The sequence below is a fragment of the Gasterosteus aculeatus genome, chromosome 2 (assembly GCF_964276395.1).
Source record: "Gasterosteus aculeatus chromosome 2, fGasAcu3.hap1.1, whole genome shotgun sequence".
Classification (NCBI taxonomy): domain Eukaryota; kingdom Metazoa; phylum Chordata; class Actinopteri; order Perciformes; family Gasterosteidae; genus Gasterosteus; species Gasterosteus aculeatus.
Window position 1 is genome coordinate 2775198 of NC_135689.1, and position 60948 is coordinate 2836145.

At 42.7% G+C, this 60948-nt stretch overlaps 3 protein-coding genes and 3 long non-coding RNA genes across 10 annotated transcripts in view; 5 read left to right on the forward strand and 1 right to left on the reverse strand.

The window, feature by feature from the left end:
* Positions 1–11259, forward strand: part of LOC120829595 (uncharacterized) — a 15205-nt gene extending 3946 nt beyond the window's left edge. The window contains exons 2-4 of the mRNA XM_078082814.1: positions 2815–3663; positions 3758–4015; positions 7549–11259. Of these exons, the coding sequence (XP_077938940.1) occupies positions 2889–3663; positions 3758–4015; positions 7549–9581 (3066 nt within the window). The 5' untranslated portion in view covers positions 2815–2888 and the 3' untranslated portion in view covers positions 9582–11259. The remainder of the gene's footprint in view (positions 1–2814; positions 3664–3757; positions 4016–7548) is intronic.
* LOC144383743 (uncharacterized) lies at positions 4316–5731 on the forward strand. Its single transcript, XR_013451160.1, has 2 exons — positions 4316–4722; positions 4755–5731. It is a non-coding gene; the product is annotated as an uncharacterized LOC144383743 (long non-coding RNA).
* Positions 11260–16032: 4773 nt separating the features above from the next.
* LOC120828937 (uncharacterized) lies at positions 16033–19931 on the forward strand. The gene is made up of 5 exons (XM_078082840.1): positions 16033–16202; positions 16309–16344; positions 16505–16771; positions 18071–18376; positions 18479–19931. Exons 1-5 carry the CDS (start codon positions 16166–16168, stop codon positions 18757–18759), a joined length of 927 nt encoding a protein of 308 aa, XP_077938966.1. The 5' UTR covers positions 16033–16165; the 3' UTR covers positions 18760–19931.
* Positions 19932–21151: 1220 nt separating this feature from the next.
* LOC144383744 (uncharacterized) lies at positions 21152–47802 on the forward strand. 5 transcript variants are annotated; one of them, XM_078082822.1, is made up of 14 exons: positions 35039–35415; positions 36245–37014; positions 37121–37156; positions 41788–42087; positions 42188–42445; positions 43971–44270; positions 44374–44631; positions 45465–45728; positions 46147–46266; positions 46376–46391; positions 46493–46581; positions 46734–46784; positions 47053–47121; positions 47241–47802. In XM_078082822.1, the coding sequence occupies exons 2-14, from the start codon at positions 36978–36980 to the stop codon at positions 47246–47248; spliced, it is 1806 nt and encodes a 601-aa protein (XP_077938948.1). In that variant the 5' UTR covers positions 35039–35415; positions 36245–36977; the 3' UTR covers positions 47249–47802. The 5 variants fall into 5 exon arrangements, 2 of the variants coding, with proteins under 2 accessions (XP_077938948.1, XP_077938950.1); XM_078082824.1 differs by lacking the exons at positions 35039–35415; positions 36245–37014; positions 37121–37156; ... (2 more) ...; positions 46493–46581; positions 46734–46784 and adding an exon at positions 39028–40250 and having other exon boundaries at positions 47053–47112; XR_013451162.1 differs by lacking the exons at positions 35039–35415; positions 36245–37014; positions 37121–37156; ... (9 more) ...; positions 47053–47121; positions 47241–47802 and adding exons at positions 21152–21613; positions 22022–22141; positions 22251–22456; ... (1 more) ...; positions 22928–22996; positions 23116–26339.
* LOC144383746 (uncharacterized) lies at positions 41333–43972 on the reverse strand. The gene is made up of 2 exons (XR_013451165.1): positions 42742–43972; positions 41333–42661 (listed from the first exon to the last, which is right to left on the reverse strand). It is a non-coding gene; the product is annotated as an uncharacterized LOC144383746 (long non-coding RNA).
* A 6355-nt stretch (positions 47803–54157) lies between the features above and the next one.
* LOC144383747 (uncharacterized) lies at positions 54158–56273 on the forward strand. Its single transcript, XR_013451166.1, has 2 exons — positions 54158–55294; positions 56124–56273. It is a non-coding gene; the product is annotated as an uncharacterized LOC144383747 (long non-coding RNA).
* The last annotated feature ends 4675 nt before the right edge of the window (positions 56274–60948 follow it).

The window sequence follows — 60948 nt, forward strand, 5'->3', positions numbered from 1 at the left end:
TCGGGGGGGATTCCTGATGTTATTGCGTATTTCTATTTGACAGTTTTACATATTTGACATGACATCAGTGCTGCACCGGTTGAGTGATCGGTATCACGTGACTCGTGTGACGGTGTCAGCAGCAGTTTGGAGTAATCTTCTGTTCTGCTGGGCGTCGTGCAGCATTTCCTGCCCCCCGGATAAAGAGCGCACTGTGCGGCAAGAGAGTGACGTTGCATCCACACAACACGCGAACCCCTGTGCAAATTAGATGGGGTGTCTCACAGAGGGACGTGTTGTCCGTGTGTTGTCTGGAGAGCATCCGGGTTTTCGACATTCGATGGGCGAGCCGATCTGCCCGCGTTTGTTTTACTTCAATGGAAACATGACGTGGAATTGTCTAAATCCAGTCCAAGAAAAATCTTTCTTTGGGGGGTTTTTAAGACTCGATGGATCCAATGGAAGATTGGATTAAAGCTGACAGCGTTGCAAATACAGTGGCGCCGCATCCTCCCCCCTCCCCCCTCGCTAAACCACATGTCCTAACGTGTTTTTAGGCTCATTAATCTCCGCTGCCTACACACCGCGGGCACGTGCTGGATTATGTTGGATCAAGATGCTACGTTGTGTTTCTCAACCGTTGGGTTGTTTGCCGCCGGCTGCCAGGGGCCTGCAGCACCTGAGCGGGAAAAAAGAAAACTCTCGCGTTTCCTCCCCGCCCCCTCAAATATTCAGTATATTCAATATCCACTGCCCCCCCCCCCACGACTTCTCTCCGTCTCAATTTAGTGCTCCTCGCTCCCTCCCTTCGCCGTGTCCCTCCACCGTCAGCTCCATCACCGGGCCTCCTCCGCCTTTACCTTTCATCTCTGCATTCTTACAGCCGCCCCCCTCACGCCCCCCTCACGCCCCCTATCTTCTGCGTCTTCTTTCAACGCCTGCATGTTTTTTTTTTTTTGTTGAAACAACTCCAGTCACGCAGCGGTAGAAGAACGAGAAGGGAAAAGCAGGGATTCATCAGACTAGGACCCAGAGCAGAAGAGGTGGTGGAGACGAGAAGGAAAAGAAACACTGAGGATATTCTGTGAGCGGTGGACATGCAGATGTTTCACCTCTGGTCGAGCTGCTGGTGGGTGTCACCGCCATGCAGCTCGTAAACAGGTCGACGAAACACCGACCAGTGGAAGACGAGCTCAAGAGAAAGAGATCGTCTTGTTCTAGTCTGCGTTTCCCTCACAGACCTCCTGCGCGGTTGCATTATTTCTTTTTTTCTCCAAACTCGATTACTCACAATTTACCGGAGCACGAAATGTGCACGTGCAGCTGTGAATGAACCCTGGCTGAGTCATCGGCAGCACAATGAATTCTCCCACAGGCGCAGGCTTCTGTTTTCTGAGCCTTCCCTTCTAATGTTTCATCTGGAGTTTCAGCGTGAGCCTCGACGTCCCCCCCCCCCCCCAAGGTTATCTCCCAATGTGAGTCACAGGAAGGGAGCCATGGTAACACGGGAGGCTCATGCAAGTCAGAGGCTCAAATAGTAAAAGAAAAAGGGTTTGATTATTTGACAAGAAGTGCATGTCGGGGCAATGGGGGGGGGGGGGGGGGATGCGACCGGCAGCTGTTTGGCTGCCGATGACTCGTGGGGTTGCGTAATCCTCAAAGGGGGGCCGCGGCCTCTCCGTGTCACTGCGCTCTCTGAGCAGCGTCGCCGCACCACAGCTGTCAGCTCCTGGCGTCCGTGAAGAAGAATCGTCGCTGACGCCCGGAAACTTTGGACCAGAACGAAACTGTTATTCATCCCAAAGAGCGTTTTCATGGCAGGGATTAGTGAGGGCAAGAAACAAAAAGTGGATGTGTCCATCTGCCACCGAATGAAACCATCTGTGACGCCTCTTCTTATGTCTTTTATTACTTTTCATGGTTCACGCAGCTCACAGGGAAAACTCTTGCCTTTTGTGTGTGTGTGATAGGAGAGATGTTAGTTTTATGCAACAAGAAGTAACACAAAGGGATGGAGATAAGTTTAACTTCCTGTTTGTTTCAGGATTGAATTTAAAATTGTATTAATCGTTTTTAAAATTTTAAATGGGTTGTCACCTTCCTACTTGTCGGAGCTCTTACATGTCCACACACCTATCAAAGCACTGAGGTCGTCTAATCAGATGCTCCTCGATGTGCCTGGATCCCGGTTAAAAACCAGAGGTGACCGAGCCTTTTCAGTGGCTGCTCCAAACCTCTGGAATAGTTTACCTATCCATGTAAGAACAGCTCGGACCATTGCAACGTTCAAGTCCCTCCTTAAAACCCACTATTATTCATTGGCTTTTAATTCTAGTTGAGCTTTGATATTTTGACTTTGTTCTTCTCTACTGTCAGTTATTTTGTATTGTACATTGTGCTCTGTCTGTGTTTTATTGTATCGCTGCTTTCCGAGCTTGTTAAGCACTTTGGTCAACTGAGGTTGTTTTTAAATGTGCTATATAAATAAAATTGAACTTGAACTTGAACTTAACGGTGTAGCCCGCATGATACCGTCACCGTAGGAGATGCGAATCGCCAAACGTTTGGACCAACCTTCTCCCTGTAGCTCTCTCATGGCCCAACGGCTAACTAGCTAGCTAACCCTACAACTAATCCACCAACTCACGTTCATAATGTCAATCAAACGAGCCGAGTCATTGTCTCATAAGACGTTTTGCAACCTGAGAAGTTGCCCCCTGCTGGCCAGTGGAGAGAATGCAGCTTTAAGACCCTTGTTGCCGCATGGTGTTCGTACCTAAAAGTTGAGATATTTTAAATTAAATGTTAAAATGAGCTGTTTTTGTCTGTCAACAGCGTCACAGTTGAAGGATGGTGTGACACACGGACACACGGACGGACAGCCAGAGGTCACCACTCAGAGCCAGATCATGGCTCCCATGTCTCTCCTTTTCATGGGCCTCCTCCTCTCCTTCCTCCATCCCACAGATGCCCAGACCGTCATTGGTTCCTCGTCCTCGTTCTCTCTTCTGGACCCGCCCGTAAATTTGTCACCTCCACCTACCAAGCAGAGCGCTAGATTCTGGCCTTCTCTGCCGCCCAAAGGGCGCAGCGACGTGCCCATCAGAGCCGCCGCTCCAGATAGACAGACGACCACCGATGCAGCGCAGCAGGGCAGGAGATCACAGTCCAGCCCTCCTTTTGTATCTGCCCACTCAACGCAGAAGAACCTCAGCAGCGGGCCAGTTTTACCCCACCCAACTGCCTCCAGGCCCAGGACTGATACCGCCAGCTTAGCGATCAGCCGGGCCTCTTTAAAGGGTGACGCTACTGTGAGGAGCTCAACTCCTCCTGTGCCCACTTTGCCGTTCGCCGCCGTCTCTGGGTCCGCGGGCGACGAGCCAGCGGCTGCGTGGAATCCATCGCTCAAAGAATCGGAGGGTGACGATTTGCCGGAGTTGGGATCCGGAAGCGTTCCGACGGCGACGCCCGTGAACGAGGAATCCCCCGCGCCCCCGACGACCGTGTTTGATGAAATGGCTCAGCACCAGCCCCAGGCGCAGACGGCGACGTCCGAAGAGCTCGACGTCGAAACACCGCCGCCGCCGACGGAGCCGCAACTGTCCGGGCTCACGACAGCCGGCAAAACCTCCACGTCGCCACAGACCGAGACCAGAGCGCCACCTCGGGCCGCAGCGTTTACAGGTGAGGAACCAAATATACCGACTCGCAAGAGTCAGGTGCCGTACAGGTCAAATCCTTCACGTGTCACATGTGCCGCTTTCCCACCGTTGTTTAGGTAAACTGACAGAGAGCGCTTCCACCTCCACCTCTACCTCTACCTCTACCTCCACCTCCACCTCTACCACATCAGCCAGACCCGCTGTGAGCGCTGAACGGCCAGCGGGCACCACGACGCAGCGAGCCGCAACCACGTCTACACCCGGTACGCTCGCTGCCACGCGGGAGGCCGCGAGAACCTCCGGCAGGACATCACGTCGCCCAAACAAAAGCGCCCAACCGGGAAGAAGCACGACGGCACCGACGGCCCGGCCAGGTGAGAAGTGGAGATCTCTTCTTTTTTTCTTTTTTTTCAGTGTTTTTCAAGCCTGTCTGATGATTTGAAATGGAATTATTTGTGCAGCTGGAACTTTTTCACTTTCTTCAAAGGAGGAGGAGGATGGGGGGGGCAGAGGGACTTTTCCGTGGAAAGTGGGGCGGTTGTTGTGTGGGGCAGACGCGGCGAGGGAAGAACCTACGGGCAGGAGGTGTGTGTGGGGGGTTAGGGTCTGGGAAGGAGGCAGTTGGGAGGGTAGGTGGGGGGGATTGATGTGGGGGGGGGGGGGGGGGGGGGTGATGGAAGAAAAGGTGCTGGCGTAGAAATGCAGGGAGTTTAATGAAAACCAGATGCACGGAGACGGGATGAAGGGAGGGGAGAAAAAGACGTGGATGGAAAAGGAAAAAGCATGACACACGCGTGAGCGTCTCTTAGAGACCACCAGAATAACACGACAATGACTTTCAAACACTCAGCCTCCCAGGAGCACTTTTAAAAAAAAAGGTTCTTTGGCAGGTCAACTTATTCATCTTGTTAATATCCTGCAGCCAGCGAATACCAGCTGTATTTTCCGAGGATTCACTGGGGCAGACGGACGACGGCGATGTGTGTGCGTACCTTTTTAATACCATCCAGTCCTGAGGCTGACCCACTAAGAGGTGGACCCACTAAGAGGTGGACCCACTAAGAGGTGGACCCACTAAGAGGTGGACCCACTAAGATGTGGACCCACTAAGAGGTTGACCCGCCTCAGGATCACTCTTACACCTCAAAAGTCGGTTCAAAATTGGGTTCAAAAAGGTCTCCTGACTCTGCACCACTGGACCCTACGGAGTATTTTGGACTGTTTTTAAATGATGTCTGGCATGGAATTTTGATAATATCCGTCGGGGTCATAAACACGCGAAGGTGTGTCGTATGAGATGGAAAAGAATGTTTTTCTTTCTTTTTTTGCTCATTGCCCCTTGTGGCCATTTTAAAGCAGCGTGAGCAGGGTGTGCAAAAGAGAAAGCTCAAGGAAAGCAGTAAGTGCATCCAGCTGTGAAACGTGATCAGCACATCTGGAATGTGTCTGGATCTTGCTCCTGTAAGAAGAAGTAAAAAAAAAAAAGGGGGGAGTTTTAGGGAAGGAAGTAAAACATATCTTTATATAAATAAAGGAGTGTGTCTGTGATGTGCGTCCAGCAGCCGCCTGTGTGAGTCTGACATTGAAGAGTGTGTTACAGGAGGGAACCAGGAACTGAAAACACATGTTGGAGTGAGTCATTAGTCCTGTCAGCTTTATGAAAGTCTCCTACACGGTGACGACAGGTTTAACGTCCTCCCGGCAGCCCATCGTGTGCTTCCACCATCCATCCAGTCCAAAAGTTAACAAAACAATTAAAGGAGGATACTCTTTAGCTGCACCTGCTTTATTATGTACCTTTTTAAATACTTTACTTTTCTGCTTTGTTCATCATCGTCAGTTCGCGATGCTCGGCGTGTCCTTTTTCTTGTGCTGTGCGTTTTATCCACACGAGTGATAAATGGCCCCACGATTAACGCTGTTGGGTGTTTCCAAGGTTGTGCGAGTGGATAAGGCGCAGTTGCCTTGAGCAAACTGAAGTGTGTGTGCGGGAGCTCATGAAAGAGAGGCGACGTGTTTTTGGAAAAAAGGTGGATTTTGCATCAGATTTTGTATTAACCTGCAGAAGTGAGAAGCGTAGTTGGGCTATTTGGGTTATTTTACGGTATAATACCGTAAATGTTTTCTATGGTACACTGCCGTAGAATACAGTATGTTACCGTTTAATGGATTACTGTATTTTACCGTAAACTTGAACTAATTTTACTGTGAATTAACTGCAATTTACTAGCAGTCGACTCTAGTAACTTGTTGTATTTACAGTGCCCTTCCGTAATATACGGCATGTTGCCGTATATTGGATTACAGTTTGTTACCATAGGATTACTGTTTTTGTGTTATAAATACCAGAAGTGTACCGTTTACTTATAACCGTATACTTTTGCATTTAATTCCCCACAAATTATAGAAAGATAACCAAACTCATTTCGGTCATAGTGGTTGGAGTTCATTAGATGCCTTTAAGACAAAAATGTTAGACATTTGTAACCAAGAACAAAACATAAAATATGCCACATAAGAAAATGAATCATAGAATTATTAGGAACAAGGTAAACTAACTGCAACAATACGCTATGGAACACTTTCAATTGACCGAAGCAAACGGCTGGCGTCCTTAATCCAGTGCCTCTGTAAAACAAACCAAAATAAAATATTTAGAAACACTGTCATTGGTAAAATATTAAAATTACAAAGATGAGGAAGAAAACAAGATGTAAGGAAAGAGAATGTTAATCATGCCAGGCAAATAACACTTACCAACGTTACTTGGAGAGACGAGGCAATGAGAAACTCCTCCGATGTTGAACGGCACTGACAGGTGTTCTGGATGAACTGAGACTACGCGTCTGATGTCACGTTCAGGAGCAGTCGTTTAGGATAAAAGTGACGGCTGCATGTATAGTGACGTCCTGTAAGTCAAAGACATCGTTGTCTCATGACATCTCATGAGATACTATCTCATTAAGATGACTTACAGGACCTGTTTTTCAGTGGCTGACGTGGGCTTCCATACATTAACCTACAAAAGACGTAGATGGATTGTGATTCACTGCACTTGTATGTGTATTTCCACCACTTCATAAAATATATGTAACATGCAGTTGAATTACGGTATTCTGCTATTATCGTAAATTGACAGCTTTAAGTATTCATGACATTGGCCGTTAATTTACAAGCGAGGGATGGAAATTTAACTGTATGTTACAGTTATTATGACATACTGTAAGATACCGTTAGAAATGCACCGTAAATTTACAGCAATTTGTTAGAGTGTTCATTTAGATGTTGTCTCTCACTCTACAATCTAATCTAATAAATCCAGATAATTGCTACTCAGTTATTCTGAGGAGATTTGCTCTGCACAACGTCCTCTAGAAACTAGAAACTGTGTAATGTTAGAAAAAGATTTATGGCATGATATGTTATAACATGACCTTCAGGACATAATTATCTTCTTCCAATGCTTGAAGTCTTAGCTTGATTATTCAAATGCGTAAACATTCTCGTCACTCTTCAACCTAGTAGCTGTTTTATTATATAAATATGGATATAAAATGTTGTGATTTGTAATCTGTATGTCTGGGGTTTGGATGTTATTTCTATAAGACATCCTTTGGGACACTGATGAGACACATGGAGCTGATTGTTTCAGAAAGGAAAGCGCAAAGGACGTGATTTTATTCAACTGCTGTATTTATATCAAACGTAGAACTGAGGCATGAATGTGTGTGTGTGCAGAGCTGAAGAACTGGAGACTCTGACGATGTGCTACAACCCTCTAGTGGCTCTGAATAGTACTTTGTTTCCTTTCATCCTTAAGCTCTGCCTTTCAGATGAAAATCATTTATAGTGATTATACTAAAAACATTTTGTTTTTTATCTAAAATCTCTGTTTCTCTTTTTGCAGTGAACTCTTCCTTCCTCGCCACCGGAGTCCCCCAAACAGGGTTAAGCCCCACGCATCAGGCCGGGCCTGCTCAGAGTAACCGCTCCATCCTCCTTGGACATCCCCACCAAGCCCCCGCCTCTACGTCCACTCCAGCCCCCCCTCCCGGCGACCTCCCCCCCCCCACCGGTACGCTCCTGTACTGGGGGGACCTGAGCCGGACGCTGGCCTTTGCCTGGGAGCTGCACGTCTACGGCTCGGCGAGTCTCTTCGTCCTCCTGTTCGCCGGAGCGGCCCTCGGCCTCACCCTGTCCCCCGGGGCCGACTGTCCTCACCGGGGGGCTCTGGCGCTCGCCAATGCTCTGCTGTTTGTGGCCGGGGGCCTCAGGGCGGCCCTCTTTCTGATAGACCCCTACGGCACCCGCGAGGTGCTCCCTCGGCCCGCGGTGACGGCCCTCTACAACCTCCCTCTGCACCTGCTGGTGTGGACGCAGGCCGCCCTGGCTCTCCTCGCTCTGAGGGTGGCGGGAGTCAGCGCGTTGCCCCCCCCGCTGGAGCGCCCTCCTCTGGTGGCCGTGTTGGCCGTGCTGCAGTGCACGCTGCTGCTGGCGGTGGATCTGCTCTCGCCGGCCCTGTCCCCCGTGGTGCCCGTCACCCTGCAGGTCCTGTCCCTGTGCTGGGGCCTGGCGCTCTGCCTCGGCTTCCTCTGCCACGTGTTTCCGCGCATACGGCGCCCTTCCGTTCCCCGCCCCGCTGACCCCGAGGAGGCCGGGAGGAAGGCCTGGACGGGACCTGGACGCAGGATGGGGGTGATTCTGGGCAGAGTGCTGGCAGTGTGCGCCGTCCTGGGGTCGCTGTGCTGCGGGCTGCACGTGCACGCCACCTTATGGCTCTATGGAATGCTGGGAAGCTGGACGCGCTTCAACTGGGGATGGTGGCTGGTGCACTTCTGGGCCCGGCTCCTGGAGCTGGCTTGGGGGTTCTCCCTTCTGCTCCTGGGTTCCTGGTTGTTCTGGAGGCCTCACGGTTGCCGTGGGAGGGAGGAAGGCGGACCAGACGGCAGAGCAGCAGGAGACCTGCCGTCCCCTGGACAGTCCACAGGCTCCACCCAGAGACACACCTGCTGGTCCAAGATAGTCCAGAGCTTGAGGGGGAAGCCCTGTCGAAAGTCTGACAGTAACGGGGTGGGAGGAGGAGTTGGGGCAGGAGGAGGAGGAGGAGGAGGACCAGGGGAGGTGCCCAACAACTGGGCTGGGCAGGAGCGTCCCGGCGCGGACATCAGCAAGAGTCTGATCCGGAACCAGAACCAAGAGCCGGCCGGCGCCCAGCCGCGCTGTGTCAAGGACAGCAACCGGAGGCGTAACCATCGGGGCCGCTCGGCAGAACGCGGCGTGTCCGACGGCTCCACGGGCTCCCTGCTGAGGCTGCAGGCGTTGGGCCGGCCCCCGCAGCGGTCCGCGAGCGGCAGTCTGGACCGGGACAGGGACACCTCCCTGTCTCTCTATGACTTCGACCTGCGGCCCCCGTCTCCCATCGACCTGACCCGCAGCATCGACGAGGCCCTCAACAGGGAGCACCTGCTCGGAGGAGGAAGCTTGTTTCATCCCCTGACCCTGAACTCGCAGTCCCCCTCCCCGGGGTCAGGGGTCAACCAGGGCCCTTGGCTGCGCAGGAACAGTGACCCCCAGATGCTCTCTGAGAGCAGCGACGCCCCGACCGAGTCCTCCATGCCACTGGGGGGCAGCATTATCAGCAGCGTCCCCAGCAGGCAGGTGACCGCCCCCCCTACGCCCTCCCACCAGGGTCACAGGTGGGCCGGGAACGAGGCGGGCAGCGTCCCCTCCTCAGTGTCCTGCCCCGTGTCGCTGCGTCCCTCCAGGACGTCGACGGGGAACCTGGGGGAGGACGGCGTGGACGACACGCGGCCGTTCATCACCCCGGACTCGGAGAGGGCGCGGGGGCGGGCCGGGAGGCCGGCGGGGTCACGGAGCTACCTGGAGGTCAGCCGGCATGACGACTCCGCCAGCGTCAGCAGTGAGATTATAGATCTATGAAGCAAACTCAGACGGGACATTAAACACACACATTTACCACAAACTGCTCCTCAACAAGGCGAAGAAAGTAATTGGACCCTGAATGACAGTTGCATTTTGTCTTGTTAAAGGTTCAAACAACTGTGTTTCTGGATCAAATGTGGCAGAACTTCCACCCTGACGGTACAGCTGGGAGACGAACAACGGATACATCTTTCAATCTCTTCCTCTCAAGCGCACACACACTCTTATCTCCCTCTCGAGCAGGAAGCTGTTATCTTTTGAAGGGTCGTGCATTTCAAGTCCTCACGAGTCGTTCGAGGGTCAAACAGGACACGTGGCTCCGAGCTTCTGTAGCTCCCATTTCTATCGTTTCTGTGGAGAAAAAAATAACTGCATATCAACCAAATGTCACTGCTTTCATGGAGTCTCTTTGCTGTCTTCCACATTTGGACGCCCTTCGATGTAAAGACGTGCCATACGTGAGCCGGCTGGGTTCCGTGCTGTGTTGGCGGTTCTATAGAGCCGTTATCTGGGTTAACTCAGCGTCTCAGTGACTCAGCAGCAGATTACTTCTTGTAAGCTGTTAACGCGCTGCTGTGCGTTGCTCCCTTGTTGTGCGTTGGCGGGAAGCCGGTCGAGGAAAGAGGGGAAAATGTCGCCGAGGCTTTTAGCTGAAGCTCCACTTCACAGCGAGGTTGAAGCGCTGGTGACATCCTCTTATTTCTATAAATCAATAGCGATGTATGATCAATGGATTGGAGTCATTAGAGGCATTAAACCAATTGGGGCTGTTTGATATGTTAACTATTGAAATGCTGCACCGCTTTGCACCACATGAGACCGGCTTGATCTCTTATGATGTAACTAACTCAACAAGAGAGCACTTAACTGTACGTTGACTAAAGTATTTTACTACTCAAAAGGAAGATGTCTCAAATATATGATGAATAAGCGACAATGTAAATAAGGTTATTTTTGATGTCCATGAATAAAGGTGTATTTGAACCATCGCTGTAGTTGTTACTGGGACAGAAAACCTGGAGGGACGTTGCTGATGCATTTAATGATTCACTGCAGATCACTATTGATAAAGGAATTACCGCGGTTGGCAGAATCTTTAGTTATTCTTTCTCTATTTTTCTCGCATTAAACGTTTTGGGGGGAAATGGAAAACGCATTTAGCTTCAATAATTAACTCGATGACCCTGAAAGATGTCCCCCCCCCCCCCTCCCAACATCAGAAGGATTTTCATCCGACGTGAGGAATGAAGTGATCTGTAGGACAAAAGGACTCTAATGTCCTCTTGGGTTCGTCTTCTGAATAACGGGAGTGGGTGAAGGTGGTGGCCGCTTCCCTCAGTAGCTCCCAGTGATGTGAAACGCTTGACTTGTGTAACAGTTCCAGTGCGACGGCCTTGTGTTGTTGTCTATATGCAGATCAACCTGTGACATTTCACTGTGTCAGTACTCGCTGTTCCCTCTTTGACTTGGTGAGCAGGGTCGTACCTACAACCCCCCCCCCCGTAGTATTGTCCTCCCATTAGAGCTGAACGTGCCATAGAACATTCCATCGATACGCCCCCCCCCCCCCCCTAAGCTCAGTGTCAGACTCAGTCATTCCTTTTGCTCATTGCACTTTTGTTCTTGTATTTCTTTGCTCCATTTCAATGTCTGGATTTGAATAAAAATGACAAAACGTGGTATTTGTTATGGTTTATTTTCATCACATCAGTTATTAACCGGAGCAGAATTGAATTCTGTGCGTACGCACGTCCTATGTTTCATCCGAACGTGAGGACAAACGTCGTCCTGCAGAAGGTCGGACACGGAGGGATTAATTATCAGTTAGCATACGATAAGGCCTCGTTTGCATATTTCAAACAATAAAGTTCAGAAAAACACTCAATTAAAACATCTAATTGTCTCAATAAGTAATTGGGGAAGTTTCACATGTCTACAGGTCACATTTTTAACCCTTTTAACTGTGTGTCAGTTGCAGTTCAGGACACTGTTCACTGCCTCCAAAAACACGCGTGTGCAACTACAACATTTAGTGCAGGTGCAGGTGATTGGACACAGGTGGAAACAATCAGACAATCACAGGGGATGACAGGACAAGGCAGGAAGTGAAGTTACCCAGGGACACAAGAAGCAGAAACTACAGAATAATACAAAAACGTTGAATTCAGGCAACAAGAGAAAGCTGCGTTTAAGTGACTGTTATCATTTTCCTTGGAGCTCGTTCCTGCGTTGTGAGGACGCGTTGCTCTGTCGACGTGTGTCGTTTCAACTGGTGCTTCATAAGATTCAATCGCTACTCGTTGGTGTGGACAGCTTCTTGGCACCTGCACATCATTTACAACTCACCACTACATTTTTGTCTTTAAATTTCAAACGAGCGAACAGTCCATACTTACATCCAGGAGAGAAAGCTCATTTTATCGGCACTGTCGGCCACGATGTGGCTTATTGCTCATTATTTATAATACGGGTGGATGAAATCCAGCGTTCTGATTGGTTGAGAGTGAGTCACGAGCGGTACATTATTGAGCGATGACATACAGTTCACGTTGACCCGAGCCTTTGTCAGGGGTTTTGGACTGCAGTACCCTGAAGGACCATGTGGGGTCCTCAGTGATCCAGTTTATCCTGTCACGTGTGTGTGGTCTTGATTGTTTTCATTGTGTTCACCTGTGCGTTGTTTTCTAGCCTTTAAGAGGCCACCTGAGTTTCTTTGTGTTTGCTGAGTTTTGGAACTTGCCACCTGGAGATGAGCCATGTGAGAGACTAGAGGCTCTGCCTCTGTTAATCCTTTGTGGTTTTTGAGATCTTTTGTTGCCTCTTTTTTGGGACACCCTTAGTTACCCTGTTAGTTTTCTAGAAATGCTCTTTTCAAGTAAATGGACTGTACTTGTATAGCGCTTTTCTAGTCTTCCAACCACTCAAAGCGCTTTAACACTACATGACATCATTCACCCATTCACACCCATTCATACACTGATGACAGGAGAACCATACACAGTGACACCTGCCATCAGTAACTACCATTCACACACTGTAGTCGCAGCTACAGGAGCAATGGTGGGTTAAGTGTCTTGCCCAAGGACACAACGACATGCAGGTTAGCCGGGCCTGGGATCGAACCCACAACCCTCTGATTGGAGGACGACCGTGCTCCCCACTCACCCACAGTCGCCCTAAGTAAAGAAACCTTTTTTGACTTACTACAAACAACTCGTTCCTCTCTGTCTCTGCACCTGAGTCACCATCACTCGTAGCCCAGTGGTAGGCAATCCGCCTGCTACACGGAGACCCAGGTTCGGATCCCGACGATCCTTATAGCATTCTGTATCGCTGCACACTTAAAGTAACATTTTAGCTTTTAGCTCAGTGGCGATCGCCGAAAAAAGACCGGAAATTCCACAAATGATCGTCTTCACGTAATGCAAGCCTTCACAACCAGACAATTAAGGTGGACGTCATGAGCTATCTGAATGAATGAGATGCCGTTTACAGTACGTACGGGGACTGTTTTTTCTCTAGACTACTGAGATGAGATACACAACGTTTGGTGGCTACAACCACTTTGTGCTGAAAGGCAACTATTCACTAACAACAGCCAGAGTTGTTGAGACGATAAAGTACTGTTGTCTTCAAATATGAAGAAACGCCGGACGGACAGAGGTCATCGCAGATCGAAAGGTTAAAATCAAATGTATTTAATGAAAGAAAGGTGTTGTGATAAAAAGAACATCTCAGCTGAGGATCCACTGGTCTCAGCGACCAACAGGCCCCAGGTCAGTCCTTTGACCGTCCCTAGTGCCCGTCTGTCGCCTCCACCAGCGAACTCCAGAACAATGGTTCCTACAGGTATTTATAACAATGCTTAAAGGTGTGAAAGTTAGTGTCCACTCCTCTGAGAGTGGTCTTCTGGTGAGTTTTAATGTAACTCGGATTTCCAATGACCCATATCCAATATCAGTTGTTGTTCAAGTATTAAATGCATGCATTCCAGTTGATTACATTGCATCATATACAATCATAACTGTACATTGGTATTATATTACAGTTGAAGAATTACAGTGGTTTTACAATATTGTCATTACTTTATTGATTACACCGTTTCAGAATCATGGCTGTATTCTGGTGTACACTATATGCATTTTATTAATTTTAGGAACTGGGTCGTCAGTTTATTTCTAATATCCTACAGTACCTTATTTCTTTATTGACTGGTGTATCATTGCGCCATCAAGGTCCTACGATGTCAGAATATCCAAATCTCCAGGCTTGATGAATCCTAAAGAGACATCGGACCCCCCCTTTGTTGTAGTAATAGTGACAATTGTTCACTGTGAGAGACAAGGGCACCTGAGGGCGATGGTGATGGCGGCGTGGGTACGAAACGACACGAGGCGGAGCGAGAGGCACCGGCCTCCCAGAGAGCCTCCCCGTACCTCGCCGAGCAGCTGAGTCTGAAATGTCCTCAGAGGACCACAAGGGGGCATCAGAGCGTCCTAGTCGGCCCCTACGAGTCGTCTGGGACTCGGCCTGCTCGGGTTCTGTCCCAGGTCGCCTTGTCCAGGTGACCCGGGAGACCCATTATCCAAAAGCTGTGGCCCTCCCTGCAGGGGCGTGTCCAGACATTTTTGATAGGGGTGGCACCAGTGGGGCACTGACGTATGCAGGGGTGGCATGAAGTGTGAGCAGGAGCGCCTGCGCAGACATATACACACACACACACACACACACACACACGAAAATACACACCCACACCCAGGTGTCGGCATAGCATTAATTTACCTTTTTTTTTTGTATCCACTACCCATATCTACTTCACTTACTAACACTGCAAGCAAGAACAGACCTACTAGTCACAACATTCAGGAAAAGGCAACATACAAATGTGATTGAGAACTGGTCAGGTTTGAGAAGGAACTGCAACTCTAAACAAGAGTGCAGTTTACATTCAGTGCCGTGGCCCGCCTCTGACTGGGCATATAGCCAATCAGATTTCAGGGGTGGCCCGTGCCACCCTCGGCCACTCCAGTGCCTCCCTGACTGGTTCCACTTATAAAACCCTTTATTCAATTCCTGGCAGCGAGCTACAAGATCTACAACCATCTGCTTCATCACGTGCACTAATGCACAGGTCCACTGCATTAGTGCTAAATGATTTGTTTTTGCAGTTTAGGAACTTAATTAAATGTCTACTTGTTAGAATTAAAACATGTTATCTTACATCAGTGAGTATCACACGTCTGTAGAAGCGGATAAGCCCTGGTGTGAACGTAATCATGTGACACCACACAACCAACAGCAACACGTCTTTTTTTATCTGTAAAGGGGAACAGGAAAGGTTATTCTGAGAAGCCTTGTGCTTCTTCTCAGTCTCTGGCTGCAGAGTTCTCTAAAGCACAAAGTATGAAAACGGTTTATTTCATTTAATCCTTTTGTTAGATTTCTTTTATTTCACCTTTTTCTTTTTTAAATCAGCGTCACATGAACCGATTCTTTTGTTAAAACATTCAGCTGTGAGGTGTTTGTTGGAGTTTGAGCCTAAAATCCAAAAGGCTGCATTAAAGTCACTGTTGATAAAATACGTCAATGTCACGACTACCAGAACAAACATGATTAAACTAGTTAATGTATGAATTGTTGATCACGGGTCGTTCATACAGGTTCATAAGAAGGTGGTTTATGTGTTTATCATCTTGCACTGGAGTTTATTAAGTGTCACCTCAAGTAGTGACATCATCCTACACTAAGTGTCACGAGGTTTATAATTGTATTTCTATTTATCTGTGATTGCTATTGTATGTTGTACCATTGGCATAGTAGATATGTAGTAAATTTAATTGTTTCCCTCCTTTTTCTCAACATGCATTTACAGATGAGGAACTAAAGAGTTGGTCTCTATTTTCTCCGTTTCGTCTTATGCAAATAAGGTTGATTGTGAAAGAGTCTTAACTGTTTCCTCTTTTGATGTGTTTTAAAGGTTTTGCTGCCATTTTATACCTTCTCTAAATGTGTAGTTGGATGTAGAGTTTTTATTTTTCTATTGCAAATAACAAAGAAGACAACCCAAAAAACAGAATACAAAATGTTTTTCACTTTAATTTACACGTCTCAGGCTGCAGTTCAGTTGTGATGGAAGTGGCGTCCCAGAATGCACCACATCCTCCTGCTGCTGAGTTTTGCTGTTAGAGTCGAATGAGGCTTTGATGCACAAGAAGGAACCTTATGATTGATCAAACAAAATGTCTCTTACTACATTTAAGTCTAATTAAAAGTGGGTGGATCTATTTTGGTCTTTTTCAGCAAGCTTCTGTGATTCACTTCTCTTCATCTCACAGGGTTTTTATATCAGTAGTTGTGAAATGATGGAACATCTTTATGGGTCACTGATTATATTTTAAATAAAATGTCTACTGTAGAATAAAGATTGGATCATAAACAGAAGTTAGAGAAAACCTCACATCTGATATTCTTCTGTGGTCTGTGCATTTCCAAATATCTCTGCATGTTTCACGCCTTTCAAACTGTCTCTTGACACGAAGCGGAATCATTTCTCACAAGCGAGTGTCCGCGTGGACGTGAGGATGGGACACACCTTGTTTGGTGCTTTGGGGCTTTTCTGTGAGTACTTTCTCTGTTTAAATCATAGTTTTCATAGATACAACTTTTTAAATGCCAGAAGTTAATAGTTTCTGTCAGTTTGATGATGTTTCTCACTTTATTTTAGTGCTGAATATTCTCCTCTACTGTGGACACGCTCAAGGTTTCTATACAACTTTCTTTATTTTGATACATTCCCTCAAGACAATTAAACACCTTCTATCACTATTTTGCATTTAATATTTCTGTTCTCTTTAGTTAATTTATGATGAATACAAGAAAGAAGACAATATTCATTCTTTGCATGTTGTGTTTGTTTCTAGATGCTTTGCTGCATATTGAGCCAAACTGGTCCCCGTTATTTACTGGAGAGAAAGTTACCTTCATATGTGACTCAAGGGAAGGAAACGACACTGACTGGAATTACTCATTCAGTAGGAATGATCATTTCTTTACCACCAACAGAACAGAAAATAGATATGAATCATCATCTCTAACTAGAGGAGATAGTGGTGAATATCAGTGTGTTGCTGATCACAAGATCCGTCCTGTTAGAAGAGAAAGTAATAAAGTCTCTCTAAGTGTATCAGGTAAGTGATCAAAGTTTTACCATCACGACAAGTTCATTAAAGCACTTTTAAATTAATGAGACGTGTTGATTTAATAAACCTGTTTGATGAGGTGCTAATGTAATATAATGTGGTGATAATTAATAAATGTTAACTAGTGTGAGAGAAAGTTGACACTGATTGTCAGGGTTGGGTAGGAAAGGCAGGACTCAAACGCAGACTTTAAACAAAAGAGACTTTAATAGTCAAAACTCCAACAAAGTAAAAGGCCAACGGGCAAAAACACACACAGGAACCGGGGGGGAAAAGGCAGGCAGGAACCAGAGACATCCACGACAATAGACAACGACGCGACAAGTAACAAGAGACACAAACGGCTTGAATACACTAGGAAGGTGCAGGTGATTGGACACAGGTGGAAACAATCAGACAATCACAGGGGATGACAGGACAAGGCAGGAAGTGAAGTTACCCAGAGAGACAAGAAGCAGAAAACTACAAAATAAGACAGGAAATAAAACCACACCGTGACACTGATGCTGTTTAATTAGCTGATCTTTGTTTAAAAGGATCAATTATCAGATAATATTGATTCATTCATATAAAACAAAAGAAAGTTAAGACAAACCATCCCATATTTCATTCCTATTGACAAATTATGAGTCAATTAGTTGATTAATTATTCATAACTGAAATGGATCAAACACATCAGCAGAGTGTGGCGCCTCCTTCAGGTGAAATGTTCTCATTACTCAGTGAACCTTTCATTATTTATTACAGGGAGACTGACTTTGACATCTTCTGTCTGCAACTTTATGTTAAATTATAATTATGTAGGAATCATAAATCACTGATATCTTGTATCATTGTTCATTTAATGAAACTGATTTAGTAAAGTAAAGAAGTAACTGTTCCACAGACAGAGATGTGATCCTTGCGTCCTTACTCTTGCGTCCTCCTTGTATGAAGGAGAATCAGTGACTCTTCACTGTCGACATGGAGACCAGAGAAAGGAGAAGAATGCTGACTTCTACAAAGACAAAACACTTATTGAGATGGACACAAACCATCAACACACACATGAAATCACCATTTCTCTGATGTCTGATGGGAGCTCTTACAAGTGCAGATTTAAGGACAAAGAATCTGAAATAGAATATTTGAAATGTGAGATTAGTTACTATGTTTAAAGACATTGTACCCAAACACCTGTTTAACACATGAAGACAGATAAAAAAGATGGAGGACATCAGCAGTGACAGTAATCCACCAAGGACTCATCATAACACGTCTTTATTCTGTCAAACCTCTTTCCAACAGGTGTCCCTCGTCTTGTCCTCACAGTGTCTCCATCATGGACGAGTCCTGGAGACTCAGTGACTCTGACCTGCAGTGTTGAACCTCCGTCTGCAGGATGGAGGTTCTTCTGGTATAAGGCTGTTCCACACCTGCCATACAACTACATCTACACCTATGAGCTTCTAGCTGGTGGCACCACTGGGACTCAACAGGATTCCTACATTCTTCATGGACAGACACACACAGCAGGATATGTGTGCAGAGCTAGAAGAGGAGATCCTGTGTTTTACACTCAGTATAGTGATGTGAAGTTTGTCTGGTCTGGAGGTGAGTTTGTTCAGACTTTTATATTCTTGCACAAGGGAATAAATGTCCTTTGTGTGTTGACATTGTTTGTCCTGTGTGTGTCTCCTAATGATGTGTCTTCAGGTGTGAATCCAGCAGCGTCTCTCACAGTGAGTCCTCACAGACTGCAGCACTTCAGCACAGAGTCACTGTCACTGATCTGTGAGGGAAACTCTACTGAGTGGAGAGTGATGAAGGTTGATGAAGATGGTGACAGGTCACCATGTTCTTACTTGGGAAAAATGACTGGATCCACATGCAACACCGACGCTAGAGCGAGTAGTGGAGTGTACTGGTGTGAGTCTGAAACACAGTCCAGCAATGCAGCCAACATCACTATACACAGTGAGTTTATATTCATTTAAAGGTTTTTATATCTAAAGTATTTACACATCTTATTACAGAGTGCTGACATTTTTAAGGTGACTTCATGATGAGTTTAACTCATTATTTATTTTAACCAAGAATTCAACAATCTTAAGTTTGTTGCAGTATCATTTCTCTGTATTATCCAACACGTCTTTGTGGTTTACTTTCCTCTTTATGACCATTGACATCCACCATTGACTTTAAACCAGGAGGAGCTGTGGAGTTATCTGCTCACTTTGTACCTTTTAGACCAGATGTGGGCAAACGTTTAGGCTCAGGGGCCACATTGACGTTATAGTTTGACAGACGGGTCGGGCAGCACCAGATGCAAACATATCAACCATTAACATAAAAGGCTTTACAGTGTTGATACTCACATTGACTTTTAATGGGAACAGTGCAGTCGATCATCCTTCTTTGCCGCTGCATCAAAGTCTGCTGTTAGTTTTGTTGTCAATTCTCAGAACAGATGTGAGGTGTTCATCACTCACTGTGACCTGTGAGGTGCTTTGTTGGTGTTCATCACTAAAAGTCTGTTCACACACGTAGAGACAAACAACAGCAGCATCTTCTGTGCCGTCTGCTGCATGTTTGGAAACTTGGCTTCATTTAATGAAACATAAAACTCACTCAGTGACGTGTTGATTTAATAAACCTGTTTGATGAAGTGCTGATAAAATATAATGTGGTGATAATTAATATATGTTAACTAGTGTGAGAGAAAGTTACACTGATGCTGTTTAATTAGCTGATCTTTGTTTAAAAGGAAAAATTATTAGATAATATTGATTCATTCATATAAAACAAAAGAAAGTTAAGACAAACCATCCCATATTTTATCCCTATTGACAAATTATGAGTCAATTAGTTGATTAATTATTTATAACTGAAATGGATCAAACACATCAGCAGAGTGTGGCGCCTCCTTCAGGTGAAATGTTCTCATTACTCAGTGAACCTTTTATTATTTATTACAGGGAGACTGACTTTGACATCTTCTTCTGTCTGCAACTTTATGTTAAATTATAATTATGTAGGAAACATAAATCACTGATATCTTGTATCATTGTTCATTTAATGCAACTGATTTAGTAAAGTAAAGAAGTAACTGTTACACAGACAGAGATGTGATCCTTTAACTCTTGCGTCCTCCTTGTATGAAGGAGAATCAGTGACTCTTCACTGTCGACATGGAGACCAGAGAAAGGAGAAGAATGCTGACTTCTACAAAGACAAAACACTTATTGAGATGGACACAAACCATCAACACACACATGAAATCACCATTTCTCTGATGTCTGATGGGAGCTCTTACAAGTGCAGATTTAAGGACAAAGAATCTGAAATAGAATATTTGAAATGTGAGATTAGTTACTATGTTTAAAGACATTGTACCCAAACACCTGTTTAACACATGAAGACAGATAAAAAGATGGAGGACATCAGCAGTGACAGTAATCCACCAAGGACTCATCATAACACGTCTTTATTCTGTCAAACCTCTTTCCAACAGATCCTCGTCCTGTCCTCACAGTGTCTCCATCATGGACGAGTCCTGGAGACTCAGTGACTCTGACCTGCAGTGTTGAACCTCCGTCTGCAGGATGGAGGTTCTTCTGGTATAAGGCTGTTCCACAACTGTCACGCTACTCCTACACCCATGAGCTTCTAGCTGGTGGCACCACTGGGACTGAACAGGATTCCTACATTCTTCATGGACAGACACACACAGCAGGATATAAGTGCAGAGCTGGAAGAGGAGATCCTGTGTCTTACACTCAGTATAGTGATGTGGAGTTTGTCTTGTCTGGAGGTGAGTTTGTTCAGACTTTTATTTTCTTGCACAAGGGAATAAATGTCCTGTTTGTGTTGACATTGTTTGTCCTGTGTGTGTCTCCTAATGATGTGTCTTCAGGTGTGAATCCAGCAGCGTCTCTCACAGTGAGTCCTCACAGACTGCAGCACTTCAGCACAGAGTCACTGTCACTGATCTGTGAGGGAAACTCTACTGAGTGGAGAGTGATGAAGGTTGATGAAGATGGTGACAGGTCACCATGTTCTTACTTGGGAAAAATGACTGGATCCACATGCAACACCGACGCTAGAGCGAGTAGTGGAGTGTACTGGTGTGAGTCTGTAACACAGTCCAGCAATGCAGCCAACATCACTATACACAGTGAGTTTATATTCATTTAAAGGTTTTTATATCTAAAGTTTTTACACATCTAATTACAGAGTCCTGACATTTTTAAGGTGACTTCATGATGAGTTTTACTCAATATTTATTTTAACAAACGATTCAACAATCTTAATATTTTCTCTGTATTATCCAACACGTCTTTGTGGTTCACTTTCCTCTTTATGACCATTGACATCCAATGCTCAATATGTCTCCTGACATATTGAGCATTAATTAAAGATGTAACTGTGAGCATGTACGTCACCAAAGGGCCGTCTCTTCCATCCATGAAATGCAGCTATTCGCTCAGCTACTGTGTGAATGTGAATAACAAATGTAAACTATAAATGTCTTCTCCTCATTGTTCATCAGCTTGTTTGACTTCCTGTCCTCTGGTCTCTTTACAGGTGGTGATGTCATCCTGGTGAGTCCTGTCCGTCCTGTGACTGAGGGACATTCCGTCACTCTTGGCTGCAAGTTGAGGACAGAAAACCTTCTTTATAATGTGGATTTCTATAAAAATGACAAACTCATCCCAAATCCTGTCAGAGGGGAGCTGCTTATCTCTGCAGTTACTAAGTCAGATGAAGGCTTTTATAAATGTAGAGGAAGGAAATCACCTCAAGGTTTGGAGACTTTGACCTCAGCAGAGAGCTGGTTGTCAGTGAAATGTGAGTACGAGTTTTGTTACATGTGTTACAGTCTGAGTGAGAAAAGGTGTCACTGAATTAGAAGTTATCTTAAGATAAACTATTTGTTTGTGTGAGACAATACAGTTTTAAAGATGTTCATGTTCAGTAAAAACACATAATATTAGAGATGTAACATGACCAGCAGTGAAAGGTGAATGTTGTGTGATCAAGGCTTCATGTTTGTGTATTTGAGTGTGTATGTTGTAGTACTTGTTTAGCACTACAACACATTAGTACCTGTGTTTTTACTAGTTTTACTTTGTTTTAAGTATGTTTTTCTGGCTCTGTGACACTCTGAGATCTGTTGATGAAGAGTGTGTTATAAATAAACTGTATTATTATTGTTACTTGTGTATCTCTTCATGGTTGGTGTGTACTTGTGTGTAGATCCTGAAGAAGCAGCATCAAGCTCTGTGTTTCTCGTGCCGTTGGTTGTTGGTCTGGTTTCTGGAGTTTTACTGATTATTCTCCTGCTGCTGTTTCTGCGTCGCTACAGAAAGTCAGAAGGTGAGATCTTTTCCTTCTGATATCAGACTGATTTCACTGAAATAAGTCAAAGTCACAGATATTATTACACACACTAATTAATGATCAATGTGAAACCTTTTTCTTGCAGCTTCAAGCCTCAGCAGGTTGGTACAAGCCTCTCTTCTCTCACTCTGAACATGGCAGCAGGACTTTACATGTTCCTCATTAAATCCTCTGTATTTACTTCATGTTTTGGACCCACAAGGTCTCAGAGGACCAATCAGAGCCCAGCTACAGACCACATGATCAACCAGGGTGAAACTCAAGACAGACATTACGCTTCTCTTCTTCCTGGTCAGCTTTAATCCTGATTTATTTAATAATGTCTTCTTAACTTTAATGCTAACATTTCCATTTCTGGTTATCTGCTTGAGAAGATTCTATAATTGATACAAAGTGGTTCAAATGATTGATACGACCTCGTCTTTATCCTCACTGCTCTGCAGGTGATTCTTGTCTCTATGACACAATCGGAGGCTGTGAAGAACCTGAACATGGTGCAGTAAATCCTGTGTGTTCATCACACAGCTGTTAAAATACTAGAATCAGATGATCAAGTGACTGGTTGACCGTCCTTTAAATTAAAGACAAAGTGTATCGATGATGTCACAGATTCTGTGTTTGAGCTTAAAGACATTGATGGTTCATGTGAATACATCTATAAGGGAACAAGCTGCAGTAGTTGAGATGCTTTTGTAGGCCAGCAGAGCTTTAATAAAGGAGAATAAAGTGTCTCTTCATGCATTCATCTGATCCTTCTAACAGGGACGAATGATGAACCAGAGGAGAGCGTTTATGAAAATGTGAGGATGGAAACAGCTGCAGGTACTTCAAGTACAACACACCATGTAGTACAATCTGAGTGTACTTGTGTATTACTACCAGCAGTCAGCAAAGGTCAAACACAACACTTACACCTGTTACTCTTAAATAAAATTAATCTCTTTTATCAGATGGATAAAAACATCTGCATGGACAGAACCAGGGGAACGGATGACGACATGAAAAACCACATCTTTGTCTTTCTGAGTAATTATTGTGTCAACTTCTTCTTTCCTGATATGAGACAGTATTTTGTAGTTAACCCATGAAACGATCATTTAAAGGAAAAACGTCTTTAAAATAGTAGATCATTACATATATACTTACATATATACTTATTCAAATGTTGTTTTTTAGTGTTTTCTGTACATATCATTTAATCTCCTCAGTCAGTGTTTTTAAACCTTTTTTGAATGGAGGCTTGTTTGAAAAGCAGAAAAAGCAGTTTGACGTTTTTGAGCTTCAGTCCGTTTGTGATATTAATCAATATGAAGTAATCGTTTCTTTTATTTCTGATTTAAAAAAATGCTTTTAGGCAAGGCAATTTTATTTGTATAGCACTTTTCATACACAAGGCAGACTCAAAGTGCTTCACATTATAACATTTCATACAATAAAGTGAAATAAAATGCAGGAATTAAAAGACAATTAAAAACAGCAAATAAAATTATTAAATAAAATCTTATTTAAATTGTTTAATTAAAAGCAGAGGTTAAAAGTGCAATGTAGGTCAAATTTAGCAGAAGGCGAAGCTGAACATAAAAGTTTTCAGTCTTGTTTTAAACGTGGTCAGAGTTGGGGCAAGTCTTAAATCTTCAGGATGTTTATTCCAGCTGTTTGTTGCGTAATAACTAAATGATGCTTTCCCATGATTTGTATTTACTCTGGGAATCACTAACAGATTGGTGTCAGAAGATCTTAGTGATCTTGAAGGCGTATGTAATGGAAGCATATCAGTGATATAGTTTGGCCCTAAACCATGTAGTGATTTATATGTGAGCAGTAGGATTTTTAAATGAATTCTCTGACATACTGGGAGCCAATGTAAGGATTTAAGAATTGGTGTAATGTGCTCACATTTTTTGGTCTTTGTTAGAACTCTAGCAGCAGCGTTCTGAACAAGCTGGAGCTGCCTGACAGTTTTTTTGGAAGACCTGCAAGGAGACCATTACAATAGTCTAGCCTACTAGTTATAAAGGCATGTACAAGTGTTTCTTGAAACAAGTCTTGAGCTGACAGGAGCCCTCTAAGTCGTGCGACATTTTTGAGGTGGTAGTAGGCCGATTTTGTTACTGATTTGATGTGACTCTCCAAGTGTAAATCTGAATCCATAATAACCCCCAGACTTCTGGCTTTATTTGATGTTTTCAGGGACAGAGAGTGAAGGTGTTGGGTTACTTTAAACCTTTCTTTTTTAGCACCAAATACAATGATCTCAGTTTTGTCTTCATTTAGTTGTAGGAAATTTTGACACATCCAGTCTTTGATTTGCTAAATGCACTGGCACAGAAGATCTATGGGGCGATAGTCGTTTGGTGATAGCGCTACATAGATTTGGGTGTCATCAGCGTAGCAATGGTGGTCAATTTTATTTCTTTGCATGATTTGTCCTAGTGGGAGCATGTAGATGTTGAATAAAGTCGGCCCTAAGATCGAACCTTGGGGGACTCCACACGTTACGTCGGTTGTTTCTGATACGAAGTCACCAATGGAAACAAAATAGTTCCTGTCTTATGTAGATATGACCTGAACCAGCTTAAGACTGTGCCTGAGAGCCCCACCCAGTTTTCCAACCTGTCCAAAAGTATTGAGTGGTCGACAGTATCACATGCAGCACTGAGGTCTAATAGCATTAATATTGAAGTTTTGTCTGTGTTAAGACGGATGTCATTTACAACTTTAATAAGGGCCATCTCGGTGCTATGAAGAGGTCGAAATCCTGACTGGAAGTTGTCGTGGCAGCCAGTTGAAGCCAGGAAGTGATTAAGTTGTTGTAGGACAACTTTCTCAATTATTTTACTTATGAAAGGTAGATTTGAAATTGGTCTGTAGTTGTTGATAATAGAGGCATCTAGGCTCCGCTTTTTTAGGAGAGGTTTAATAACTGCAGTTTTGAAAGCTTTTGGGAAATGGCCTGTCTGAATAGAGTTATTAACTATTTGCAATACGTCTGTTGCTAGGCAGTCAAAAACATTCTTAAAGAAGTTGGTAGGTAGAGCATCAAGACAGCAGGTGGATGGTTTTAAATTTGTCACCGTTTCCACTAGAGTTTGAGAGTCTATGGCATTAAAGCTTGTCATCATTGCTGTGTTACTTTTGACTAAATAGGGTGGTGATCCAACATTTTTGTTTGAGATATTAATGGCGCGTCTGATGCCCCCAATTTTATCAGTATAAAAGAACGCAAACTCGTTGCATTTCTGTGTGGAATGGAGTTTAGGTGGTATTTGTGTCGGGGGAGGTTGGTTGTTGTTGATGATGTTGGAGAAGAATGTTTCCCTAGCACTTTTTAAGTCTAAATTGTAGACCGGGAGCCGCTCTTTGTAGATGTCATGGTGAATGTGAAGTTTTGTATTCCGCCAAATTCATTCAGCCTTCCTGCACTCTCTTCTCTGGGTTGTTACAACAGCAGCTTTTGTCCAAGGTGCCTTTTGCTTACTAGAACTGGTTTTAACCGTAACAGGTGCAATGTCATCAATAACATTCAAAATTTGGGAATTAAAGTTGTTTACAAGATTATCAGCATGACATGGGATTAGAGGTGGTAACGAGGAGATGACATTTTTAAAGAGTACATTAGTTAGTTCATTGATGTACCGTTTTTTGACAGTTTTTGATTGTGTGTCAGGAATGAAAGAAATATTAAAGAAAACACAGAAGTAGTCAGACAATGAGGGATCAGTCAGAAAACATCCGAAACAATGAGACCTTTTGTGATAATCAGGTCCAGGGTATGTCCCTTACAATGAGTAGCCTCTTTCACATGTTGAGACAGTTCAAATGTGTCTAAAATAGTCAAAAGTTCTTTTGCACCCTTGTCATTCAAATCGTCAGTATGAAAATTAAAGTCACCAGTTATAACTGGTCAAAGTCGGTAGAGATGCTAGACAATAATTCAGTAAAATCATCAAAAAAATGTGCAGAATATTTAGATGAGAGGCCTGTAAATAATTACCAGGAGCATTTATTACACATTTAATAGTTATTGAACAACATATTTCTCCAATGTTTAAGTTTATCTTTGTCTTTTAAGGAGTTTTAACAGGTGCTGTTTGTATTTTATCTTTACCTGTTTGTGTTTAATACATTTTGTAATGTTTTATCTTTTTATGCATCAATAAACTTGCAGCTCTAAGCAGTGTTTCCTACAGTCATTTCTTTAATTAAATATATATTAGAGATTACAGGAACGTCTGTCCACATGCTCCTCCTGCATCACATTAGTAAGATTTATCAAATAAAAATGTCTATGTGAAATAGTTAAAGTAGTCACTCGTTAAATGTCTTAAAGCTGAATTCTTTAACTTTACTTCACATTTTGTCTTTGATAAAAAGTTGCATGTGAAGTATTTGACCTGCTGATGCTTTTATCTATTTAAACAGGAATAGATCACAGCAATGTAAATACGATATCACTTCCTTCTTAAAGGAAATGGTGATCCAGGTGTGTGAGTAAGATGTAACCGCTATAGACACACCCTTGTTTTAATTCTAAAGGCATTTTAAATCTTTGTATCAGCGTGTTTTTGATTCCATCTGCATCAGTGATTCTCTCCCCTGTTCAGTGCTCCCTGTGATGTGCATTCATGCAGCCTGATTCCGCATCCTCTCTCTCTGCATCTCATACTCACAACAACTCAGAACTACGTGCTCACTGACTCCTCCTCTGCACGTCCGTCACTCAACGCCGTCTTCTGTTTCCCTGTCAGGTTCACTGGGTTGTTTAGTGCACGATGGTCCAACCTTCACCTTGTCCTCCCTGTTTCCTCTCTCCTCTTCCCGCTGCCTTCCCTTGTAGCTTAAACATTCCTTTGTGGATGATATAGATGTCTCTCTTTCTCCTCTCTGTCCCACCTTTTTGGCACATTTGGATGATTTTTTCCACAAATAATACACTTGACCTCTGCTATGCTGCCCCTAATGTGTATTTCTATGTTGTTGGGAACAGCAGGCGGTGTATTCTGCCTCTCTATGTCGCTCGCCCCCTCTCCTTCCATTTACCAAACTAAACGGTGGACACGCCTTTATCCCCATTGTTACCAAACACCACGCGACTCAATTGTCTTTAATTAACTAATTAAAGACAAGAAAAGGGGCGTAGCAGGCAGCACCAACAATAGCTGGCTCCGACAGTTAGAATTGTAGTTTGTGTGTTATTAGATATTAGTTATTACATTAGCGTGTTAGATTATTTATAGCTGCGATGAATAATAAGCTGTTTGCTTACAATATTTAGTCCAGTGTCAAATGTAGCAGTGTGAACACAAACAGAACAAACTGCAACATTGTATCATATTAATCCAGAATCAGAACAAACAGACAAACAAACAAACTACAGGTGGGAAAATGCCCTGAAACTCTGCAACAACGTTTCAATGATTTCCAGTGACCACGTCACATTTAAACAGCAACTAGAGGACACACGCACAGGCTCAGAGGCACATTGCATCTGTTCAGAGTGTATGGATGCGTGTAACTGTAGGAGGCGCTGTTGCACCACATGTGGCATGGAGTCACGTGTGACCAGGGCTGTAGTGGAGGGTAAACGCCGTTTACGCACCTCAATGTTCCCTGCGCCTTGTATTCCTCCGCTGGAATAATCCCAAATGAATGTGGTGTCATTTTAAAACACCAAAGACTACATTTGATATTGTCATTTTCATCTGGCTGTTTGGTCTGTGACCCTCCAATCAGCGATGGAAACGCACACACACACACGTTGCGGCCTACAATTACTTTTTACTGTTTTCTTGAAACTTTAACTGATAACATGATGCAATACAGCCTTGCAGAGTCTTTGTGTTGTGTTGCTTTGCGTCGAGGTGTGTGTGATCACAAAATTCATAGTTTACCAGCCTCTACTCCACTACAGCACTGCGTGTGACTGATAACGTCACTACCATGTAAGGGGAATGTCCCCCCCCCCCCCTCTCTGTACCTGACTCTCCCAGAGAGCAGTATGTCACACGCTGCTCTATAATAAATAAAGCCACGTGATTGATGGCGGAAGAGAAAAACTTCTGGACGTTCATCCTCTAGAATTCTTATTTGGCTGTGCAGGTCGGCAAAAGGAGGAAGCCTCCCTGTTAACAGCATCATATTCCATTTACAATTAACCATACACAGCGGATACAATTACTAAAATAAAAAATGTAAAGGTAAACATCACGACTGATATTCAGAAGTGAGGCATTGTAAATGATTTAAACACAGTAAACCACGTAAGGAACAAATAGTGGCACATGGAGTCTTAAACACATGAATAAAGGAGGGAGGAGTTCATCTGAGGACTTCACGTTGCTCAGGCTGCAGCGAGATGGAGGAGAGCGAGTAAGAGACGTGAGAACGAAATCTCCTTTTCGGTCTGTTTGTAATTATACTGTAAGCATAGTTAGTATATTGATCATAGTTTGAAGGTAGTTTGAAGTTAAAAAGTTCAAAGTTATAGTGTGAAGCCAAGTGTTTTTTTATTTATTTATATCAGGAATCAGGAAATATTTATTGCCATAATATGTCAGACATACAAGGAATTTGATGGACAGCCCTCGGCCTCACCCTGTCCCCCGGGGCCGGCCGTCCTCACATGGGGGCTCTGGCCCTACGACACCCGCGAGGTGCTCCCTCGGCCCGCGGTGCCCGTCACCCTGCAGGTCCCGTCCCTGTGCTGGGGCCTGGCGCTCTGCCTCGGCTTCCTCTGCCACGTGTTTCCGCGCATACGCCGCCCTTCCGTTCCCCGCCCCGCTGACCCCGAGGAGGCCGGGAGGAAGACCTGGACAGGGGGGCCGCAGGATGGGGGTGATTCTGGGCAGAGTGCCGGCAGTGTGCGCCGTCCTGGGGTCGCTGTGCTGCGGGCTGCACGTGCACGCCACCTGGAGGCCGGCGGGGTCACGGAGCTACCTGGAGGTCAGCCGGCATGACGACTCCGCCAGCGTCAGCAGTGAGATTATAGATCTATGAAGCAAACTCAGACGTGACATTAAACACACACATTTACCACAAATTGCTCCTCAACACGACGTCAACAAGCTGGGAGAGGAAGCACACATCAATCTTTCCATCTCTCAAACGCACACACACTCTTATCTCCCTCTCGAGCAGGACGCTGTTATCTTTTGAAGGGTCGTGCATTTCAAGTCCTCACGAGTCGTTCAAGGGTCAAAAAGGACACGTGCGGCTTCCGGTGACGTCATGATGGAAAGAGCAGGTTAGAGACGAGGCTCCGTCAGGAAAAAGTTAGAAAACAGTGACAACTGCAGATATATAAAGCCTTCAGGGTGGAAAATAACTCATGAACAAGATGACTACCACATCCAAAACGAGAGGACAACGAAAGTCAGGATATTTGAAAGAAACTGACAATAAACAACCGAGCACAAACAGCGCTAGCTTAGATGCTACTAGCGGTAGCCGCGAAGAGCAGGTAACACGTGAGGGCGAAATGTCCTTAATACAAGAAATGAGAAGATTCCGCGACAAAAACAGCCAGGGACATAAACAAACAACAAAGACCCTTGAACGTTTGGAAAAAACTATGACAGATATTAAGGAGCAACTCGGTGACCACCAGCAGAGGATCGGTGAGCTGGAGGGGAGGGTGAGCGCTGTGGAAGATGCGGGGGCAGGGCAGCACCGTGTGATAAGGTACCTGTTACAACGCGAAAAACAGCTCTCAGCTGTTTGTGACGATATGCAGAACAGGCTGAGAAGAAATAACCTTCGAATATTTCAAATACCAGAGGAGAGTGAACATGGAGACGTGGTCGCGTTTGTGAAAGCCTTGCTTCCCAAAGTATTGACGTTACCACCTAACCTGAACATTCAAATTGAAAGAGCGCACCGCTCACTTCAGTCCAAACCGACAGATCCAGCGGCCCCCCCCCAGATCAATCATTGTGAGATTCCTCGACGCGGGGGTGAAAGATATTGTTCTGCAGCAAGCATGGAGCCAAGGAAATGCGGTGTTTCAAGACAGAAGGATTTTCTTCGATCAAGACTATTCCCCTGAGCTGCAAAAGAAACGAGCGAAGATTCACGCAGTCGTCAAGCAGCTAAAGCAGAGGGGCATTCAGGCAAAGTGCCTGTATCCAGCTCGACTGAAGGTCAAGATGGACTCTGGAGAGAAGACTTTTTCCTTGCTGACAGACGCCGCGGATACTTTGAGAGAGATGGGTGTAGAGGTGCAGTGCGGAGAGAGAGAGCGCATCGAGGAGAAACTAACTGGAGGATGGAACATCAGCGCGAAGAGGAGGAGAACCAACGTGCTGGCGTTAGCTGACCTGAGGGCTATGGTTCAGGAAGAAGATAAAGATGAGTAGTCTGTGGTATATAACACTTACAACCAGTTTCAGGTACACAAGGTCAAGTGTGTATGAACAATATATAGACTGAAAGCAATAATAGCACAATACAAAATAAAAACGCAAAGTTGTCACAAAGGTTTAAAAATAAGAAAGAGATCTGACGGACTCTTGAGGTATACATGAGTGGTCCACACTCACTAAGACCTTTCTTACATGTTAGTGTAATTTGGGTCACTATTGCACACTGGGTGCATTTCTCCACAGAGGGATTAGGTCACCACTCTCTGTCCCATTATCACCGGGGGTCAGGCATGGTTGTAGTTTATTCGCTATGTCTGACTGGAAAATTGGAAGTTCTGTTCTGTGTTCATGCTGTTAGTGTTGTGTTCTATCTGAGGCAAGGTGCAATTTGTTTTTTGTTTAACTTTGTACATTTGCAGTTAAATTATTTTATTTGCTTTTATTTAACAGATCTTCATGAGAGGTTTGGGCTGTGTTACATGATTCAGTACAAATACAAGGATGGCATTACTTAATTTAATTACCTACAATATAAAAGGAATAAACAACCCAATTAAAAGAAAAAAGATACTAGGACAGCTGAAGAAAATGCAGTGCTCTATAGCCTTACTTCAAGAAACTCACCTCACAGAAACAGAACATCAAAAATTAAAAAGGGAATGGGTGGATCAGGTGTACAGTAGCTCTTATGGGAAACGTAAAAAGAGAGGTGTAGCTATACTATTCGGTAAGTCTGTGTACTTTCATTGTGAAAATGTTTTCCAGGATAAGGAGGGTCGCTACGTTATGGTCATAGGGAGGATGGCTGGTTTTAAATTAACTCTTTTGAATGCCTATGCACCAAATGAAGACTGTCCACATTTTTTCAAAAAGCTTGCACATTTGGTAGCAGATCATGGGGAGGGTCTTCTGTTAATGGGTGGGGACTTAAATTGCGTACTGAATAATAGAATAGATAAATTACCATCATCCTCAAAACCTCAAAGCAGAATGTCAAAAAGTCTAATGAATATGATAAAGGAATTGGGGTTGATAGATGCTTGGCGACATCTTCATCCAAAAGAGAGAGACTTCACCTTTATGTCACAAGTGCATGGAAGCTATTCACGGTTGGATCATTTTTTGGTGTCCAAAAAGGACACATACAGAGTTAAAAGCTGTGTTATTGAGCCGATAACCATCTCAGACCATAGCCCTGTACAGATTACACTTGATTTGGGGTTGGAGCCAAATATGAAGTATTGGAGAATAAACGTTTCATTACTGACAGATGTTAATACAAGAGAGGAAATAAGGTCGGCAATAGTGGAATATTTTGCTTTAAACGACAATGGAATGGTCACACCTACGGTTTTATGGGAAGCAGGAAAAGCCACAATAAGGGGGAAAATAATATCTATAGGATCAAAGTTAAAGAAGGACAGACTTAAAAAACAAGTAGATTTAGAAACTGAGATCAAGAAATTAGAAAACAAACATAAACAAAGTGGAAAACAAGAAGTATTTAATAAACTTAAAGAGAATAGAGCCAAGTTAGATGAGATTCTGACATACAAGGCAGAGGGTGCCCTTAGGTTTGTTGACAGAAAATACTATGAATTGGGAAACAAGGCTAGCAGGTTATTATCATTCCAACTACGAAAGGCACAAGCTAGTCGAACAATTCCTAAAATAAAACAACCATATTCTAACGATGTCGAAACTAGCCCAAAAGCAGTAGCAAATGCCTTTGCCAAATATTACGAACAGTTATATAAGGGTCAACATCAGGAATTAAAAGAAGAAAAAATGCACGATTTCTTTAAAAACCTGAAATTAGACAAACTGACGGAGGATGAAGCCTCTGCGTTAGTAGAGCCAATTAGAGAAAAGGAGGTGAAAGAAACGATTATTAAATTAAAAAATAACAAAACGCCAGGAATAGACGGGTTCGCAGGAGAATATTATAAAGTGTTTGCTGATGACCTCACTCCAGCACTATGCAAGTTGTATAATTATGTGTTAAATTCAGGAGACCCTCCAGAGTCATGGTCTGAGGCTATCATCACAGTCCTGCATAAGGAAGGAAAAGACCCATTGCAGTGTTCTAGTTATCGACCTATTAGCCTCCTGTGTGTGGATTATAAAATATTAACATCTATTTTAGCAACTAGAGTACAAAAATACATTAGGAAAATAGTAAAATCAGATCAGACAGGGTTCATTTCAGGTCGCCAAGGGACAAACAATATAAGGAGAGCTTTAAACGTGCAGTCGCTCATGGCAAAGGGTAATCAAACGTCAATGCTTCTCGGCTTAGATGCCGAGAAAGCATTTGATCGGGTAGATTGGCGGTTTTTAGAACAAACATTAATTGAGATGGGCTTCAGTGAAAAATTTACCTTTTGGTTCCGGCTGTTGTACAAGAATCCCAAATCAAGAATTAGAGTTAACGGACAATGCTCTGACTTCTTTGATATAGGGAGGGGCGTAAGACAGGGTGATTCTCTCTCTCCCATTCTTTTTGCTCTCAGTATCGAGCCTCTGGCGGAGGCAATTCGTCGGGACGTCCAGATTGAGGGGGTGGAGGATGGTGGGGGGAGAGTTCACAAAGTCTCCCTTTTTGCTGACGACATCCTTCTCTTTATAAAACATCCCCTTACTTCAATACCTCGACTAATGCAATGCCTAAAAGACTATGGAGACATTTCTGGATACAAAATTAATCAAAATAAATCAGAGGCAATGATGATATCAGGAATATGGCCTAAACAACTAAACGAGAGGGTGTCATTTCATTGGTCTAAACATGGATTTAGATACTTGGGGATTATTATCACACCTGAAACTGCAAGACTTTTTGAAGCAAACTACAATAAGCTAATTAATCAAATAAGGAGTGACCTAGTTCGTTGGGAGGTTCTTCCTCTATCTCTGCTCGGCAGAGTTGAGACTGTAAGGATGAACCTGACCCCACGTCTTTTATTTCTGTTTCAATCGTTGCCCATAAGAGTTCCAGCTTCCACGTTTAATATGTTAAACAAATTAATTTCTAAATTTATATGGCAACACAAAAGACCGAGAATTAAACTTAAAACACTTCATCTGGCTAAAGATAAAGGAGGCTTGGCCTTGCCAAATATAAAATTGTATTATTGGGCAGCTCAATTATCAGCAATTGGGACTTGGATCAGTGGAGATGAAGAAGCAAAGTGGACCCAAATAGAGCAAGGGGAAGTTAGGGGTGCACAACTGTCTGTCCTACCCTTTATGGATCTAAAACACGTCAATAAAATGAAGATTGAAAATGAATGGATAAAACATACAATCAAAGTATGGGTGGAAGTAAAGAAAATGCTTAAAGATGTTGGAACAATTTCTCGAGCTATGCCCATAGTGGGTAATGTAGATTTTCCACCTTCAATGTGGGACCATGGTTTTAGGGGATGGGCGGCTAAGGGCCTCTTTGTTTTTAACCAGCTCTTTGAAGAAACTCACTTAAAGTCTTTCATACAACTCCAGGAACAATTCGATCTTCCCTCAAGTGATTTTTATAGATATTTGCAAATTAGACATTACATTACAAACCATAAGGAGAGGGAAAGAATCTGCAAAATCCCAAACAGCATTGAACAATACTTTATCTCGGTTTCTGAAAGACGCCTCCCTGTTGGCAAACGGGTTTCTCATCTTTATAAAAGACTGATATTAGAAACAGCTGGAAACACGTACAACATTAAGGAAAAATGGGAAATAGAAGCTAATACAGTAATAGAGGAAGAGTTATGGGATAAACTCTGCTACAGATGTCATAAGGGAATTAATAGCCAACAATGGAAGGAATTTGACTGGAAAGTTAAAATACGCTATTTTCATACTCCTTTGGCTATTTCAAATTTTGTAAAAGACCCATCTCTAGCTTTATGTTGGAGACAATGTGGTAAAATAGGGGACCATACACACATATTTTGGGACTGTCCAATAACCCTTACGTACTGGAAAAATATCAAAGAGGAGATGGAGAAAATTGTAAAAAGAGAAGTACCATCGAATGTACAGTTCTTCTTATTGGGTGTTATATCAGTGGATGTTTTCAATGCTGACCAAAGATACATTTTACGTGTACTACGGTTAATTGCGCAAAAAAACGTTACTGTTAATTGGAGGTCTGTGAAATCACCAACCGTTACTGAATGGAAACTGAGACTGAAGCAGATTTATTTGATGGAAAAAATGACTGCATCATTACAACTGAAAACTGACCTCTTTATCCGGAGATGGCACATGGTTAAAGAATATTTAAATTTATAAATGATATGGCTGTACATTGTGGTATTGTGTCTGTTGAGATATAGGGATTCATATTAGATGCAGCAAGATATACATGTATGTACACAGTATATATCTTTATAATAATTATGTTTCTTTTTTTTTTTTTTTTTTCCAAGCCCTAGTCTCAGATAATGTTCCATGTTTTTGTTTTTGTCATGTGAAAAAATATAAATAAAAAGTTCAAAAAAAAAAAAAAAAAAAGGACACGTGCCTCCGAGCTTCTGTAGCTCTCATTTCTATCGTTTCTGTGGAGAAAAAAATAACTGCATATCAACCAAATGTCACTGCTTTCATGGAGTCTCTTTGCTGTCTTTGACATTTTAACGCCCTTCGATGTAAAGACGTGCCATACGTGAGCCGGCTGGGTTCCGTGCTGTGTTGGCGGTTCTATAGAGCCGTTATCTGGGTTAACTCAGCGTCTCAGTGACTCAGCAGCAGAGTACTTCTTGTAAGCTGTTAACGCGCTGCTGTGATTTGCTCCCTTGTTGTGCGTTGGCGGGAAGCCGGTCGAGGAAAGAGGGGAAAATGTCGCCGAGGCTTTTAGCTGAAGCTCGACTTCACAGCGAGGTTGAAGCGCTGGTGACATCCTCTTATTTCTATAAATCAATAGCGATGTATAATCAATGGATTCGAGTCATTAGTGGCATTAAACCAATTGGGGCTGTTTGATATGTTAACTATTGAAATGCTGCACCGCTTTGCACCACATGAGACCGGCTTGATCTCTTATGATGTAACTAACTCAACAAGAGAGCACTTAACTGTATGTTGACTAAAGTATTTTACTACTCAAAAGGAAAATGTCTCAAATATATGATGAATAAGCGACAATGTAAATAAGGTTATTTTTGATGTCCATGAATGAAGGTGTATTTGAACCATCGCTGTAGTTGTTACTGGGACAGAAAACCTGGAGGGACGTTGCTGATGCATTTGATGATTCACTGCAGATCACTATTGATAAAGGAATTACCGCGGTTGGCAGAATCTTTAGTTATTCTTTCTCTATGTTTCTCACATTAGCTCCCAGTGATGTGAAACGCTTGACTTGTGTAACAGTTCCAGTGCGATGGCCTTGTGTTGTTGTCTACATGCAGATCAACCTGTGACATTTCACTGTGTCAGTAAATATGTGTCAGTATATATATGAATACACCTTGTAGATTTGTAGTAAATCTGAATTGTTTTCTCTTAGCATGTTGTTGCAGATGAGGAACTAAAGAGTTGGTGGAAATTCTCATCTCCTTTTTCTCCATTTTTTCTTATGGAAATGAGGTGGATTGTGAAAGAGACTTAAATATTTCCCCCTTTGATATGTTTTAAAAGTTTTTCCTTATACCTTTAAGTTGAATGTGAGTTTCTATTTTTCTATTGCAAAATACAATTCTTTTTATTTCACACGTCTCAGGCTGCAGTTCAGTTGTGATGGAAGAGGTGTCCCAGAATGAGTTTTGCTGTTCGAGTTGAATGTGGCTTTGATGCACAAAAAGGAACCTTATGATTGATAAATGTAAGAAGAGACATTTTATTTTAAGTGTAATTAAAAATTGGTGGATTTTTTTTGGTCTGTTTCAGCGAGCTTCTGTGATTCACAAAACAAAAAGACTTTAATCGTCAAAATCCAAAAATAAAAAGGCCAAGGGGGCAAAACGTAGACATGAACCAGGAACACTCAGAATTGAACATTCGGTACATTCAACAATGACGCGACAAGTGACAAGAGACACACACAGCTTTAATACACTGGGAAGGTGCAGGTGATTGGACACAGGTGGAAACAATCAGACAATCACAGGGGATGACAGGACACGGCAGGAAGTGAAGTTACCCGGGGAGACAAGAAGCAGAAAACTACAAAATAAAACAGGACGTGAAACCAAACTGTGACAAGGGTTTTTATATCAGTCATTTTGAAACGCTAGAAAAACTTTCTCTGGGTCACTGATTATATTTTAAATAAAATGTGCTGCTGTAGAACAAAGATTGGATCATAAACAGAAGTTAGAGAAAACCTCACATCTGATATTCATCTGTGGTCTCTGCATTTCCACATTTCTCTGCATGTTTCACGCCTTTCAAACTGTCTCTTGACACAAAGCGGAATCATTTCTCACAAGTTGAGTGTCAGCGTGGACGTGAGGATGGGACACACCTTGTTTGGTGCGTTGGGGCTTTTCTGTGAGTACTTTCTCTGTTTAAATCATAGTTTTTATAGATACAACTTTTTAAATGCCAGAAGTTAATGGTTTCTGTCAGTTTGATGATGTTTCTCATTTTATTTTAGCGCTGAATATTCTCCTCTACTGTGGACACGCTCAAGGTTTCTATACAACTTTCTTTATTTTGATACATTGACTCAAGACAATTAAACACCTTCTATCTCTATTTTGCATTTAATATTTCTGTTCTCTTTAGTTAATTTATGATGAATACAAGAAAGAAGACAATATTCATTATTTGCGTGTTGTGTTTGTTTCTAGATGTTTTGCTGCATATTGAGCCAAACTGGTCCCCTTTATTTACTGGAGAGAAAGTTACCTTCATATGTGACTCAAGGGAAGGAAACGACACTGACTGGAATTACTCATTCAGTCGGAATGATCATTTCTTTACCACCAACAGAACAGAAAATAGATATAAATCATCATCTCTAACTAGAGGAGATAGTGGTGAATATCAGTGTGTTGCTGATCACAAGATCCGTCCTGTTACAAGAGAAAGTAATAAAGTCTCTCTAAGTGTATCAGGTAAGTGATCAAAGTTTTACCATCACGACGAGTTCATTAAAGCACTTTTATATTAATGAGACGTGTTGATTTAATAAACCTGATTGATAAGGTGCTAATAAAGCTAAAAGGTACTTTATCGGCCAATAATTTAACAGTTTGGGGGTGTTAAGACCGACACGGAGCGGAGGGCCGGCAACCCTCGAACAGCTAAAGACAAAGACTGAAGACAAATTACTGCCTCAAGTACCTCATTACTTTCATAACACGGTTACCAGCGAAATTAGAATTAGTAAGTAAATGGTTTCCTTTCAGCAGAAAGTAGTTTGAGCCACCAAACGTTGTGTATCTCATCTCAGTGGTCTAGAGACAAAATAGTCCCCGTACGTGCTGTAAACAGCATCGGGTCGCTCATGACGTCCACTTTAATTCTCCTGTTGCCCGAAACTGATAATTTGTGGGATTTTTATGGGGGAAACGTCACTAACCGCCGTGGAAGTTGAAGTTGAAGTCGGACCAAAGTGTGATTTTGTATTTTTTAACGTTAGAAATACGATGTGTGGCGTGAGTGCGTGTGAAAACATGCAAAAGCGTGTGTCACACGGCGAAACCGTGAGAGTCGGCATCTCTGAAATGATGTGCAGCTGCAAAGAAGCTGTCCACACCTAAGAGTAGCGATTTAAACTTATGAAGCACCTGTTAAAACGACACGCGTCGACAAAGCTCGTAGCGAAAGAACGCAGCCCTGCGGATGCTGAAGGCGCCGCAAACAACCAAGGCTCCACTTTACACGGACTGCAGTGCAGCGATAAGCCGATTAATACATTGATTGCTCAGTATGATGACGATGACATGCATCCTGTCCACTGTCGAGTCAGTTATTTTGTATTAAGTTAAGTATTAAAAGGGACTTTTGTACTACTGCTTGATTTGAAGGCCTGTTGACCTGTTTATTACAATAAATAGGTCTAAAAAATACTGTTCAGTGCTATTCATATTTATTACATTTAAAAAGCAGGCATGAAAGTAACTTAAAAGTTACTTTCCAAAGCACCTATTACCTAGCATCATTACTTTTGATATGTAACTGGTAAGTAATTGAATTACCTCTAAAAAAGGTAACTAGTAACTAACTAATTAATAATTTTTCGTGACTTGCCCAACACTCAATGTGAACAGCAACTGTACATAATCACTTAATATTGTGACCCTCATGACTCACTCTCAACCAATCAGAGTGCTGGATTTCATCTACCTGTGTTATAATGTAATATAATGTAGTGATAATAAATGTTAACTTGTGTGAGAGAAAGTTGACAGTGATGCTGTTTAATTAGCTGATCTTTGTTTAAAAGGATCAATTATCAGATAATATTGATCATTTCAAATAAAACACAAATGGATCAAACTCATCAGCAGAGTGTGGCGCCTCCTTCAGGTGAAATGTTCTCATTACTCAGTGAACCTTTTATTATTTATTACAGGGAGACTGACTTTGACATCTTCTGTCTGCAACTTTATGTTAAATTATAATTATGTAGGAAACATAAATCACTGATATCTTGTATCATTGTTCATTTAATGAAACTGATTTAGTAAAGCAAAGAAGTAACTGTTCCACAGACAGAGATGTGATCCTTTAACTCCTGCGTCCTCCTTGTATGAAGGAGAATCAGTGACTCTTCACTGTCGACATGGAGACCAGAGAAAGGAGAAGAATGCTGACTTCTACAAAGACAAAACACTTATTGAGATGGACACAAACCATCAACACACACATGAAATCACCATTTCTCTGATGTCTGATGGGAGCTCTTACAAGCGCAGATTTAAGGACAAAGAATCTGAAATAGAATATTTGAAATGTGAGATTAGTTACTATGTTTAAAGACATTGTACCCAAACACCTGTTTAACACATGAAGACAGATAAAAAGATGGAGGACATCAGCAGTGACAGTAATCCACCAAGGACTCATCATAACACGTCTTTATTCTGTCAAACCTCTTTCCAACAGGTGTCCCTCATCCTGTCCTCACAGTGTCTCCATCATGGACGAGTCTTGGAGACTCAGTGACTCTGACCTGCAGTGTTGAACCTCCGTCTGCAGGATGGAGGTTCTTCTGGTATAAGGCTGTTCCAGACATGTCAGACTACTACACCTACTACACCTATGAGCTTCTAGCTGGTGGCACCACTGGGACTGAACAGGATTCCTACATTCTTCATAGACAGACACACACAGCAGGATATGTGTGCAGAGCTAGAAGAGGAGATCCTGTGTCTTACACTCAGTATAGTGGTGAGAAGTTTGTCTGGTCTGGAGGTGAGTTTGTTCAGACTTTTTTATATTCTTGCACAAGGGAATAAATGTCCTTTTTGTGTTGACGGTGTTTGTCCTGTGTGTGTCTCCTAATGATGTGTCTTCAGGTGTGAATCCAGCAGCGTCTCTCACAGTGAGTCCTCACAGACTGCAGCACTTCAGCACAGAGTCACTGTCACTGATCTGTGAGGGAAACTCTACTGAGTGGAGAGTGATGAAGGCTGATGAAGATGGTGACGTGTCATCATGTTCTTACTGGGGAGAAATGACTGGATCCACATGCAACACCACTAGAGCGAGTAGTGGAGTGTACTGGTGTGAGTCTGAAACACAGTTCAGCAATGCAGCCAACATCACTATACACAGTGAGTTTATATTCATTTAAAGGTTTTTATATCTAAAGTATTTACACATCTTATTACAGAGTGCTGACATTTTTAAGGTGACTTCATGTTGAGTTTTACTCAATATTTATTTTAACAAACGACTCAACAATCTTAAGTTTGTTGCAGTATCATTTCTCTGTAATATCCAACACGTCTTTGTGGTTTACTTTCCCCTTTATGACCATTGACATCCACCATTGACTTTAAACCAGGAGGAGCTGTAGAGTTATCTGCTCACTTTGTACCTTTTAGACCAGATGTGGGCAAACGTTTAGGCTCAGGGCCCACATTGACTTTATAGTTTGACAGACGGGTCGGGCAGCACCAGATGCAAACATATCAACCATAAACATAAAAGGCTTTACAGTGTTGATTCTCACATTGACTTTTAATGGGAACAGTGCAGTCGATCATCCTTCTTTGCCGCTGCATCAAAGTCTGCTGTTAGTTTTGTTGTCAATTCTCAGAACAGATGTGAGGTGTTCATCACTCACTGTGACCTGTGAGGTGCTTTGTTGGTGTTCATCACTAAAAGTCTGTTCACACACGTAGAGACAAACAACAGCAGCATCTTCTGTGCCGTCTGCTGCATGTTTGGAAACTTGGCTTCATTTAATGAAACATAAAACTCATTCAGTGACGTGTTGATTCGATAAACATGTTTGATGAAGTGTTGATAAAATATAATGTAGTGATGATTAATAAATGTTAACTAGTGTGAGAGAAAGTTACACTGATGCTGCTTAATTAGCCAATCTTTTTTTAAAAGGATAAATAATTAGATAATATTGATTAATTCATATAATACAAAAGAAAGTTAAGACAAACCATCCCATATTTTATCCCTATTGACAAATTCTGAGTCAATTAGTCGATTAATTATTCATAACTGAATTGGATCAAACACATCAGCAGAGTGTGGCGCCTCCTTCAGGTGAAATGTTCTCATTACTCAGTGAACCTTTTATTATTTATTACAGGGAGACTGACTTTGACATCTTCTTCTGTCTGCAACTTTATGTTAAATTATAATTATGTAGGAAACATAAATCACTGATATCTTGTATCATTGTTCATTTAATGAAACTGATTTAGTAAAGCAAAGAAGTAACTGTTACACAGACAGAGATGTGATCCTTTAACTCCTGCGTCCTCCTTGTATGAAGGAGAATCAGTGACTCTTCACTGTCGACATGGAGACCAGAGAAAGGAGAAGAATGCTGACTTCTACAAAGACAAAACACTTATTGAGATGGACACAAACCATCAACACACACATGAAATCACCAATTCTCTGATGTCTGATGGGAGCTCTTACAAGTGCAGATTTAAGGACAAAGAATCTGAAATAGAATATTTGAAATGTGAGATTAGTTACTATGTTTAAAGACATTGTACCCAAACACCTGTTTAACACATGAAGACAGATAAAAAGATGGAGGACATCAGCAGTGACAGTAATCCACCAAGGACTCATCATAACACGTCTTTATTCTGTCAAACCTCTTTCCAACAGATGTCCCTCAGTCTGTCCTCACAGTGTCTCCATCATGGACGAGTCCTGGAGACTCAGTGACTCTGACCTGCAGTGTTGAACCTCCGTCTGCAGGATGGAGGTTCTTCTGGTATAAGGCTGTTCCAGACCTGTCACGCTACTACACCCCTGAGCTTCTAGCTGGTGGCACCACTGGGACTGAACAGGATTCCTACATTCTTCATGGACAGACACACACAGCAGGATATGCGTGCAGAGCTGGAAGAGGAGATCCTGTGTCTTACACTCAGTATAGTGATGTGAAGTTTGTCTGGTCTGGAGGTGAGTTTGTTCAGACTTTTATATTCTTGCACAAGGGAATAAATGGCCTTTTTGTGTTGACATTGTTTGTCCTGTGTGTCTCCTAATGATGTGTCTTCAGGTGTGAATCCAGCAGCGTCTCTCACAGTGAGTCCTCACAGACTGCAGCACTTCAGCACAGAGTCACTGTCACTGATCTGTGAGGGAAACTCTACTGAGTGGAGAGTGATGATGGCTGATGAAGATGGTGACGTGTCATCATGTTATTACTGGGGAGAAATGACTGGATCCACATGCAACACCACTAGAGCGAGTAGTGGAGTGTACTGGTGTGAGTCTGAAACACAGTTCAGCAATGCAGCCAACATCACTATACACAGTGAGTTTATATTCATTTAAAGGTTTTTATATCTAAAGTATTTACACATCTTATTACAGAGTGCTGACATTTTTAAGGTGACTTCATGATGAGTTTAACTCAATATTTATTTTAACAAACGATTCAACAATCTTAGTTTGTTTCAGTATCATTTCTCTGTATTATCCAACACGTCTTTGTGGTTTACTTTCCTCTTCATGACCATTGACATCCACCCTTGACTTTAAACCAGGAGGAGCTGCTCACTTTGTACCTTTTAGACCAGATGTGGGCAAACGTTTAGGCTCAGGGGCCACATTGACTTTATAGTTTGACAGACGGGTCGGGCAGCACCAGATGCAAACATATCAACCATAAACATAAAAGGCTTTACAGTGTTGATACTCACATCGACTTTTAATGGGAACAGTGCAGTCGATCATCCTTCTTTGCCGCTGCATCAAAGTCTGCTGTTAGTTTTGTTGTCAATTCTCAGAACAGATGTGAGGTGTTCATCACTCACTGTGACCTGTGAGGTGCTTTGTTGGTGTTCATCACTAAAAGTCTGTTCACACACGTAGAGACAAACAACAGCAGCATCTTCTGTGCCGTCTGCTGCATGTTTGGAAACTTGGCTTCATTTAATGAAACATAAAACTCACTCAGTGACGTGTTGATTCGATAAACATGTTTAATGAAGTGCTGATATAATATAATGTGGTGATAATTAATAAATGTTAACTAGTGTGAGAGAAAGTTACACTGATGCTGTTTAATTAGCTGATCTTTGTTTAAAAGGATAAATAATTAGATAATATTGATTAATTCATATAATACAAAAGAAAGTTAAGAGAAACCATCTCATATTTTATCCCTATTGACAAATTCTGAGTTAATTAGTTGATTAATTATTGATAACACAAATGGATCAAACACATCAGCAGAGTGTGGCGCCTCCTTCAGGTGAAATGTTCTCATTACTCAGTGAACCTTTTATTATTTATTACAGGGAGACTGACTTTGACATCTTCTTCTGTCTGCAACTTTATGTTAAATTATAATTATGTAGGAAACATAAATCACTGATATCTTGTTTCATTGTTCATTTAATGAAACTGATTTAGTAAAGCAAAGAAGTAACTGTTCCACAGACAGAGATGTGATCCTTTAACTCCTGCGTCCTCCTTGTATGAAGGAGAATCAGTGACTCTTCACTGTCGACATGGAGACCAGAGAAAGGAGAAGAATGCTGACTTCTACAAAGACAAAACACTTATTGAGATGGACACAAACCATCAACACACACATGAAATCACCATTTCTCTGATGTCTGATGGGAGCTCTTACAAGTGCAGATTTAAGGACAAAGAATCTGAAATAGAATATTTGAAATGTGAGATTAGTTACTATGTTTAAAGACATTGTACCCAAACACCTGTTTAACACATGAAGACAGATAAAAAAGATGGAGGACATCAGCAGTGACAGTAATCCACCAAGGACTCATCATAACAAGTCTTTATTCTGTCAAACCTCTTTCCAACAGATGTCCCTCGTCCTGTCCTCACAGTGTCTCCATCATGGACGAGTCCTGGAGACTCAGTGACTCTGACCTGCAGTGTTGAACCTCCGTCTGCAGGATGGAGGTTCTTCTGGTATAAGGCTGTTCCAGACCTGTCACGCTACTACACCCCTGAGCTTCTAGCTGGTGGCACCACTGGGACTGAACAGGATTCCTACATTCTTCATGGACAGACACACACAGCAGGATATGCGTGCAGAGCTGGAAGAGGAGATCCTGGGTTTAACACTTCGTATAGTCGTGTGAAGTTTGTCTGGTCTGGAGGTGAGTTTGTTCAGACTTTTATATTCTTGCACAAAGGGAATAAATGTCCTTTTTGTGTTGACATTGTTTGTCCTGTGTGTGTCTCCTAATGATGTGTCTTCAGGTGTGAATCCAGCAGCGTCTCTCACAGTGAGTCCTCACAGACTGCAGCACTTCAGCACAGAGTCACTGTCACTGATCTGTGAGGGAAACTCTACTGAGTGGAGAGTGATGAAGGTTGATGAAGATGGTGACGTGTTACCCTGTTATTACTGGGGAGAAATGACTGGATCCACATGCAACACCACTAGAGCGAGTAGTGGAGTGTACTGGTGTGAGTCTGAAACAGAGTTCAGCAATGCAGCCAACATCACTATACACAGTGAGTTTATATTCATTTAAAGGTTTTTATATATAAAGTATTTACACATCTTATTACAGAGTGCTGACATTTTTAAGGTGACTTCATGATGAGTTTAACTCATTATTTTTTTTAACAAACGATTCCATCCATCCATCCATTGTCAAACCGCTTATCCTGCACACAGGGTCGCGGGGGGGCTGGAGTCCATCCCAGCCAACTTCGGGCGATAGACAGGGTACATCCTGGATTGGTCGCCAGCCAATCGCAGGGCGACACAGAGACACACAACCATTCACACTCACATTCACACAACTACGGGCAATTTAAAGTCCCCAATTAACCTGATGTAACATGTCTTTGGACTGTGGGAGGAAGCCGGAGAACCCGGAGAGAACCCACGCAGACACAGGGAGAACATGCAGACTCCACACAGAAAGGCCACTGGGTGGAATCGAACCCAGGACCTTCTTTAACAAACGATTCAACAATCTTAATATTTTCTCTGTATTATCCATCACGTCTTTGTGGTTTACTTTCCTCTTCATGACCATTGACATCCACCCTTGACTTTAAACCAGGAGGAGCTGTAGAGTTATCTGCTCACTTTGTACCTTTTAGACCATTCTGTAGCTCACTGCCACTAAGTGGACATTTGTCTCCCGACATATTGAGCATTAATTAAAGATGTAACTGTGATCATGTACGTCACCAAAGGGCCGTCTCTTCTATCCATGAAATGCAGCTATTCGCTCAGCTACTGTGTGAATGTGAATAACAAATGTAAACTATAAATGTCTTCTCCTCATTGTTCATCAGCTTGTTTGACTTCCTGTCCTCTGGTCTCTTTACAGGTGGTGATGTCATCCTGGTGAGTCCTGTCCGTCCTGTGACTGAGGGACATTCCGTCACTCTTGGCTGCAAGTTGAGGACAGAAAACCTTCTTTATAATGTGGATTTCTATAAAAATGACAAACTCATCCCAAATCCTGTCAGAGGGGAGCTGCTTATCTCTGCAGTTACTAAGTCAGATGAAGGCTTTTATAAATGTAGAGGAAGGAAATCACCTCAAGGTTTGGAGACTTTGACCTCAGCAGAGAGCTGGTTGTCAGTGAAATGTGAGTACGGGTTTTGTAACATGTGTTACAGTCTGAGTGAGAAAAGGTGTCACTGAATTAGAAGTTATCTTAAGATAAACTATTTGTTTGTGTGAGACAATATAGTTTTAAAGATGTTCATGTTCAGTAAAAACACATAATATTAGAGATGTAACATGACCAGCAGTGAAAGGTGAATGTTGTGTGATCAAGGCTTCATGTTTGTGTATTTGAGTGTGTGTGTGTGTGTGTGTTGTAGTACTTGTTTAGTACTACAACACATTAGTACCTGTGTTTTTACTAGTTTTACTTTGTTTTAAGTATGTTTTTCTGGCTCTGTGACACTCTGAGATCTGTTGATGAAGAGTGTGTTATAAATAAACTGTATTATTATTGTTACTTGTGTATCTCTTCATGGTTGGTGTGTACTTGTGTGTAGATCCTGAAGAAGCAGCATCAAGCTCTGTGTTTCTCGTGCCGTTGGTTGTTGGTCTGGTTTCTGGAGTTTTACTGATTATTCTCCTGCTGCTGTTTCTGCGTCGCTACAGAAAGTCAGAAGGTGAGATCTTTTCCTTCTGATATCAGACTGATTTCACTGAAATAAGTCAAAGTCACAGATATTATTACACACACTAATTAATGATCAATGTGAAACCTTTTTCTTGCAGCTTCAAGCCTCAGCAGGTTGGTACAAGCCTCTCTTCTCTCACTCTGAACATGGCAGCAGGACTTTACATGTTCCTCATTAAATCCTCTGTATTTACTTCATGTTTTGGACCCACAAGGTCTCAGAGGACCAATCAGAGCCCAGCTACAGACCACATGATCAACCAGGGTGAAACTCAAGACGGACATTACGCTTCTCTTCTTCGTGGTCAGCTTTAATCCTGATTTATTTAATAATGTCTTCTTAACTTTAATGCTAACATTTCCATTTCTGGTTATCTGTTTGAGAAGATTCTATAATTGATACAAAGTGGCTCAAATGATTGATACGACCTCGTCTTTATCCTCACTGCTCTGCAGGTGATTCTTGTCTCTATGAAGCAATCGGAGGCTCTGAGGAACCTGAACATGGTGCAGAAAATCCTGTGTGTTCATCACACAGCTGTTAAAATACTAGAATCAGATGATCAAGTGACTGGTTGACCGTCCTTTAAATTAAAGACAAAGTGTATCGATGATGTCACAGATTCTGTGTTTGAGCTTAAAGACATTGATGGTTCATGTGAATACTTCTATAAGGGAACAAGCTGCAGTAGTTGAGATGCTTTTGTAGGCCAGCAGAGCTTTAATAAAGGAGAATAAAGTGTCTCTTCATGCATTCATCTGATCCTTCTAACAGGGACGAATGATGAACCAGAGGAGAGCGTTTATGAAAATGTGAGGATGGAAACAGCTGCAGGTACTTCAAGTACAACACACCATGTAGTACAATCTGAGTGTACTTGTGTATTACTACCAGCAGTCAGCAAAGGTCAAACACAACACTTACACCTGTTACTCTTAAATAAAATTAATCTCTTTTATCAGATGGATAAAAACATCTGCATGGACAGAACCAGGGGAACGGATGACGACATGAAAAACCACATCTTTGTCTTTCTGAGTAATTATTGTGTCAACTTGTTCTTTCCTGATATGAGACAGTATTTTGTAGTCAACCCACGAAAAAATAATTTAAAGGAAATATGTCTTTAAAATAGTAGATTATTACATATATACTTATTCAAATGTTGGTTTTTAGTGTTTACTGTACATACAATTTAATCTCCTCAGTCACTTTGTTTATTGAAGCTTTTTTGAATGGAGGCTTGTTTGAAAAGCAGAAAAAAACAGTTTCACGTCTTTGGGCTTCAGTACGTTTGTGATATTATTCAATATGAAGTTATCTTTTCTTTTAATTCTGATTAAAAAAGCTTCACGCATTTGTTACACATTTAATAGTTATTGAACAACATATTTCTCCAACATTTAAGTTTCTTTGTCTTGAGAGTTTTAACAGGTGATGTTTGTATTTTATCTTCACCTGTTTGTGTTTAATACATTTTGTAATGTTTTATCTTTTTATACATCAATAAACGTGCAGCTCTAAGCAGTGTTTCCTACAGTCATTTCTTTAATTAAATAAATATTAGAGATTACAGGGAACGTATGTCCACATGCTCCTCCTGCATCATATTAGTAAGATTCATCAAATTAAAATGTCTCTATGAAATAGTTGTCTTACAGCTGAATTCTTTAACTTTCCACATATAGTCTTTGATAAAAAGTTGCATGTGAAGTATTTGACCTGCTGATGTTTTTATCTTTATGCATTTCCTACTGATAATGCGTTGGAATGCAAAAAGCTGAAAGCTGAACCGAATTTTTTAAAATAGCAGAATATACAGAAAGTTGAAGGGAATTTGAATACATTTGCTGAAATGACAGATATTACAAAAGCTGAAATTAATTTGAAATTGCTGAAAATACAGATATGGGAGAAGCTGCATGGAATTTCAATAGATTTGCTGAAAAAGCAGAAATAAAAACAGCTGAAATAAATGTGAAATCCTGCAAAAAAATACAGAAATTAATATTAAAACATTGCTGTTAATAGAGGCATAAGAAAAGCTGAAATTATTTGAAAGAATTGCTGAAAATACAGGTGGGGAAGCTGAATTTCAATAGATTTTCTAAAAAAATTAATTTAAAAAAATACAAAAATAACAAAAGCTGAGATGACTAAAAATAGGTTTAAAATAGTTTGTAGTAATATTAGTAGTAGTAGTATTAGTTATTATTGTAATTGTACTAGCTGTAGAAGTAGGTTTAGTATCAATAGCAGTAGAAACAGCTGTAATACTAATAGCCATAGTAGTATTTGTAATAACATTAGCAGTAGTTGTAGAATTAATAGCAGTAGAAGTACTAGTAGTATGGTAGTAGAAGTATCAGTTGTAGTACTACTAGAAGTACTAGTAACATGCTTAGTGGTTGTAGTAGTATTTGAAAGAGCAATACGTATTTCAATGGAGCCGCTTCATGGTTAAGGTACAGATAATCATTGAGGCTTTTATTTTGTAATGATGGAATTTGGTGAGGGGGGGTTGGGAGACAAAATGTTTGTTATTGAAACTAAGAGTAAGTTTTTAATTAATAGACAAGTTTCCTGAGTGAAATAGGCGGGCCGCCATTGGCCTTTCACTCTGCCAACCACTTCCGGTTGTGTCTGCAAAGCACTTCCGGTTAGCGAGTTAGCGTCTTTTACGGTCTTTGGTTAGCGTGCAGAAAAAGTAAACTATGGATGGTGTTACACGCCGACACGGCTCCGGGACATATTGTGCTGTTCACGGTTGCAACAACTCGTGGCGATTGCTGAATGTTTGGTCGGAAGGAGAATGTTTCCACCATAAAAACATTTCTCTGTTTTGCGGTAAAATGCTATAGATTTGCACTCAAATACGGAAGGCTTATGTCACGGTGTGGTTCACTTCCTGTTGTATTTTGTCGTTTTCTGCCACTCGTGTCCCCGGGTAACTTCACTTCCTGTCTTGTCCCGTCATCCCTTGTGATCGTCTAATAGTTTCCACCTGTGTCCAATCACCTGCACCTCCCTTGTGTATTTAAGCAGTATGTCACTTGTGGCGTGATTGTCTATCGTCGTGGATGTTCATAGTTTCATGCCTGCTGTTTTTTCCCCCGGTTCCTGTGTGTTTTTGCCCCTTGGCCTTTTGATTTTGGATCTTGTGACTATTAAAGTCTTTTGTTTTCCGTGAAGTCTGCATTTGAGTCCTGCCTCCCACCCGCATCCCTGACAGAATGACGCGACCAAAGTAGGGCTCAGCAGACCCGCTGCCAGATTACGGACCTGAGTACTTGGACGTAAGAAGTCCCTTCTGGCGGCGGAAGCCCAATTTTATCTTCGGTCCCATCAGCTCGCCTGCCTCGAGCTCCGGGATCTTCTAAATCCCAGGAAGAGCCCTGGCCAGAGGGAGCACAGACTTCCCGCTGAGCCGGCGCAGCGCTCCCCCGTTCCCGCTGGGCCGGCGCAGCGCTCTCCCATTCCCGCTGGGCCGCCGCAGCGCTCTCCCGTTCCCCGACTCTGTCCTCCGACCCCGAGACTCTCGGCCCCGACCCCGACTCGGCCAGTCCCCGCTCCGAGACTCTCGGCCCCGACTCGGCCAGTCCCCGCTCCGAGACTCTCGGCCCCGACGCCCCCAGTCCCCGCTCCGAGACTCTCGGCCCCGACGCCCCCAGTCCCCGCTCCGAGACTCTCGGCCCCGACGCCCCCAGTCCCCGCTCCGAGACTCTCGGCCCCGACGCCCCCAGTCCCCGCTCCGAGACTCTCGGCCCCGACGCCCCCAGTCCCCGCTCCGAGACTCTCGGCCCCGACGCCCCCAGTCCCCGCTCCGAGACTCTCGGCCCCGACGCCCCCAGTCCCCGCTCCGAGACTCTCGGCCCCGACGCCCCCAGTCCCCGCTCCGAGACTCTCGGCCCCGACGCCCCCAGTCCCCGCTCCGAGACTCATGGCCCAGACGCCCCCAGTCCCCGCTCCGAGACTCAGACTCCCTCCCTCCCATCCCATGGTCCTCTCCCACCCTCCCGTTGGTGATTTGAGGGCTGTCTTGGATCCGGCCCTTGAGGGGAGGGTATGGGGGGGGGGCTGAGCCGCCGACTGCGGAGGTGTTCCGTGTCCCCGAGTCGACTTTGAAGGGTTAAAGCATGCTTTTAGTGCAGGCAGGCTAGAGGGGATTACTTTTTCTTTTTATTACTCTTCGTGTTGTGTTATATATTAACACACGGATACATACAAACATCTTAATACAAGCATAAGATGGGCTAATGTACCTTCCAAAGCGCGGCGGCTGTATGGCTACAGGTACAGCCTGCAGTCTCCACATCTTCCGTCTTGGTAACCAAAACCCAGGCGTTATGCGCTGAATTGTTAACGGACTGGCTTGGGTGAACATCGGCCGTTATATGCCCATATCGTGTAAAAGTACACAGCCCACTTTGTCTGAATGGAGGTACTGAAATGCCTCTGAGCTTTCTTAGGTTATTAATTGCATTCCCATCCACCGCCATGGAATCAATAAAATAAGAAAAGCTCTTGGATGTTGTGATGCTGGGCCATATCGACATGTTGTCTGCCCATGATGTTACCTTACTTGGATGCGGAATGGTCAAAACACCATTTTTAACAAGATTTTCGGTCGAATGTTCCAAAGCCATTTTAACACCACTACTCAGCCTGCGCCGGAAGTTCTTGGCAGAAACCGGAAGTAAACCGGAAGTGCCCGGGAAAATTGTCTATAGGCCTCATCACAAACATTACAGTGAGAATTCCCTCCCTGGGGCTTTTATTTTGAAATTATTGGATTGGGTGGGGTGGGGGGGGTGTAGATAGAGAGAGGGAGTGTGAGAGGGTGAGGAAGGGAGTGGTGTTGAGGAAGAGATAGAGGGAGAGAGAGAGAGGAGGAGAAATAGACAGACAGACTGACTGAGTGAGTGATTAACAGTGAGAAGAGGTCAGGGTGGAGGGGGGAGGGGGGGCGAGTGTCTTTATCATATTGGTCTGTTGACAGAAAGCATAGCTGCGTCATGTGACTCCACTAATCAGGTCATAGGAGCAGCTGTGAGTCACAGACAGAGATACTGCAGCGTGTGAGCGAGTAACCACGGCAACGACGCACCTGTGCTCATTAACGAGCTGCTGCAAAGGACAGACACAGGACTGCGAGTTACACAGAATCCACACCTCAAACAAATGACCACCAGCGCAAAACTATAACAGCTATCTAAAAAATACGACGTTTTTACGAGACCCAAGACTCTACCGAACGCATGAATGCGTTTTTTATGTCTGTCCGATAATAAATACGGCTCCTGTCGCAGTTTACAAAACGTGTACCTTCTGTTTATTTTGAGAAATATGTCGGCAGATTTGTATTGGAGCCTATGGGGCTTTTGGCAGAGGTTGTGTCACTCTAACACTCCTTAAGCGAAAACTAAAGAACTCTGGGATTCTATGAACACATTAATCCAATCAGCACAACCATGCCCTCATTAATCTGAAGAAATGAAGCCTCAAGAGTGTATACTTTTGCTGCAAGGACAGAAGTTCCATGTTTTTTTTACCATATTTTGACGCTGCCCCACACTCTAGCAGACGCAATACACACTCATGTAAAAGTGAGAAACGGAGCGAAGAACTAGTGAAACATAATCAGTGATTATGAAAAAAGTAGAATAGATATCCACAAGCATTTTTTTTCATAACATAGTTGAGACTTGTGTCAACATTTGAAAGTTTAAATGGTGTCTGTAGCTGAAAGATTGGCGAAGCTGAAAAAAAGTTTAAGAGGATTTGAACACAATCTCCAAAGGAAAACCATTAGAAGAAATATTCATGATAACTGATTTATATAAATTCAAGCATAAGAGGTAGAAAGCTGAAAAGCCATAGCAGGAATATTTGAATGGTTTTAATAGCTGAATTTGTGAAGGAGTTGAAAGGTGCGGCGGAAGAAATAGAATAATAAGATAAAGTTGATATAAAGAATAGAAGAACAATACTTGGAATGCTTAATGCATTCCAACAATTAAACAGGAATAGATCACAGCAATGTAAATACGATATCACTTCCTTCTTAAAGGAAATGGTGATCCAAGTGTGTGAGTAAGCTGTAACCGCTATAGACGCACCCTTGTTTGAATTCTAAAGGCATTTTAAATCTTTGTATGTGTGTGTTTTTGATTCCATCTGCATCAGTGATTCTCTCCCCTGTTCAGTGCTCCCTGTGATGTGCATTCATGCAGCCTGATTCCTCATCCTCTCTCTCTGCATCTCATACTCACAACAACTCAGAACTACGTGCTCACTGACTCCTCCTCTGCACGTCCGTCACTCAACGCCGTCTGCTGTTTCCCTGTCAGGTTCACTGGGTTGTTTAGTGCACGATGGTCCAACCTTCACCTTGTCCTCCCTGTTTCCTCTCTCCTCTTCCCGCTGCCTTCCCTTATAGCTTAAACATTCCTTTTTGGATGATATAGATGTCTCTCTTTCTCCTCTCTGTCCCACCTTTTTGGCACATTTGGTTTATTTTTTTCCACAAATAATACACTTGACCTCTGCTATGCTGCCCCTAATGTGTATTTCTATTCTATTTCCTTTTGTTGGGAACAGCAGGCGGTGTATTCTGCCTCTCTATGTCTCTCGCCCCCTCTCCTTCCATTTACCAAACTAAACGGTGGACACGCCTTTATCCCCATTGTTACCAAACACCACGCGACTCAATTAACTAATTAAAGACAAGAAAAGGGGTGTAGCAGGCAGCACCAACACTAGCTGGCTCCGACAGTTAGAATTGTAGTTTGTGTGTTATTAGATATTAGTTATTACATTAGCGTGTTAGATTATTTATAGCTGCGATGAATAATAAGCTGTTTGCTTACAATATTTAGTCCAGTGTCAAATGTAGCAGTGTGAACACAAACAGAACAAACTGCAACATTGTATCATATTAATCCAGAATCAGAACAAACAGACAAACAAACAAACTACAGGTGGGAAAATGCCATGAAACTCTGCAACAACGATTCAATGAATTCCAGTGACCACGTCACATTTAAACAGCAACTAGAGGACACACGCACAGGCTCAGAGGCACATTGCATCTGTTCAGAGTGTATGGATGCATGTAACTGTAGGAGGCGCTGTTGCACCACATGTGGCATGGAGTCACGTGTGACCAGGGCTGTAGTGGAGGGTAAACGCCGTTTACGCACCTCAATGTTCCCTGCGCCTTGTATTCCTCCGCTGGAATAATCCGAAATGAATGTGGTGTCATTTTAAAACACCTAAGACTACATTTGATATTGTCATTTTCATCTGGCTGTTTGGTCTGTGACCCTCCAATCAGCGATGGAAACACACACACACACACACACACACACACACACACACACACACACGTTGCGGCCTACAATTACTTTTTACTGTTTTCTATAAACTTAATAAACTACAAACACATGTATTCACTGTCAGTGATTGTACTTTAACTGATAACATGATGCAATGCAGCCTTGCAGAGTATTTGTGTTGTGTTGCTTTACCATGTAAGGGGAATGTCCCCCCCCCCCCCTCTCTGTACCTGACTCTCCCAGAGAGCAGTATGTCACACGCTGCTCTATAATAAATAAAGCCACGTGATTGATGGCGGAAGAGAAAAACTTCTGGACGTTCATCCTCTAGAATTCTTATTTGGCTGTGCAGGTCGGCAAAAGGAGGAAGCCTCCCTGTTAACAGCATCATATTCCATTTACAATTAACCATACACAGCGGATACAATTACTAAAATAAAAAATGTAAAGGTAAACATCACGACTGATATTCAGAAGTGAGGCATTTTAAATGATTTAAACACAGTAAACCACGTAAGGAACAAATAGTGGCACATGGAGTCTTAATTTTTATTTATATCAGGAATCAGGAAACATTTATTGCCATAATATGTCAGACATACAAGGAATTTGACAGACAGCCCTCGGCCTCACCCTGTCCCCCGGGGCCGACTGTCCTCACCGGGGGGCTCTGGCGCTCGCCAATGCTCTGCTGTTTGTGGCCGGGGGCCTCAGGGCGGCCCTCTTTCTGATAGACCCCTACGGCACCCGCGAGGTGCTCCCTCGGCCCGCGGTGCCCGTCACCCTGCAGGTCCCGTCCCTGTGCTGGGGCCTGGCGCTCTGCCTCGGCTTCCTCTGCCACGTGTTTCCGCGCATACGCCGCCCTTCCGTTCCCCGCCCCGCTGACCCCGAGGAGGCCGGGAGGAAGACCTGGACAGGGGGGCCGCAGGATGGGGGTGATTCTGGGCAGAGTGCTGGCAGTGTGCGCCGTCCTGGGGTCGCTGTGCTGCGGGCTGCACGTGCACGCCACCTGGAGGCCGGCGGGGTCACGGAGCACCTGGAGGTCAGCCGGCATGACGACTCCGCCAGCGTCAGCAGTGAGATTATAGATCTATGAAGCAAACTCAGACGTGACATTAAACACACACATTTACCACAAACTGCTCCTCAACACGACGTCAACAAGTTGGGAGAGGAAGCACACATCAATCTTTCCATCTCTCAAGCGCACACACACTCTTATCTCCCTCTCGAGCAGGACGCTGTTATCTTTTGAAGGGTCGTGCATTTCAAGTCCTCACGAGTCGTTCGAGGGTCAAAAAGGACACGTGGCTCCGAGCTTCTGTAGCTCCCATTTCTATCGTTTCTGTAGAGAAAAAAATAACTGCATATCAACCAAATGTCACTGCTTTCATGGAGTCTCTTTGCTGTCTTTGACATTTTAACGCCCTTCGATGTAAAGACGTGCCATACGTGAGCCGGCTGGGTTCCGTGCTGTGTTGGCGGTTCTATAGAGCCGTTATCTGGGTTAACTCAGCGTCTCAGTGACTCAGCAGCAGATTACTTCTTGTAAGCTGTTAACGCGCTGCTGTGCGTTGCTCCCTTGTTGTGCGTTGGCGGGAAGCCGGTCGAGGAAAGAGGGGAAAATGTCGCCGAGGCTTTTAGCTGAAGCTCGACTTCACAGCGAGGTTGAAGCGCTGGTGACATCCTCTTATTTCTATAAATCAATAGCGATGTATAATCAATGGATTGGAGTCATTAGTGGCATTAAACCAATTGGGGCTGTTTGATATGTTAACTATTGAAATGCTGCACCGCTTTGCACCACATGAGACCGACTTGATCTCTTATGATGTAACTAACTCAACAAGAGAGCACTTAACTGTACGTTGACTAAAGTATTTTACTACTCAAAAGGAAAATGTCTCAAATATATGATGAATAAGCGACAATGTAAATAAGGTTATTTTTGATGTCCATGAATGAAGGTGTATTTGAACCATCGCTGTAGTTGTTACTGGGACAGAAAACCTGGAGGGACGTTGCTGATGCATTTAATGATTCACTGCAGATCACTATTGATAAAGGAATTACCGCGGTTGGCAGAATCTTTAGTTATTCTTTCTCGATTTTTCTCACATTAGCTCCCAGTGATGTTAAACGCTTGACTTGTGTAACAGTTCCAGTGCGATGGCCTTGTGTTGTTGTCTACATGCAGATAAACCTGTGACATTTCACTGTGTCAGTAAATACGTGTCAGTATATATATGAATACACCTTGTAGATTTGTAGTAAATCTGAATTGTTTTCTCTTAACATGTTGTTGCAGATGAGGAACTAAAGAGTTGGTGGAAATTCTCATCTCCTTTTTCTCCATTTTGTCTTATGGAAATGAGGTGGATTGTGAAAGAGACTTAAATATTTCCCCCTTTGATGTGTTTTAAAAGTTTTTCCTTATACCTTTAAGTTGAATGTGAGTTTCTATTTTTCTATTGCAAAATACAATTCTTTTTATTTCACACGTCTCAGGCTGCAGTTCAGTTGTGATGGAAGAGGCGTCCCAGAATGAGTTTTGCTGTTTGAGTTGAATGTGGCTTTGATGCACAAAAAGGAACCTTATGATTGATAAATGTAAGAAGAGACATTTTATTTTAAGTGTAATTAAAAGTTGGTGGATTTTTTTTTGGTCCGTTTCCGCGAGCTTCTGTGATTCACAAGACAAAAAGACTTTAATCGTCAAAATCCAAAAATAAAAAGGCCAAGGGGGCAAAACGTAGACATGAACCAGGAACACTCAGAATTGAACATTCGGTACATTCAACAATGACGCAACAAGTGACAAGAGACACACACAGCTTAAATCCACTGGGAAGGTGCAGGTGATTGGACACAGGTGGAAACAATCAGACAATCACATGGGATGACAGGACAAGGCAGGAAGTGAAGTTACCCAGGGAGACAAGAAGCAGAAAACTACTAAATAAAAAAGGACGTGAACCCAAACTGTGACAAGGGTTTTTATATCAGTCATTTTAAAACGCTAGAAAAACTTTCTCTGGGTCACTGATTATATTTTAAATAAAATGTGCTGCTGTAGAACAAAGATTGGATCATAAAAAGAAGTTAGAGAAAACCTCACATCTGATATTAATCTGTGGTCTGTGCATTTCCACATTTCTCTGCATGTTTCACATCTTTCAAACTGTCTCTTGACACGAAGCGGAATCATTTCTCACAAGCTGAGTGTCAGCGTGGACGTGAGGATGGGACACACCTTGTTTGGTGCGTTGGGGCTTTTCTGTGAGTACTTTCTCTGTTTAAATCATAGTTTTCATAGATACAACTTTTTACATGCCAGAAGTTAGTTTCTGTTAGTTTGATGTTTCTCACTTTATTTTAGTGCTGAATATTCTCCTCTACTGTGGACACGCTCAAGGTTTCTATACAACTTTCTTTATTTTGATACATTCACTCAAGACAATTAAACACCTTCTATCACTATTTTGCATTTAATATTTCTGTTCTCTTTAGTTAATTTATGATGAATACAAGAAAGAAGACAATATTCATTCTTTGCATGTTGTGTTTGTTTCTAGATGCTTTGCTGCATATTGAGCCAAACTGGTCCCTTTTATTTACTGGAGAGAAAGTTACCTTCATATGTGACTCAAGGGAAGGAAATGACACTGACTGGAATTACTCATTCAGTAGGAATGATCATTTCTTTACCACCAACAGAACAGAAAATAAATATAAATCATCATCTCTAACTAGTGGAGATAGTGGTGAATATCAGTGTGTTGCTGATCACAAGATCCGTCCTGTTACAAGAGAAAGTAACAAAGTCTCTCTAAGTGTATCAGGTAAGTGATCAAAGTTTTACCATCACGACGAGTTCATTAAAGCACTTTTATATTAATGAGACGTGTTGATTTAATAAACCTGATTGATAAGGTGCTAATAAAGCTAAAAGGTACTTTATCGGCCAATAATGTAACAGTTTGGGGGTGTTAAGACCGACACGGAGCGGAGGGCCGGCAACCCTCGAACAGCTAAAGACAAAGACTGACGACAAATTACTGCCTCAAGTACCTTATTACTTTTATAACTCGGTTACCAGCGAAATTATAATTATTAAGTAAATAGTTGCCTTTCAGCAGAAAGTAGTTTGAGCCACCAAACGTTGTGTATCTCATCTCAGTAGACTAGAGACAAAACAGTCCCCGTACGTGATGTAAACAGCATCGGGTCGCTCATGACGTCCACTTTAATTCGCCGGTTGTCTGAAACTGATAATTTGTGGGATTTTTATGGGGGAAACGTCACTAACCGCCGTGGAAGTTGAAGTTGAAGTCGGACCAAAGTCTGATTTTGTATTTTTTAACGTTAGAAATACGATGTGTGGCGTGAGTGCGTGTGAAAACATGCAAAAGCGTGTGTCACACGGCGAAACCGTGAGAGTCGGCATCTCTGAAATGATGTGCAGCTGCAAAGAAGCTGTCCACACCTAAGAGTAGCGATTTAAACTTATGAAGCACCTGTTGAAACGACACGCGTCGACAAAGCTCGTAACGAAAGAACGCAGCCCTGCGGATGCTGAAGGCGCCGCAAACAACCAAGGCTCCACTTTACACGGACTGCAGTGCAGCGATAAGCCGATTAATACATTGATTGCTCAGTATGATGACGATGACATGCATCCTGTCCACTGTCGAGTCAGTTATTTTGTATTAAGTTAAGTATTAAAAGGGACTTTTGTACTACTGCTTGATTTGAAGGCCTGTTGACCTGTTTATTACAATAAATAGGTCTAAAAAATAAGTTTATTGTGTTTTACTGTTCAGTGCTATTCATATTTATTACATTTAAAAAGCAGGCATGAAAGTAACGTAAAAGTTACTTTCCAAAGCACCTATTACCTAGCATCATTACTTTTGATATGTAACTGGTAAGTAATTGAATTACCTCTAAAAAAAAGTAACTAGTAACTAACTAATTAATAATTTTTTGTGACTTGCCCAACACTCAATGTAAACAGCAACTGTACATAATCACTTAATATTGTGACCCTCATGACTCACTCTCAACCAATCAGAGTGCTGGATTTCATCTACCTGTGTTATAATGTAATATAATGTAGTGATAATAAATGTTAACTTGTGTGAGAGAAAGTTGACAGTGATGCTGTTTAATTAGCTGATCTTTGTTTAAAAGGATCAATTATGAGATAATATTGATCATTTTAAATAAAACAAAAGAAAGATGGAGAGTTAAGACAAACTATCCCATATTTCATCCCTATTGAAAAAGTATGAATCAATTATTAATAACACAAATGGATCAAACACATCAGCAGAGTGTGGCGCCTCCTTCAGGTGAAATGTTCTCATTACTCAGTGAACCTTTTATTATTTATTACAGGGAGACTGACTTTGACATCTTCTTCTGTCTGCAACTTTATGTTAATATAAAATTATGTAGGAAACATAAATCCCTGATATCTTGTATCATTGCTCATTTAATGAAACTGATTTAGTAAATTAAAGAAGTAACTGTTACACAGACAGAGACGTGATCCTTTAACTCCTGCGTCCTCCTTGTATGAAGGAGAATCAGTGACTCTTCACTGTCGACATGGAGACCAGAGAAAGGAGAAGAATGCTGACTTCTACAAAGACAAAACACTTATTGAGATGGACACAAACCATCAACACACATGAAATCACCATTTCTCTGATGTCTGATGGGAGCTCTTACAAGTGCAGATTTAAGGACAAAGAATCTGAAATAGAATATTTGAAATGTGAGATTAGTTACTATGTTTAAAGACATTGTACCCAAACACCTGTTTAACACATGAAGACAGATAAAAAGATGGAGGACATCAGCAGTGACAGTAATCCACCAAGGACTCATCATAACACGTCTTTATTCTGTCAAACCTCTTTCCAACAGGTGTCCCTCGTCCTGTCCTCACAGTGTCTCCATCATGGACGAGTCCTGGAGACTCAGTGACTCTGACCTGCAGTGTTGAACCTCCGTCTGCAGGATGGAGGTTCTTCTGGTATAAGGCTGTTCCACACCTGTCATCCTACTACACCTATGAGCTTCTAGCTGGTGGCACCACTGGGACTGAACAGGGTTCCTACATTCTTCATGGACAGACACACACAGCAGGATATGTGTGCAGAGCTGGAAGAGGAGATCCTGTGTCTTACACTCAGTATAGTGATGTGAAGTTTGTCTGGTCTGGAGGTGAGTTTGTTCAGACTTTTATATTCTTGCACAAGGGAATAAATGTCCTTTTTGTGTTGACATTGTTTGTCCTGTGTGTGTCTCCTAATGATGTGTCTTCAGGTGTGAATCCAGCAGCGTCTCTCACAGTGAGTCCTCACAGACTGCAGCACTTCAGCACAGAGTCACTGTCACTGATCTGTGAGGGAAACTCTACTGAGTGGAGAGTGATGAAGGTTGATGAATATGGTGACGTGTCAACCTGTTCTAACTGGGGAGAAATGACTGGATCCACATGCAACACCAACACTAGAGCGCGTAGTGGAGTGTACTGGTGTGAGTCTGAAACACAGTCCAGCAATGCAGCCAACATCACTATACACAGTGAGTTTATATTCATTTAAAGGTTTTTATATCTAAAGTTTTTACACATCTTATTACAGAGTGCTGACATTTTTAAGGTGACTTCATGATGAGTTTAACTCAATATTTATTTAACAAAGGATTCAACAATCTTAGTTTGTTGCAGTATCATTTCTATGTTTTATCAAACACGTCTTTGTGGTTTACTTTACTCTTCATGACCATTGACATCCACCATTGACTTTAAACCAGGAGGAGCTGTAGAGTTATCTGCTCACTTTGTACCTTTTAGACCAGATGTGGGCAAACGTTTAGGCTCAGGGGCCACATTGACGTTATAGTTTGACAGACGGGTCGGGCAGCACCAGATGCAAACATATCAACCATAAACATAAAAGGCTTTACAGTGTTGATACTCACATTGACTTTTAATGGGAACAGTGCAGTCGATCATCCTTCTTTGCCGCTGCATCAAAGTCTGCTGTTAGTTTTGTTGTCAATTCTCAGAACAGATGTGAGGTGTTCATCACTCACTGTGACCTGTGAGGTGCTTTGTTGGTGTTCATCACTAAAAGTCTGTTCACACACGTAGAGACAAACAACAGCAGCATCTTCTGTGCCGTCTGCTGCATGTTTGGAAACTTGGCTTCATTTAATGAAACATAAAACTCACTCAGTGACGTGTTGATTTAATATACATGTTTAATGAAGTGCTGATCTAATATAATGTAGTGATGATTAATAAATGTTAACTAGT

Excerpts from the sequence above, each read along its gene's own strand:
- LOC120828937 (XM_078082840.1), top strand. The coding sequence starts at position 16,166 with ATGGGACACACCTTGTTTGGTGCTTTGGGGCTTTTCT. Across the intron at positions 16,203-16,308 it reads TGGTGCTTTGGGGCTTTTCT|TGCTGAATATTCTCCTCTAC; the intron begins GTGAGTACTTTC and ends ACTTTATTTTAG. Across the intron at positions 18,377-18,478 it reads GAAGTTTGTCTGGTCTGGAG|GTGTGAATCCAGCAGCGTCT; the intron begins GTGAGTTTGTTC and ends ATGTGTCTTCAG.
- LOC144383744 (XM_078082822.1), top strand. The coding sequence starts at position 36,978 with ATGGGACACACCTTGTTTGGTGCGTTGGGGCTTTTCT. Across the intron at positions 44,271-44,373 it reads GAAGTTTGTCTGGTCTGGAG|GTGTGAATCCAGCAGCGTCT; the intron begins GTGAGTTTGTTC and ends ATGTGTCTTCAG. Across the intron at positions 46,582-46,733 it reads TTACGCTTCTCTTCTTCGTG|GTGATTCTTGTCTCTATGAA; the intron begins GTCAGCTTTAAT and ends ACTGCTCTGCAG.